This window comes from Zootoca vivipara, chromosome 10, assembly GCF_963506605.1.
Source record: "Zootoca vivipara chromosome 10, rZooViv1.1, whole genome shotgun sequence".
NCBI classification, from domain to species: Eukaryota; Metazoa; Chordata; class Lepidosauria; order Squamata; family Lacertidae; genus Zootoca; species Zootoca vivipara.
In genome coordinates, this window is record NC_083285.1 from 54435611 (window position 1) to 54496292 (window position 60682).

Consider the following 60682-nt stretch of genomic DNA (forward strand, 5'->3'; position numbering starts at 1 on the left):
ATCAATATTCAAATAATAGATCTTATTCTAATTGTACCCACTAAAAACCTTGCTGTTTTCGCTGTCACCTGATCATCTTGATCTGCTAAAAGAAAGGACACAGTCACAATGGTTGAGCAACCCGACATGGACAATAATAGAGGGGTAATAACCCCACTCATCAAATCTTTATAAAGAGTGCAAGCCAGAAGCACATGAGCCACTGACTCAATACTGCCATCTCCACGTGGACATAACCATTTTTCCAGTGGAGTTTTTTTGAAATCAACCCTCAAGTACAGCCGAAGGCAGTATATTAATATTGTGAAAGCGCGTCTGTATTTTGGAATTGTTAAATTTTGCAAACAGGGTGCCAAAGGAACATGGGGGGCCATTGCTGGCAGCTGAGAGATTGTCAGATGGGAGCACTATTTGGATTGATAATGCGAAGTCTTTTGTGGCTGTTGCGATTTGCAAAATAGTGGTAGCTTAGGATTCCGGCAAACGGCATGGACACCACCTGGCTGCAAACTTATTGCCTCCTGTGCTTCTGTGGCACTCTACCAGGAACCACTGAAGACTGGGAATTGGCCCAAAGTGATAGGAAACACTTCAGTTGCTTCATTTATACATACCAGGCTGCTAGGGAAGGCATGGGAGCAGAGTTTTTTTAAAAAAACAAACAAACACCACTTGTCAATCCTTTATGGGATGTCTTCTGTACACACAAATGCTGTAAACAAGAGTTAGATGGCTTTTTATGAACATTCAAGTTGCTGATGAACACCTTGGAATTAGGAATAACTTCTGCTGGTGGAAAAAAAAACCTGACAGATCAAAACTCTGATGAGCACATCATTTCTATGGGCTGTATTGAGTGTTTTCTTGCAAGGGTTCTTGTGCAAGTGGGTGGCTGAGTTTTAATGTTATGCAACAGAGGAATCCACTGCAACAGTTGTGCTAGCAGAAACTTGTTCCAAAAGAGACTGCACAACAAAGTTACCAACAAGCTGCTTATGCATTCACTCATGCATCAATGCTCCATTGGTGCAACACATTTTTCCAGTGGAACAAGTATACCACTAAGAGACTTCAACTTAGTGCTGCATTGGATGAAACTATTGTCTACAAACAGATCCTATGAAAATTTGAAGAGACTGTCCTAGGTAAGTGTGCATAAGTTTTGCCATAGCAGAACAAGAAACAGGCAACTGTTCTGGGTCATTGTGGGAAATGTGAATGGTGACTCACAGACCCATCTACCTGACATGGGGGCCAAAGGTAGGTTTTAGTGCTGGTGTGCCCTACCAGGCACTGGGCTCTCAACAACTGGCCAAGAAGTTCCAAGTGCTGAAATGGACCCTGGCTCCAAATCATATTCATGGTACAGTACAGTATATGATTTGACCATTTCAGAACCGGCCTTTCCATTACTGAGACAGCACACTTTGCCTAATCTAGGGGTGGAGGTGGAATTTGGCTCAACCTGCATTTTAATCCAAGTTTATGCAATTCACTCTCCTTGAAGCAATAAGCAAACTGAGATGCAGTAAACCTTTAACTCTTTTGCTCTTCTCCGAAATTCTGCAAGGAATACAAAGGAAACACAATGCAAATATGGGAGAGGAGGGTTGGAATCAATTGCTTATCATTTGAGGGCTGAAAGCAACAGCAGCAGCAATTACTGATCATACTCAATGGATTTCTGGACATGGGACAAATAAACAAACACAGGCAATTTCCACTCCTGTTTCCATTTTCGTCAGAATTCTCCAACATCCCTAGCTGCAGCCACAACATTCACAATGCAAAAAGAGTTCCCTCTTGGTGTTTAGGATATTGAATTGACCTTGGTTAGCAGTGAACATTTACACAAGAAATAAATGAGAGCAAACCAGGACTCTGTGCACAGAAATTGATTTTCTAGCTTGCGCCTTCCATTTCCCTCCCACCCCCACTACCTCTTATTTTGTGCCACAGACCATATGCCAACCTCTGTATCACAAATGCTAAGCTAGCATCATGCGGTCAGAGACTTCAGCTTTGTTATCTCCTATATGATCCAGACCGTCCTGCACTTCTAATGCAGTTTTGGCATTTACTTATATGGCAGTTGCATTCAACTTGCATTTCTCAAGTTTTTCTAGCAACTCAAGGATGTCACACAGAGCTGAATCAAACAATGGATATTCAAGCTGAAATACTGCCTGCTCCATTTCCTTTCTGCACAAGTCTCTTCTTAAAGGGGAAAAAAGAGAAAGATCTTAAGTGGCTTTGACATGCTCTTTTTCTGACAAACTCATCTTGCTTCCAATTTATCACCTTTCCCCCCTCCAGGGCCTCCTGCCGAATGGGAGAGGTTGAGCGATCAAGCTCTAGTTTCTACATCCAAATGCGGATTGTTGCCACTCTTCTTAAGATAAAAATAAAAAAGGAATCTCACCTACAGCAGAGATCTCTGTGAATTTTAAAATTAAAAACAACACAACAGTAATCCACCAAATTTGCTACAATTCCTGCAGTTAGGTCATGCAGATATGGCTAAAGATTCAGGTGTTCAAGGAACGCGAAATGTTTTTGCCAGTGAGTTAAGCCAGCAGTGGAAGAAACTTTCAGGAAGTCACCAGGAACTTGAACTGGCTAGCTTTATTCGCTGTCTTTTCTGACATCTTGCTGCTAATTTATTTCTTATAAATGGGAAGGAGTGTATAGCACAGTGGTTAAAGCACCTGTGTTGCATGCACAATATGCCAGGTTCAATCCCCTAGCACTGCCAGTAAACAGGAATTCAGGTTTCCTCTGAGCTGTGGACTCTTCACAGACAATTTTCCACCTCTACAGTGACTGTTCCATTGGCCCTATTCCAGTCTGTATGCTAAGTAAATGCAAAGGGAAGAAGGTGCTGGCATCTTAAGGGACCCTGAGCAGCAACTCATCCCAGATGTAAGCAGAAGACAAAAGAAATAATGAGAGATGTCTCCAGAAGGTAAAGAAGTTCTTCCCTGGGAGGTCTAGAAGTTGGTTTCCTTCTCTGTGGTGATGAGCACATCCTTGCCTGGATGTTGACCTTCCGGCTTGAAGCACAGTCCAATCAGGTGCTTCTTGGGCTGGGGCAAGTCCTCTGCTGCAGAAGTGAGCTGGTGTAACCGCTGTAGAAAGACAAGCAAGGAGCAGACAATGTAGCTGTCAATGAAGCTGTTAGACAGACCAGCACTCAATAGCCATCTGTATCCATTGCTCTGGGCAAAGGCATTCCACGAGCAAATCCATTGTACTTCCTAAAACATGATTATTGGAAGACACATCTAAAAGAGCAGAAGGGAAACAATGTAACATTCTGATCCATTTTGCCTTTAGGCTCACTTTTTGTCGACATATGGTAGAGCCCAATAAACATTCAGCAGTGCTTACAGATGAGTGGATAGGTAGTGCGGTTGGCACAGGTTTGGGGAGAACAGCAAAGCATCCTGGGACACCTCAAAGTGTGATCCTCCAGGTCTCTCTATCTGGTCCTTGGGACACTCCCTAGGCCACACCTCCTCAGCCACACCCCTCTCCTCCAGCCACACCCCACAGTGGAGAGTTTTTGCCTGGCTGGAATGCGCCCTCAAACTCTGATAGTGCTTCTTGCTCGTCTGGATGAACGACAGAAGAACAGTGTGAATTAGTAGGTGATTCCCCTGGAACTGCTCCACAGGAGCATGCAAGTGCAGACTAGGTCACAGGCCCTTTAAAACAATGCAAACAGCTCTGCTAAGGGGACACAGCCATTTGAAAGGCATGCCCTGCTAGCCTTTTTATAGCTTTGTTAGCTGAGACATCATGCCAGCTCAAGTAGCAGGGCCCCATGGGAGCTGGCCAGGGTCCTGACTTGCTTCGTTTCAGACATTTACTCACTGGATGAAATTCTAAAATCCATTGCCACTTCCTCCATGCGCCCCAACCCGCAGCAGAACAGGGTATTAATCTGTCTTATTTCAGCATTTTAGTAGGCCAGAGCAGTATCTCTGCTTGTGATAATGGACAGCTTCAACTACCCTTAAGTTAACCAAGTAAATATATTCGAAACAAAATAAAAAATTCCTTCCAGTAGCACATTAGAGACCAACTAAGTTGCTACTGGAATGAATTTTTTTATTTTGTTTCGACTACGTCAGATCAACATGGCTACCTACCTGCAAGTAAATATATGTTTGGCTTGAAATACAGGTTGGTGTGTTTCAGTTGCTTTTGATTTCAGACAGAGCATAGTGATAGATGGACTTTAAATGCAACCTGAATCAAATTCCTCCCCTATGCTACTTGCAGCTGATGGTGGTAATGGTGACCTCTTGGTGGGTGTGCTGGGACAAGGTTGGGAGAGGTGTGGAGGTGAATGGCAGCAGCCCCACAGATACATTCACAGTTGGAGGTTACCACCACCCTGGAGTTCCCCTGATCTCACTCTCTTGCCTTGCCCCATCTCGACAAGTGCAAAGCTGCCAATGGAAGGATGCTGCTGCCTCCACCCACCAGCCTCACAAGCCACAGCTGGCTGTGCTGAACCTTCTTAAGCTTCACGTTTTTCAGGCTGCTGCACTGCCGGCTCTTCATCCAGAGCAAGCCCTCAAACGGCTTATTTGTAACCATCATTTCAAGCAGTAGCAGTTAGTTCCAGTGCAAATTTTTTTCAGTACCATGGAGTTGCTTTCTCCTTTTGATAAAATGCTCAAGATCTGGCCCAATCTGGTGCCATGGCAAGAGCACCCACTTTTTATTAATACTAGTAATATTAATATCCCGCCTTTTGCTCAGACCGAGACTCAAGGCGGCACACAGGCATATAGGAAGTAACTGTCTAAAACAATAGAGGAAATTAACAGCACCCTTCACACCCTTAAACTAAAAGCATGCACTAGCATAGGTTAGTTAAATGTCAGGATTTGCATCTGGGAGTTTTGCAAAGTTAATTAACCTTGGCACTTCACAATATCAGGACTGGGTACATTGCTCTGCTTCATGAAGCACTGCTTAACCCAGCTGCTGCGTGCAACATGAGGCCTGGAAGCTTGTGATGAAGCCTTAAGAATCTCAGTTCTCATTTTGTTTGTTTGTTTAATGAAGTCTCTAGCCCTCAGGATTGCTGAGAGGAGTTTGAAAAATACGATGGCAGGAAAGTACATATGCCTGCCTGTTCCTATCATTACTGGAATCCCAGAAGCAAGAAGAAATGCTTTCATTTTTGAAAGTGTTTCCTGGAGTTAATTAGTTACTCTGATGTTTCTACAAAAGCCTTCTAAACATAATAAATCTAGAATTCTTCGTGTGAGCAGAAGGCACCAAATCAGAATGATATGTCAGCAAGGGAGTGGGCTGTTAACTCAAAGTTTTTTTTTTATCATTTAATTTTCCAAAACTTTTCAAGGACGAGAATAAATTCACAGAAATGCAGTTTGCTGCAAAGTGTGTAGGTTGTTGTTGTTGTTGTTGTTGTTGTTGTTGTTTAATCACTTCTGGGATTGATTCAAAGTATGAGACCCCTTCCTCCTACCAAGCCCATGTCAAATAGAAGTGACTTTCAGTAACGCCAATGTGGTGCACACTTTATAGCATAAAGTAGAAGGAAAGTAGCGGAAGGGATGTCGCTCAACTGTAGGGCAACTGCTTGGCATGCAGAAGGTCCCAAGTCCAATCACTGGTGCTTCCAGGTATGGATGGGAAAGATTCCTGCCTGAAACCCTGGAGAGCCATTGCCAGTCAGTATAGGTAAGATTAAATTAGATCAGGCACATCCAACAGGTAGATTGCGATCTATTGGTAGATCACTGGATGGCTGTGGTAGATCTCAACAACAACTTTGGCTCCCCTAAAAAAAGCTCAACATTTTTGCCCAGCACCCCCAAAAACTGGGCTTTCCACCTTCTTAAAAAAAAACTCATCAACTTTGACCTGAACCCCAAAAAGGGGGTAGATCACTGCCAGTTTATAACTCTGGGAGTAGATCGCAGTCTCTTGGAAGTTGGCCACCCCTGAATTAGATTGAGCAATGGTTCAATTCAGTAAAAGGCAGTGCCCAGCAACCTGTTCTCACAATGTCCAGCCAGACGCTTATGGGAAACCTGCAGGCAGGACCTCAGCACAACAGCCGTGGCTTCCAGAAACTGGTATTCAGAAGCATGTGATTGGCATGTTACTGGACCTGCCCACCTATCAAAATTGAGCCCCGACCCCCCACATCAGCTCACAGATTTTGCAACACAGCTCCAGTGTGCAAGACACATGTGGGAAAAATATGCATTTCACATAAAGATGCATATTTTGTGACAGAATGCATTGAAAAACCTTGCAAGTGTGTGTTTTATGTACAAAGCACATAGAAAATGTGCGCAATTTCAATGTGGACTTTTCATGTGCTCTTTTTTTAAAAAAAATACTCCACACAAAGAGGAACGGAACATTAAATGCTAACAAAACTGCATCCAGATGGAATTAGCCTATTTAGTCCACTCCTAGCTGTAAACCCTCTGGAGAAAGTGTTGGGTTGAAAATGCTGTAAATAAATTAATAAAGCAATAGCAGGAGCTGCTCCAAGAAGGCTCCACTCGGTCAAATCCAGCTCTCCAGGCCTCTTTTCCTGGTCCTGAGGATTCCCCCTAAGCCACAGCCACTTCCCTGGCCATGACCCTCATGGCCCCCTGCTCTGCACTCTCTCAAGTGCTTTTGCCTGGTTGGAATATGTCCTTGTACCATTATAATGCCATTTGCTTGGGTGGAGAGTAATATGTGTGTATATAGGAAGGTAGAAACATCCGACTTATCTGCATGGGTGGAATGTAGCCTCCTGTAAGAATCGCATCCATTGCACCGTCCACTTTTGCCTCTAGCCCCGCCCACAACTGGAATGAGGCCTGCGGTGGGGGATCTCCCCCCCCCTGCTAAATATAAATCGCACTTGGGTTTCTCACTAGTTCTTCACTGCCTGTATTTTCACGGCAGGTCCATCCAAATATTTCCCTAGGAGATTTTCTTCAAATCTGAATCTATTATTGACAAAGCACAAAAAGAGGTGACCAGGTGAATAGTGCTATAAACACTGGGTGTGTGTTTCTATTTGAATTGATGGTTGTTCTTCACAATGACCTTCTCAATGTCATTTATTGTTAAAATGATTGTTATGACAGTTCTGTTCTCATCTGGTTGTACTTTAAGAATTGTATTTTTTGTTTTTGTTTCGTTTTTAATATTTTTCTAAGCTACTTGAATGATAGAAGAAAATAAAAAAAATTCCTTCAGTAGCACCTTAAAGACCAACTAAGTTTTTATTTTATTTTATTTTATTTTGTATGAGCTTCCGTGTGCATGCACACTTCTTCAGATACACTGAAGAAAATGTTAGCTTTCCTGTTATGAGGAAATATCAGAAATTAAGCAAAACTGGTGCTGTTCTTGCTTTTCTGGGTTTCCTAAAGGCCTAGATTTCATTTCTGGTGGAATTAAGTAACTTGGCAAACCAGATCATCTGGCTGCTAGGATGTTTTGCACTGGGGTTTCTTAATAATAATAATAATAATAATAATAATAATAATAATAATTGTTTTGTTTTCACCTAATTAAATGTTGTGCAAGAATTGCTCTGAACCAAATGGTTTTTTTTAAAAAAATAAAATAAATCTTCATTATTTTAATTTTGTTAAAACATAAAATGGGGGAGAGTTGATATTTGTTCCATTTGTATATATTTAATTGTTCTATTTTATATTGTTTTCCCCATCTGTGCATGCTAACTACGGTATATTCAGTGGTATTTGTTATGGCCTTTGGCTAAGACAATAAACTGAAATCAACAAGGCAATCCAGTACTAATGGTTTAATGCTGTCTATTTCTTGGTTATTGGTGCTGTAGTTTCTTTTTATTGTCTCAAGCCGATTCCACACCAGGGCCCTTTAATCCTGCTCAGGCATTGCTGTTCCCCAGCCAGCTGGAACAGAGGCTGATTCAAAGAGGCCACAGCATCGTAGGGCAAAATGCATATGCCAGAGACATGGAGACACATCCTGTGCAGGTGTTTATGTACTAATGCTTGAAGACTCCAAGCCGAGAAGGGTGAGCTAAAGTGCTTGATTTTAAAGAAAAGGATAGATGATATAGTGAGCAGAGCAGAAACCCGGTGGAATAGCGACAGAAACAGTGGGGGGGGCACTTATCTTGAGATAAAGATCTATAGGAAGAACAGGGGAGGGCATAATGGAGGAGACACCAATATGGATGTCAAAGACATACAAGCTAGAAAACCCCAAAAAGGGCAGACTCATCCACATACTCACTGTGGATGGTAATACCTGGAGCAAAGAGTAAGTTAGTACTGGGAAGATACAGTTGTACCTTAGAAGTCAACTGGAATCTGTTCTGGAAGTCCATTCGGCATCCAAAACGTTCAGTGCGGCTTCTGATTGGCTGCAGGAAGCTCCTGCAGCCAATCGGAAGCCACCGAAGCCCCATCGGATGTTTGGCTTCCAAAAATAGTTCGCAAACCCGGAACAGTCACTTCCGGGTTTGGGGCGTTCAGGAGCCAAAAAGTTTGGGAACTAAGGTGTTCAACTTCCAAGGTACAACTGTACTAAATGTCCAGAGTTATCCTGAGATGCTGAATGAAACTAAGGAACCATCCAGAAGACGAAATGCAATAATGGACCAATAACTTCACATAGACTGGTAAATGTATGTTCACATAAACAAAGAGGTAACATTGCTAGATACCCTAAATGACTGTGCCCTAGAACAGTTGGTCATGGAACTAACCTGAGGAAAAACAACCCTAGACTTAAAGTTATGTGGTGCCTCTGGTTGCTCTTTGATAGTAAAAGGCAGCAGCAGAGAGCTATTTCTTCTTATCTTAGTGGTGTGGTCTCACAGCACTTAGATTGCAGGTGCTGCCTGAACTTTGACAATTTATTGTCAAAAAGAAGTCAGAAGCTTATCTCTGATCTTAGAGCTATGGTGCACAGTGCTAAGAGCGTAGATAATACATGTCTTATCTCCATCCCTGATGTCAAGTGAATGACAGGTAGGGGTGGTGTTATGTACTGAGCTGAATCCTAGAACAATAGGATTCAGAATCAGCAGGAGCTATCCAATCCAACTCCAGGTGGAAGTGAATCTGCAACCTGATTGGCCTGCAGGAGCAGCCAATCAGGCGGCTGGCAGAAGTGAATCTGCAACCTGATTGGCCTGCAGGAGCAGCCAATCAGGCGGCTGGCAGAAGTGAATCTGCAACCTGATTGGCCTGTAGGAGCAGCCAATCAGGCTGCAGGCAGAAGTCAATCCACAACCTGATTGGCCCACAGGTGTAGCCCTGAAGTAGCCAATCACGCAAGGCCCATTGTGTAAATAATGTATATAAGCAGATGGTTTTGGGGAAAGAGCCGTTCTTCTCTTCTTCTCCTTGATGACTATGAGCTGAATAAAGAGCATGAAATTCACTCTCGACTCCGAGTATATTTCAGGTGGTTTGCCCAAAATGGCCTGGCAGGCCAATTCAGAGGCCTGGTGGCCCTAGTAAGACCCATGGCCCAGAGGTCTCCTATGCCTGGATTAGTAAAACAAGCCTTAGCCTTACAGAAGACTTGCTGGTTTTGCTTCAGCAAGACTCATTTTTCTATATGCTTGGTAACTTCCCAAATTCCACTCTGGATCCTTCCCCCACTTTTAAATGGTGTTATACTGGCCACTTTCTAATCCTTGTCGTGTAGAAGAGGGAATTTCAGCAGCTGTAACTTGCCACTTGCACTCCCTCATCCAATGGTGGGGGCTCCTGGTCCCCTTTTGCAGCTGGCCAGTAAATCAATGTCTCCATAATAAGTGTGTAAATTAAGAATTGTCAATATCACATGGTTTTTACTTTCTGTAAATCACTAAGGCTACAGCCCTAACCCCATTTGCCAAGGAGTAGTCCCCATTGAATTCAAAAGGACTTACTTCTGTGCTGTTAGAGTGTTGCAAGGAGAAAAGAGGCTCAGAAACCTATTTAATTATGGCAATTATTATTATTCCTTTCCAGTGCAATCCTCAACCATGGAGATGTTCAGATTCCTAAGCTCATCATTTTATGACTTGAAGACAGGAAAGTACTGCATATTGAAGACAACACATTTAAAGATCCTACAGTTAATATCTCAGCAGTGGTGAATTAAAACCTCCAGAGCAGTGGTTCCCAACAGGTGGTCCGGGGACCCCCAGGGGTCCGCGAGCTATGCCAGAGGGGTCCACAAGATGCTATTAGAATAAAAATATATTAAATATATTTCGTATGATAACAGATTTTTTGTTTTGGCCGCTTCCTGCATGAGCAGCGTCTAGTGCAAAACTAGAATTAGATGAGGCAGTAGTTCTGCTGTATGCCGTTAGGTGGCGCTTTACAAACACTCTACTAACGCTCACCTCCCCAAGATGCTTTGCATGCGTCAGCTTCATTTGTGCGCTACTGCGCAGGTACCCTGTCTTCTCCATTCCCCTCCCTCCTCCCTGGACTCTTATAAAAAGACTCTTAATTTGGCTCTGACTTTTTAATTTTAGGATTAGGAATTAATGGGGGTCCTTGTCACAATAGCGGCATGATGAGGGGTCCTCGAGAAAATTTTGTTGGGAACCCCTGCTCCAGAGAACAAAGGATATCCCTTTTCATTCCACTCTGACCATATGAGGCATGCTGCGTCAACACAGTTGACTGGAAATGGTGCAGCTGTCTTCAAAGGTGTTAAAGGCAACATCAAGGTAGAACCAAATTGTCTCCTGAAAACACAACCTTTGCTCTCCCTCCCCAAACAAAAAAGTTGTCTACCTGTCAACAACTCCACTAGCAATTCACTCCCTGTCAACAAGTGAACCACATCCCTCGTTCCCCTTCAGGTAGGTGCCCACCTTATCACACACAAGAAAAAAAGTGCCATTGTATTACATGTAGCTGTGGGTACACCCAACTGGAAACAGCGAAGTCTTCTTATAATGCAATATTTCTGATCTTTCCTTCCCACTGCATATTTTTCATTTGTTTGTGCCCTTTGCCTCATCTGTGTGTTTTCCTCAAGGCTCCCCTTCCTTTTCTTCCCTGTCCGGGGCTTTGCCTCACAACTTGTCCACCTGAGGTGGACATTAAATCAGCGCCGGCATAAAGCCTGTCATTCCTCATTATGTTAGAATCCCTAGTCAGTAAACAAGGGCCTGCGGGCACAACATCACCTTCCCGGAGGTCAGAGCACTAGGAAGGGCACCCTCTGCAAAGTTCATTCTCTTCAGTGCAAGTGTGTGAGATTTCCCAGCCACTTGTCACTGCAACTTAAATTGCTTCACCAGGAAAAATGCAGACACACCACCCAACGAGGTGTGCACCTAGAAGATTGAATTTCATCCTTTTCAAATTATCTGTCATTCCAAAAGCTGCAGTTTTCAGCAAGCCAACAGCAATGATTTTGCACCAAAGATGCACAAGATTAAAAGTCAACGGCTCGATTTAGACATCACAATCAAACTGTGGTTTGTATGAAGCATTGTTTTAGAACCCCAGAACAAGCTGCATGCGTCCAAATCAGGGTGGGGGAACTTTCTTCCATTGAGGGCCTCATTCCCTCTGCAGTGGGGATTTCATGCCAGGGATTTCATGCCAGTGGTGGGAGGAGATAATACCAGAGGCAGGCAGGGCTGCCCCTTCTCACTCTATCTTTCTGCCACCTCTCCCCCACCCCATTCAACAACTCCACTCGCAATTCACTCCCTGTCAACAAGTGAACCACATCCCTCGTTCCCCTTCAGGTAGGTGCCCACCTTATCACACACAAGAAAAAGTGTCATTGTATTACATGTAGCCCATTTGAAAAGGAAGGGGAGCCTTGAGGAAAACACACAGATGAGGCAAAGGGCACAAACAAGTGAAAAATATGCAGTGGGAAGGGAAGATCAGGTAGCTGGGGAGAAGACAGATCATTCTTGCCAGAGTTATGAACTGATCACTTGCAGAGAGCTTTCCCCTCTCATCTTTCCATCACTCCACTAATTTTGACTCCCTTCTCCATTTTTCCTCTCCCAAAGGCTCAGGGCTGCATAAAATTAGGTAAAGGTCTGCCCACCCCCATTCCAAATTTGCAAGCAAATCATAGTTTAAAACTTCTTGGTTGCTCTCATCTGCTCAGCACTCCAACCTTTGGAGCTGTAATTTGTCAGTTCAGACACCGCATCAAACCATAGCTGCGACAAACCCTGGTTTCCCAACTTACTTCAAACCACGGTCTCTGATTTTAGTTTGCCAATCAGATTTTAGTAACTTGACTTTTAGCATGCTCTTGTTATATTGATTGGGTTTTTAACAACTTGGGGTGTTGAAGGTGGGCTAAACATTTATTAAATAAATAAATAACATCAACATCACAATCACAAACAATGATCTGTCCATTCACACATTACCCAAAAACAGTAAACTTTCCTAAACCATAGTTTGGCGTGGTTTCTGCTGTTGTATAGGGGTCTTCCTTTCCCCAAACAGATTGGCCATTTCCTTGATGTAACAGTCCAACAAGGGCCTTGCATATGGCTCTTGGTCTGCCATACTCAATCCAATGTATGGTGGCAATCTGTTGTTCAATGGGAACTGCACGCATATCAAGCCAGGTATGCTTTTAAATATGCTAATAAAAAAAGGAATGCCTTCAATTAAGCAGAATTCATGGTTAGGTTCTCTGTAATAACCAGAGCATTACTTCATTACTTAGGATGTCACTAATGCACAATTATTCTGGGACACAGCAAACCAAGGCCATTCTGACTTTCTGTGCTACAACAAAAACCACCGAAGCTGCCAATTTCACATCTTGTGAGCCAGTGAACAGCCCTACCCAATAGCAAACCAAGGTTCTGTGACCTTAGAGATGCCTCACTTTCTTTTACCTCTTTTAATGATCCTTTGGTTTTCAGAAGGATGAACACAGCATACAACGGGATGCAGATAATAGAGGACAGTGCCATCAACCAGCCCACAGCAATACCCCATGGTGGATATTCGTATACTTTGTTATACGTGAGCGGTGTGTACCTAATGAGTGAAAACAGGAAGGTGGCCTGAAGAAGACAAAAGCAGAAAGCATGACTGCTATGCTAAGTGCAATGAGAAGATAACTCTGGAAAAGGGCTGTATACTGATATTTATAATTTGATACTTCGTAGCAGAATGATTTAAGCTGTGAAGGGAAAGACAACCCACACTGAACTTGAGTCATGGTGGCCCATGGAGAGGTGGTTGTGAAGATCCTCTTGGGCTTCCCTTCCTGACCTGGCGCCCTCCAGATGGTGTGGACTACAACTCCCAGCTAGTATGGCCAATAAGCAGGGGGAATGGGGGCCTTCTGGCGGTTCCCTCACTGCGAGAAGTGAGGTTACAGGGAACCAGGCAGAGGGGCTTCTCGGTAGTGGCGCCCGCCCTGTGGAACGCCCTCCCATCAGATGTCAAGGAAATAAACAACTATCTGACTTTTAGAAGGCATCTGAAGGCAGCCCTGTTTAGGGTAGTTTTTAAATGTTTGAAATTTTATTCTGTTTTTAGTATTCTGAACTACATTGTTACTTGAGCAACACTGCATCAGAAGAACAATAAGTTCTTTACTGCAATCCTCATGGAAAGTTCAATGTTTCATCCTCATTCAGAGATGCATTAATGACCTAAAACATGGCACAAAAGATACAATCTACCTACCAGACAAACTCCAGGTGTGAGAAAGAGCCAGCACACTTTAACCAAGGGCCATGGCCTGTAGCCAATCATATCCTCAATGTTGTCATAGAAACGGCCTGCTCCTTGATGCCCACAAAGAAAGAGAAGGGTGGTTTTTTAAAAATAAACATAAATCCATAATATTATAAATCAGATGACACAGATTAACTTGATATATATCACACAGACAGACAGACAGACAGACAGACAGACAGACAGACAGACAATCAGCTCTATAGTTTGTTTGTATGTTTCCATTCCCTCTTTTCTCCAAATAGATCTGGGCAACCGAACAGCAACCATATCAAGATACCATTTTGTCAACTTCATGGCTGACCGGGGTTTTGAAGCTGGGTTTCCTATATCCATCACTAGCCCAGCGATGGGGAACACTTACATGGATCTTGCTTACTGGGGGAAGCTGGGAGTCCCCACCATGTTCAGAGGGCCACAAACTCCTCATCCCTGTTCTAGCAACTTCACTTCGTTACCAGTGATGAAGTAAACTGGGGAGATCTTGCTGTTATGAATAAGATTAAATGCTGTATTCATATTATTATGTTTTTATATGTGTTGGAAGCCTCCCAGAGTGGCCAGGACAACCCAGCCAGATGAGTGGGTTATAAATAATAAAATTATTGTTATTGTTGTTAGGCCATTTTTTAATAAATTGGAGGGAAACCTGAAAACTTCTATAGTGCTTTGGAATGCAAACAAGGTTCTGTTAGAAGTAACCATTTTCGGTGATTTACAAGGCATTTTATTTATTGTCTTTTCGTATCTTATCTTCAGAGTTAAAATGTTTTATTGTTCTTTTTCATCTTTAGGCATAATGCTGTTTTATGTTCCATAAAAATAGCAGTTGTTGTTCTTATACGGTTGGTCGGTTTTAGTGGTGTCTTATGTGTTTAGTCGTAAGGAGTGCTGGGTCTGGTGATTTTTATAAGCTTGGCTGGGGGCGGGGACACCCTCTGAAGATTGGATTAATCTTTAGGGGTAGGGTGAAATTCTAAGAACTGTCAAGGTGGGGTGTTATGAGATGGCCAAGGATTCCCCTCATCCTTTTTAAACCAAAAGAAACCCTTCAAACCAGAGTTTGGCCACTCTCAGCAAGAGGGCCATATTTCTTGGACAAGGTTCTTGCAGGGTATGACAAACTGCTTCCTTCGTGGATGTGGGGAAGATCTGCCAGTATCTTGTTCAGGACACTCCCAACCAGAAGCCACAGCCCTGCCACCATTCACTGACTCAGGGGATGAGTCCTTTGCAGTACCTCTGTCTCTGCTGCCTTGAGGACTACAGAATGAGGTGATTGCCCTTTAACAACTCCTGCAAGGCAAGGCCTACCACACTCCAGGTTTTGTCTGCTTGCATAAGGCTTCGTGTGGCACCAACTCCCCGCAAAGGCAACATCTACTATACAGTTGCTACTGGCTTTCAGAGCTGTCCAAGGTCCTGTTCTTACCTGCCCACATTTCACTAGCATGAGTCACTGCCTGCTTCCACTGTGAGTCTCCACCTCCCATGACTCTGGACATTAGGCATCCCTGCATTGCCTAAAAAACTGTGCAATGGTCCTTCTTGCCAGAAGAGAGTGAGCATTGCACAGTTGCCTAGGCAACCCAGGGATGCTTGCCTAGCTTCTGGGGCAGTGACATGAGGAGACAAAATGGACCTCTGTTGCCTAGGTGATTGTACAATGCTCACTCTCTACCAGTGACAGCAAGCATTTCCCAACCATGTGGGCAATGCATGGATACTTGCCTAAATTTCTGGTGCTAGGCTAGAGCATAGCACTAGAAGTCTTCCTGTGCTGCAGGCATCATCATCATCATCATCACCATCACCATCACCATCACCATCACCATTATTCATTTATAGGGCACCTAATGTTTTCTAAGGATACGGGTGGCACTGTGGGTTAAACCTTGGAGCCTAGGACTTGCTGATCAGAAGGTCGGCGGTTCAAATCCCCGCGACGGGGTGAGCTCCTGTTGCTCGGTCCCAGTTCCTGCCAACCTAGCAGTTCGAAAGCACGTCAAAGTGCAAGCAGATAAATAGGTACCGCTCCGGCGGGAAGGTAAACGGCGTTTCCGTGTGCTGCTCTGGTTCTCCAGAAGCGGCTTTTTCATGCTGGCCACATGACCTGGAAGCTGTACACCAGCTCCCTCAGCCAATAATGTGAGATGAGTGCCGCAACCCCAGAGTCGGTCATGACTGGACCTAATGGTCAGGGGTCCCTTTACAGTGGTGCCTCGCTTAACGAATGCCCTGCTTAACGAAATTTCCGCTTAACGAAAGGATTTTTCGAGCGGAGGTTGCCTCGCTAGATGAATGCGTTTTATGAAAAATTCTAGCGAATCGCAGTTTCCCATAAGAATGCATTGAAATTCAATTAATGCATTCCTATGGGCAAAAAAAAAATCAAAAAAATTTCAATGCATTCCTATGGGATTCGCTAGACGAATTTTTCGCTATAAGAAAAGACTCATGGAACGAATTAATTTCGTCTAGCGAGGCACCACTGTACCTTTTTAATGTTTTCTAAGTACATGTATGAAAAGATGTGTACAGCCACAATCCAACCCTGCCCATGGTACACTGTTGCATTTCACTCCCAACAAAAACCCAATCCTCCACATTTTACACCAAATTTGTGGATGATACGTCGACCCAGCGGTACTTTATTCAGATCTATGGATGAATGTGTGGAGGTCAGGAACTGGAACTATAGACTCAGTCCTGCTCCCTGCTCTGTGAACATTTGATATGGAGTATCACAAAACATTAGCCATAACTTGTCCTGCTTGTAGCACCATTGAAGTTAATGCTAGTTTTAAAATTTCAGAGTCAAACAAGCAGCAAGTGCCATCTCTCTGTTTTCATCTTCAGGCTCTGAAGCCACTCCATAACTGAGCAAACAAGGAATCATATTCCAAAGCCCGTAGCATTTAGACAGAAATGAAAGAGTTACATTTAATTTAAAAAGTTACTTCTGGAGCTGGGATTCAGAGTCAAAGGTCCAAGTGCCTGATCCCAGGTGGCTCAGTCTCTCTGTGAATCACAGCAAGTAAACCACTGGCAAGTCACTAGGAAACCTTCCCCACACCCCAATGAGCATATGCCTGCTGTGACATCAGGGAAGATTAGCGAATTGGGATGCAAGCAACATCAGAAGTCAAGAATGACTTATTATGAGATACTGAGATACAACTTTTTATAAAAAGCAGCCATTTTGCTAGTTCAGGGGAATGGTAATCTAGTGGGTGGGGAGAGAAAAGGAAATATTTTAGATAAGCAAAAAGTGAATAACAGCAGCAATTTGGGACATATGCACCAACACTGCTCAGCTCTTAATTTCAGGATCGTGGTTTCGAGTCCCGTGTTAAGCAAAAGGTTCCTGCATTGCAGGGGGTTGGACTAGATGACCCACATGGTCCCTTCCAACTCTGCAATTCTATGATTCTATGACTATGGTAGCATTGTTAAAGCTTTCTTTACTCGTCTGTTTCCTGCAGAAATGCTGCACTGCAAAGGTTTCAGCCAACCCATCAAAGACAAGGGGTGATGTAGTAGAAAGCAATGGAACCTGACATGAATGGATTTACCGAGTCCTTGAACGGGGAGGTTGGCATGCTCTAAATTTCAAAATGATGATGGAAAAAAATTAATCAGGCTTAAGGAGTCATCAGTTCAGTCAGCCAGTGCTGCTCTCCGGCAAAAGTGGAAGCTGGAAGAAGGATGTGGCACAGCCTCCCCACCCCCGGTCATCTATTCGAAAGGATTATGTACACTGCCGTAGAGAAGGGCCTTGAATAACTCCTTAGGGAGAGCTTTGTTTAAGTAAATGGAGGTGTTCGCTGTTATCCTGGACAACCTAAAGCACACAAGCTGAAATACTGTCACAAAGCAGCAATCCATGGAAGCAGTATGCACCCTGCCTCAAAGAGCTTATCGGTCCCCAGTCATCCCAGCAACTACCACACAACAAGGTGCTCCCCATGCCCCAAGAAGTGGTCAGTGCTCCACCACTGTACCATAGTATATCTTCAGCCTGCTCCTGGTTGCTCACCTGGCATAGGTGTCCAACTTGCAACGCCTGTGCCCAAATACGAGCATAACCATACTCAGCATTTTAATAGCACGTTTCAAGCATTCTGAACACACACCCTCCCCACCTGTTATTGCAGAATCCTTTATAACAGTTCCTGAATCAAAGGCCAGCAATATTATTACCCACTGACTCTGAATATTGCAGAGAAAAGCTGAGGGAACTGCATATTACCCTAATCCTAGTGCGATCTTGCAAGTTTGCAACTGGGTAAGATCTGAAGGGGGTGGGAATATCCCATTGCACAGCTTGCGCTCTTTGCCACACCAACTCTGTCTATCCAAATTTGTCTGTGTGCTTGTGCAAGAAAGATACACTTATTGGAAATTATTAGAGACAAGCCATGGATTCATTTCAAGGCCACTCAGAACATTGCCCTGAGCATTCTTTCACCCAGTGCCAAACCCGGTTATCTAGGATTCCAACAGCTTTAACCCGATTTCTTCTGCAACAGGAGAAGATCTCTTTCAGAACAAGAAATCTTGGGGTCATATACACTGGTGCTGTTCAGAAAATGCTCCCTGGGCTGTGTTATTATTCCAATATTTTCAAAAACATGCATGTCTGTGTGTGTGAAAGAGAGAGGGGGAGAGGGGGAGGGAGGGGGAGAGAGAAGACTCCCATCTAGACTCTTACTTTTGGCAACTGCAACAGCAACCAAAATTTGACTGGAAATGGCATGCTCCTTTCACAGAAATAAAGCCATATGCAGGAAATCCTCAAATCTTTGTCACGACGTCTGCTTGACAGGCAGGGGGAAAGCTGCCAGGCTGTGTGGGTGGCAGCAGCATGGCTGCCAACAGGCAAGTCTGAAACATGTGTCTTTATTTACGATGTTTGCTGTAATCCTTTGCAGCATAAGCAAAGCAGATCTGGGCTGCCAAACTAAATATCCTGAGGTGGAGAGAGGGCAAGAGGAGGAACAATCTCTGGGCACAAGTTGCCCGTTTACCTACATGGTACGGTATTTCATGCCAACATGGAGTGAGGTTTTGGGGTGGGGGAGGAAAGAGATTTAGAATGGAGCGCATATAATTAGGCATGTCAGCTTGCACACAGGAAATCAGGGGATCCTCCCTAAGCCTTTCCAGCAATAGCGTTCTGTCACCAAAATAACTATGAGTGCGTTATTTGTCTTCCAACAAGTCCCTCGCTTGCATAAGGAGTTGCTGGGATGTTAACACTGGGGTAGTTCAAGAATCTACCTGAATCTGGGCAACAGGCATAACAAGAGAGCACACCGGTCAAATATTGAAATTAACTAGCAGGAAAAGCAAATAAACCTATTTTGGATGTACACCTAAATATGTCACATGAATGAGATAAGCATGTGTTGAGTAATACAGTTGTCATGCAGGTCAAGAATGTGGAAAAGCCCTGCCCAGAGGGGCACACCTTGGGACTGGGGTGTGGAAGCAACAACCGAGGAAAAGAAAGACATAACATCTTACAAGGACTGAAAGAAACACCATGGTCAGAAAAACTTCCAAACACACTGGAAGAACAAGGACATAGTTTGAGTTCCTCACTTGTAGATTTATAAATCATTTAATGTGTCAACACGAATAGAAGTTATTAATATTGCAGTTGTTGTATAAAGGATTATTATTATTACCAGAATGTTATGGAAATTAATAAGATTTTGGAATGCAGAAATAAAGCAAATAATCAAGCCAGCCAGCAGTGAGAGATTTTACTTTCTTGGGCTCCTTGATCACTGCAGATGGTGACAGCAGTCACGAAATTAAAAGACGCCTGCTTCTTGGGAGAAAAGCAATGACAAACCTAGACAGCATCTTAAAAAGCAGAGACATCACCTTGCCGACAAAGGTCCGTATAGTTAAAGCTATGGTTTTCCCAGCAGTGATGTATGGAAGTGAGAGCTGGACCATAAAGAAGGCTGATCGCCGAAGAATTGATGCTTTTGAATTATGGTGCTGGAGGAGACTCTTGAGAGTCCCATGGACTGCTAGAAGATCAAACCTATCCATTCTTAAGGAAATCACCCTGGGTGCTCACTGGAAGGACAGATCGTGAAGCTGAGGCTCCAATACTTTGGCCACCTCATGAGAAGAGAAGAATCCTTGGAAAAGACCTTGATGTTGGGAAAGATTGAGGGCACTAGGAGAAGGGGACGACAGAGGACGAGATGGTTGGACAGTGTTCTCGAAGCTACGAACATGAGTTTGACCAAACTGCGGGAGGCAGTGGAAGACAGGAGTGCCTGGCGTGCTCTGGTCCATGGGGTCACGAAGAGTCGGACACGACTAAACGACTAAACAACAAATCAAGCCATCAATTCTAGCATGTGGGGGGGCCACTTTATCTAATTTATATAATTCGGTACTTGAACAATTGCTTTTAATAATTGCGTTATAAATTGGTATTGTTATAATGAGGCTATTATTGGATTGTAATTGAAAACTAATAAAAAAATATTATTATTTTTAAAAAGAAATGCAGGTTTGCTCCCTTCCTGCACGGACAGCTCAGGAGACAGACTCAGCCTTGCACTCTGTTCTCTGCTGCTGAGCTGTTTCCTGCTAATTGGCAGAGGAGAGATCAGGAGAAGAGAAAGTTTAAATTTACCATTCCCCTCTCCCTGCTGATTGGAGGGGGAAATCCTTGTAGTAGAGAAGGAGGGCCCTTTTCAGATGCTGTTTTCACTAAGACATGCATTTTTGTGTACATTTCTGGATTGGAAAAGTGCATTGCAAAATGCATCTCAATTCACACATCATTTCAGGAAGTGCAAATTGTGGATATATGCCTTAAAATGTGAACCTGAACCAAATTTCTCCCCAGTCCCAGAACTTCTACATACCATAAACCCATCCAATGCAGACAACTTCAAAGATAGCGAGGAAAAGCAGGCATGTCCCACTGGCTGCGTAATAATCAAACAGCTGAAAGATGTACATTCCACCCTGCGAGAGGCACAAAGGGGAAAAGAAAGACCATTTGCAAACAACCAGAGCAAAATGTCTCAAGAAGCCAACAAACCGGTGAGCTATATTAGTACAGTATGGTGTCCATAAGCACAGAAGAACTCACTTTGCTATTAAAAAAAATATGCCAAGCAAACCCAGCTAAATGCCTCCTCACTGTGTCAACATGCCTTGCAGCAGGGATCTGTAGCCCTTCAGATGTTGGTGGACTCCAGCTCCCATCAGCCCCAGTTCACATGGCCAGTGCTTAAGGATGCTGGGAGTTGTAGTCCAGCAACAATTGGAAAGCACCAGGTTCCCCCTTCCTGGATTACAGGTCTTAGTGAAAGAGGATCACAGCCCTTCTCATTCCCTACATTTCACAGCATGCCTACACACTTTTGCAATTCCACAAGGCGGAGGGACTTGATGCTGTGCACATCCACCTGGAAAATGCAATGATCCAAGTGCCTCTGGGGCAAGTTCCCAATACTCCATGGAACAGGAGCCTGAAAGAGGAATGGAACGGGACTCCTACACTCTTCTGCTGCTGAGAACAGGGAGTCTTCCTGTTGTGCAATGGGGAAATCGGCCCAGCAGCTTCTGCCAGCACTGGGCCCTCTGCCAGACTCTGCCCCTCAGCAACTGCTGACTTTGGTGCCAGCTCTGGCTCCCTTGCACAGATGGTGTGTTCTCTAAGTTGGGCCATTTGGGGGCTTGGTGCACAGACTTTGAATCCTCACATAGTACAGATGTGCCTCACATTCTCCATCATTTCACAGATGGAAATGGGGACACTTACCTCTGGGGTCCCTAGTGTGACACCCATTGGCAACAAAGCACTCTCAGACCTTCACCAAGGCCCCCCAGCCTCCCCTCTCACAGTGAATGGAGCCTTTGGGGGCTTTTTTTATTGCTTGCCTGGGTGGAGGATGGGTTTGCGTGTAGAAACCTATAACTTCCGTGTGGCTGGATATGTAGCCTAATGGACAAAGATAATAATGATGATGATCATAATAATATAATAATAATTTATCATTTATCATTTATACCCCGCCCATCTGGCCGGGTTCCCCCAGCCATTCTGGGCGGCTTCCAACAAAATATTAAAATACAGAAATCCATCAAACATTAAAAGCTTCCCTAAACAGGACTGCCTTGAGATGCTTTCTAAAGGTCTGGTAATTGTTGTTCTCTTTGACCTCTGGTGGGAGGGCATTCCACAGGGTGGGTGCCACTACCGAGAAGGCCCTCTGCCTGGTTCCCTGTAACTTGGCTCCTCGTAGCGAGGGAACCGCCAGAAGGCCCTCGGCGCTGGACCTCAGTGTCCGGGCAGAATGATGGGGGTGGAGACGCTCCCTCAGGTATACTGGACCGAGGCCATTTAGGGCTTTAAAGGTCAGCACCAACACTTTGAATTGTGCTCGGAAACGTACTGGGAGCCAATAGAGGTCTTTCAAGGCCGGTGTTATGTGGTCTCGGTGGCCGCTCCGAGTCACCAGTCTAGCTGCCACATTCTGGGTTAGTTGTAGTTTCCGGGTCACCTTCAAAGGTAGCCCCACATAGAGCGCATTGCAGTAGTCCAAGTGAGAGATAACTAGAGCATGCACCACTCTGGCGAGACAGTCCGCGGGCAGGTAGGGTCTCAGCCTGCATACCAGATGGAGCTGATAAACAGCTGCCCTGGACACAGAATTGACCTGTGCCTCCATGGACAGCTGTGAGTCCAAAATGACTCCCAGGCTGTGCACCTGGTCCTTCAGGGGCACAGTTACCCCATTCAGGACCAGGGAGTCCTCCACATCTGCCCACCTCCTGTCCCCGACAAACAGATAAAAATGTATTTGTTGTTCCACCCACTTTTTGTTGTTCCACCCACTTTTGCCTATGGCCACGGACCCCTTGGTACATGGCCTCCAGAAGATGGCCTATGAAGGAACACAGCTCTCAGGCTGAAAATAGTTCTCCACCCCTGGTTCAAAAGGCACCCTAAAGACAAGGAAGAAAAGAGGGGTAGTGATTTATTTGGGTCAGGCACCAAAAGACAGGGACTGTTCCTGAGGGAAAGGACATATACAGTCGGACCTTGGATCTCAAGTGCCTTGGTTCCCCAACAAATCAGCTCCTAAATGATCAAAACTGTGAGTGTTCCAGTTTTTGAATGATTTTTGGAAGCTGAACGTCCAGTGCGGCTTCTGCGGCTTCCAATTGGCTGCAGGAGCTTCCTGCGGCCAATCAGAAACTGCTCTTTGGTTTCTGAACGTTTTGCAAGTCGAACGGACTCCAGGGAACGGATTCCGTTCGACTTCCAAGGTACAATGTGGAAATGCAAATAGTGTTGCAGCTTCTTCTAACCATTTATGTGAGCTTAGTGTGCTGGGTAATAATGATTGTACGCCATTGTGTGGTTGATGGGGCAGGTGTTATTTCCAAATGGCTCTTCTGCCCTCCCACTGAGCTCTGCTTCTCACCTCAGTGACCAGTAGCAAGCCAACTAAGTAGCAGATCACTGCAATGCCCAGGATCAGCATCTCCCGACGTCCTTTCTTACGGAAGATGTCCGGGAACAAGTCAACAATGGCTGTCACCAAGCTCTCAACACAGACAAACTATGGAAGAAATAGTCCTATCAGGAAATACAGTACCACGTTCCAGAGCTCCCCTTCTTTGGTCCTCCCTCTCCTCCAATTTCCTTGTCTGTGAGCACTCTTAGGCATAACTTCTTGTAGCCATAACCCAGTCACGCACATCTCCCAACACATGCAGGACTGGACTTGAGATACACTGCTGGAAACCAATCCCACCTGCCACACACAGTGTTTGCAATGGCATGCCCCAAGGGGCCTGAATCCTTCCACATGGGTGTGTGCATGACTGCCTTGGCACAAATCAAAGTGGCTGGAAGCCAAAACTTCCCCTTGCCGTTGGGGAGGGTTTGTAACTCAGCGATGAAAGAACATTTTTTCCTGCATACAGAAGACCCGCGGTTAATTCTTGGCAGCTCCAGTTTAAAGGCTCAGAAGATACCTCCATGCAAGACCCTAGAAAGACTGTGCCAGTCACAATAGACAGTACTGCATTAGATGGGCAGTCATCTCTCTCTCTCTCTCTCTCTCTCTCTCTCTCTCTCTCTCTCTCTCTCTCTCTGTGTGTGTGTGTGTGTGTGTGTGTGTAGATCTTTAATAGTGGATAATTGTAATTAAAATAATTGTAATGGATGCGTGTTAGTATATCCTTAGTCCGCCAATTCAGCTGCTTTTTCTTCTCTCTCCCCATCTTGTAATATTTAACCATGTAAGCAGCTTGGGAAATGACATGTTTCATTTGGAAAACCAAAAAGGTGGTGGTGGTGGTGGGGAAATAGATGCAACAAGAAGGAAGTTTGCATTTGTGTTAGCAAAACCTGTGGATCGTGACAGCTCACCTGGCACCTTCATTACCTGTCTTTAGGCTCCAGGCAAAAGCATTTCTCTATAACCTGGCCTTTGGCTGATTAACATTCTATAGCCTTTTAAATGTGTTTGTGAGAGGGGGTTATTAGTGGTGGTGGTGGTTTGTTTTGTTTTCTTATGTATTATGTATTTTTAATATGTGAACTTCCCTGTGATCTTTGGATAAAGGGAAGTATAAAAAATTAATTAATTAATCGGTTAGTTAATTAATAATGCACATCTGATGCAGGTCGAAGTGACAGCTTCCCACATCTTTTCACCAATCTATACAACAAATTAATGCTTATCATTTATTCGTGTCACTCCTTTTTTCCAGATACCATTTAGCAGGTTTTGCCCCTGCAAGATACTATTACAGACATACCACCCCCAAACTCAGGAAAAAGATAAATATTTTTCCATACTTGACTGTCCAGTCCCAAGAAGATCAGCATAAGGAAGAACAAGCAGGACCACAACTGAGACACAGGCATCATGGTGACAGCTTTTGGGTAGGCAATAAATGCTAGGCCAGGACCTACCAATCGAGCAGAAACAGGTGAAGTGATGTTTCACTAAGCCAATAGATAAACTGGGTTGATATAGACACATCTATGGCTATCATGAGGTGCCTTTCCATGTACAACAAGGTGGAGTGAAAGGGCCAGATTCAACTACCCCATTCAGCTGTCAGACGTTGGTGCAAGGACTTCCACTAGCAGAACAGGACTTTCGACCCCCTCCCCTCATTCACCCTGTGCACCCCCCAAATCTGCTTTGGGGGATTTGGCAAACTCCCAGAACAGTGAACAGGTGGGAGGAAAAGAGAGATTCTTCCATCAGACAAGCATATAATGGTTGTGCTGATAGAACAATCTCCTTAGCGCTATACATTCATACTCATAGTAGACCTATTCACACCAATGGACTCAAGTTAGTCAAGTGCATTGAACTCAATGGGTCCACTCAGAATATAATTTATTGGATACAACCCAGTGCCCTTTATCTTTCTAACCAGGTGCTCAATATTTCATGCTGGCCTTTCGAGCAATTTTTTAAACCTCCTTTAGTGTTGTAGTGGGACCTACAACAAAAGCTTCCAGGTTCTGGGATCTCATCCACTCAATTCCGTCCCTCCCATTCCCAACAGTCAGTCCAGATTCCACACCCTCTAAACATGCTCAGTCCATCCCATCGGAGCAGGGTCAATTATTCCTCCCCACATCTATTTTACCTTTATAACAACCCCACGGAGTAGGTTATGTTTAGAGCTTTCTGGTTGAATGGGGTCTTCCCATTGTCTCAATGGTCTCAGTCAATGGATTTAACTAGCTCTCATAATGATCCATAACTGAGCCACTATATGAAAAGCCAGGTATTGCCCAATAATACAGAATGGATCACATGTTCTAGGAATTTTTGCCGGGCGTGAATGCAGTCTTGGCTCTGACTCTGTTTATGTCCTGATATGTAATGTCAGCTGGTTCTGGCCAAAGAACAAACTCAGAACATCAACAGTTTTAGAGGTAATAACAAAATGTTTTCCACTCGTAGTCCTGATAACTTTTATGTGTCTCTTCAGGCTTGGGAACGGCCATAGCTCAGTGGGAGAACACCTGCTTTGCATGCAAAAGGTCCCAGGTTCAATCCCCAGCATTTCAGGGTAGGGTTGGGAATGCCCCCTGCCTGAAGTCCTGGAGAGCCACTGCCAGTCATTGTGGACAATACTGAGCTAGATGGACCAATGGGCTCAGTTTATGGCAGCTTCCTGTTCATAGTTCCATTCTTAAGACCCCAACCCATGCTTTATATTTCACCAGTCTCTTTGTTGCAGTCCCTGCATGCTCACCTGATTCAGCCACATATGAGACAGGCACACCCTGTTCGTGCGCCATGAAGCCCAACACAGAGAAGATGGCAAAGCCAGCCACAAAACTAGTGGCACTATTCAGGAAGCAGAGCATAAAGCAATCCCTGCCAGGGGAAAACGAAGGTGAGTGGGTTACAACTGGAGGACGCTCCTGTCCTTTGCACCACCAGGCTGGGGGTGGGGCTTGTGCATTAAATTAAATTAAATTAAATTAAAGCCCCCCTCCACCTTATATCCCAGAATTTGAGCGCTGGACCCACCAGTACTCACTAGCAGAGCAAACAGTTTGCAAGGCAGGAGATCTTACATTCAAGCCCTCACATCTCCTGATAGGTCTCCAAGAGACCTTTGCTGAGGAGCGTGGAGTATGGTTCCTAGTCTCATCATAGTCAACATTGTTATGACTTAATATATGGCGAGTGTGTGTGTGTGTGTGTGTATGTGAACACACACACACACACAGGCCATCAGTCCAAAAAAACCCCACAAAAGCAACCACTAAATCATAGTTAGCTGAATGTCCTCACAAAATTAATCCAGGTCATTACTTTATTTACATTACTTATGAGGAGCCTTTGCAGTCTGCCCTTCACCTCAGTGGATCCCAGAGCTTAGTACAAAATGGAGAACGTATAGAATCATATAAGGCATAATAGTAAGTCATCAATAAACAATAAGAGCAGCTAAAATAGTAGGCTAACCTACTATCAACTAAATGATAACCACTGCAAATGCAGAGGCAAAGAGACAAGCCTTTAATTGGCACCAAAATTATACCTGTTTTGGCACCAAGTGGACTTTTATGGGGAGGGTATTCTCCAAGTGGTACACAAGTCTCACTGCGAATGAGGTTGGTTGAATCATGATGAGCATATTGGGGGTGGGTGTGATGAAATAATTTGGACAACTCAAAAGGAAGCATCATGAGTAGAGGAAAACCCATGTCCGAAACCTTGGTGGGGCGGAAAATTCTACTCCAGTCCTAGAATTTGGAACTGCTTGCTGCAGAATCCCAAGGGAGTCTGATCACAGTGAAGCACAGCTGAGTAGGCTTGCAATATTCCCCAAAGTGAAAATCTGGACAAAGTTTTTGAGTTTTTTGTTTGTTTACTTTTTGTCAAAGTAGTTGAGATTTTGGGAGGAACATCTCCTTTACCTGTAGCAATTGTTGTTGTACTTGTTGTAGCTGCCCAAAGCTATGAGGCACCCCTGGCAGATGGCATAAGAGAAGAAGACCTGAGTGCCTGCGTCCATCCATACCTAGAGCAAAGCAAAGGGGAATCATTTCTAGATTCAGAAAGCAAACCATCACAGTCTGGCAGACAGGGCATCGTTTGAGATGCCAGGCACAAATCCTGCATCTGTGTCAACTACCGTGCTTACGGTAGGTGACGTCTTTTATGCCCATGTGACAGTTGCTGCTTTGGCAACTGTAGAAGAAGCCCCATTAACATTAATGTACTTAATAAATGTACTTAATGTACTTTCTTTGGTGATGTTTTATTCCGGGTTGTTTTATATGATGGTTTTAATGTGTGTGTGTTTTTTTAAAAAAAAAACATATAAAGTGGTCTATACTGTAAATGAGATGACTAAAGATGAAGATGCAGCCCCTGCCATTTCCATCATGCTATACATTTAGCTGAGCATAGGGACAGAGGAATCTCTCAACTTCAGTTTCTCTCAGTTTGTTCTCTTCCCTACATTATGCTTGGTTTACTCCATTTCTGCATTTCATTTCCCTATGAAACATTCGCAAGAAAGTTCACGCACATTTGTGTGCAGAATTCTCCTCCTAATATGTGGTTTTATTTTATTTTTGTATACAATTTTGCACAATATTTGCATTTCTGGAAACTTCCTCCTCTAATGCAATGTAGTGTCTATGTGTACTTTATTTTCATTAATATATGTACTTTAGGGCACACTTTGGGGTTGAGAACAGTACTGCAAACTTCAGGAAAGTGAAAAATTCAGAGGATAATTGTTTTTCATATACAGTGGTATCTTGGTTCTTGAACTCAATCCATTCCGGGAGTCCGTTCAACTCCCGAAACCGTTTGAAAACCAGGATACAGCTTCCAATTGGCTGCAGAAGATTCCTGCACTCAAGCAGAAGCTGCGTTGGACGTTCAGCTTCCAAAAAATGTTCGCAAACCAGAACACTTACTTCTAGGTTTGCGGCATTTGGAAGCCGATTTTTCAACAACTAAGCCGTTCGAGAAATGTGAGTTATATAGGTTGGTACTAAAATGTGAACCCTTGAGTCTTGAAAGAGTTGGTCCCCCATTTTCTGTCTCATTCATTTCCACTTGGCCTAGGAAGGCAGGGCCCTAAATGATGCCAGCTGCAGAGTCTGTTTCTACAAAATGTTTTGTGTAGCTGGCTAATAATTGCTACAATTGCTAATACTACCATATTTATGAAGCATGTCTGATATATTTATGTTTTAGGTAAAGGTAAAGGGAGCCTTGACCATTAGGTCCAGTTGTGACCGACTCTGGGGTTGCGCGCTCATCTCGCATTATTGGCCGAGGGAGCCGGTGTATAGCTTCCAGGTCATGTGGCCAGCATGACAAAGCCGCTTCTAGCAAACCAGAGCAGCACATGGAAACACCGTTTACCTTCCCGCTGTAGCGGTTCCTATTTATCTACTTGCATTTTGATGTGCTTTTGAACTGCTAGGTTGGCAGGAGCTGGGACCAAGCAACGGGAGCTCACCCCATCACAGGGATTCGAACCGCCGACCTTCTGATCAGCAAGCCCTAGGCTCAGTGGTTTAACCACAGCGCCACCTGGGTCCCGATTTATGTTTTAGTTGTGCCCATTTACTGATTTGTTGACTGCTTGGCTTCAAGTATTATTCAAGCTTGTGCTCTCTGTTCATTTCTTGGCTGCTGAAACTATTTGTTTAATCTGCTTTCTGGGTTGTATTTTCAGCTTGCCTTGGTTTTTATTATTGTTTATTTTCTATTGCTAAAGATATAAGTTATCAGCAGTGGCATGTGAAGCTACCTGCCCAACGTTGGCAATGCGGCTGATCAAGCAGTGATGTGATCACGGCGCCAACAGGAGAGCTATATACAATTCTCCCACCACCACCACCCAACATGGAAGCAATGTATGGGTAGCCCATGTGACCAAAAAACATGATAGAAATCCTCTTTTTTAAAAAATGGCAATGGGGCATAACCCTGTAGCAGGAATGGATAGCCCATTACTTGTTTCATATTTAGAGTAGCCACTTGTACTGTACAGTGATGGTTTTTGGTAAAAAAAATAATGAGATGCCAGTGCTCATATCTTGATCAAGATGAATCATTGAAATCAATTACCCTGACTCACTTAGGGTCTACTCTGAGTAGGACTTAGTTGATCACAACCCAATAACTATAATTTCAATAGCAATGCAACACATCTCACTACAGCGAGAAGATGGCGGCCTCTATGCCTGCTCAGTCTGAATGTTAACTGTTGATGGGCAACTTCAAGGCCCCTGCCTCCTCCTTCTTATTTTTTATCCTTAAACCAATCTTGGACCTAACAGCCTTTCAAATAGAGGACTGTCCTGTGTAAAAAGAAAAAAGAAAAGAAAAAGCACCCAGCTACCCTGTTCATAATTGTTGAACCACAAACTACGCAGAAATAGTTCCCATGTTTCCCATATTCCTGACTGCTCACAGTTGAGATGATAACTATGTAATTTTTCAGGGGTTTTTCCTTGGCTAGAAACTCTGGCCTCTCTGGGGAAATTCTGACGTTATCCATGAGAAATTCAAGCCAGATCCCAGTAAATTAGAAGAGACATCATCTTTCTCTTTCTTAATCATTTTCACTTAGGGCTCGGTGAAGCCATCTGTCAGGTATTGAATATTTAATAGAAGCGGCCGCATTTGCTGTGCCTTAAGTGCCAATGGCCTAACATATCCATATTTTAAAATATTCTGGCAAACAGCAGTCCTCGTGCTAGAGTAAACTTCTGCTGCCCTTTAGAAAGGGCTGTTGCCTTTAAGGTGGAATGTTAAAAACTGCTTTAGAGGGAGCAAGGTTGCCCTATGTGACCTAGATATTTTTGTCCAGGAGGATTCTTTCTTAAAAATAAAAATAAATCCAAACTGATGCAGAAATATGAATTTAAGATTGGAGAAACGGAGAGAAACTGACAGATTTCCCCATCCTCTTTAATGTGTAATATTTTATGTTTGCGTGGACATTTTATTCTACTGGTTTAATCTGGTCATGTTCTTAGATCTTTGGTTCTTCAGGTAGGTATGGAGGAGAAAAATCAGATCTTGTGAGATCTAGCCACCAAAGTCAAGCCCATCAGATCAGAATCATCCATAAACTCACCTGGGGATCTGCTAGTCTTGAAATGTCTGGCTTCAAATAGAACAGAATCCCTTCGGTTGCACCAGGAAGAGTGACTCCTCGAACCAGCAGAACAATCAACATCAGGTAAGGAAATGTGGCAGTGAAGTAGACCACCTGCAGGCAAGCAGAACGAAGATGTAGAGACAAAGTCCTCCAGAACTTAGGACTGTGATCAGGGTTAGAGAAGGAAGGTAATCTGAGAAAAACATTGTAGAAAAGTGGAGCTTATTTACAACATAAGGTAAAGGTAAAGGGACCCCTGACCATTAGGTCCAGTCGTGACCGACTCTGGGGTTGCGGCGCTCATCTCGCATTATTGGCTGAGGGAGCCGGCGTATTGCTTCCAGGTCATGTGGCCAGCATGACAAAGCCACTTCTGGCAAACCAGAGCAGCACATGGAAATGCCGTTTACCTTCCCGCTGTAGCGGTTCCTATTTATCTACTTGCATTTTGACATGCTTTCGAACTGCTAGATTGGCAGGAGCTGGGACCGAGGAACGGGAGCTCACCCCGTCGCAGGGATTCGAACCGCCGACCTTCTGATCAGCAAGCCCTAGGCTCAGTGGTTTAACCACAGCGCCACCTGGGTCCTATTTACAACATACTGGAATACTAAGATCCAAGACACAATCAACCCATGCAGGGGGAATATAGAAATAATAAGGTTAGTACTAGGTACTAGGTTAAACCACAGAGCCTAGGGCTTGCCGATCAGAAGGTTGGCGGTTCGAATCCCCGCGACGGGGTGAGCTCCCGTTGCTCGGTCCCAGCTCCTGCCAACCAAGCAGTTCGAAAGCACATCAGAGTGCAAGTAGATAAATAGGTACCGCTACAGCGGGAAGGTAAACGGCGTTTCCATGTGCTGCTCTGGTTCGCCAGAAGCGGCTTTGTCATGCTGGCCACATGACCTGGAAGCTGTACGGCGGCTCCCTCGGCCAATAATGCGAGGTGACCGCCGCAACCCCAGAGTCGGTCACGACTGGACCTAATGGTCAGGGGTCCCTTTACCTTTACTAGGTACTTAAACATACATAACCGTGAAGGAAGGTATGACGGTTACAGCAATATTATGGGAATATTAAAACAATGAAACAATTAAATTCATTGGGCGTTTTAAAGGTGCTAAAAAAGATTATCCTGGGATGAGCAAAACCTTTTTTAAAAAAAAGAACTATTGCTCCTGCTGTTAAAAGCAGGTGACATTTAGGGATGTCTCATTGGCAGTCAGAACTGCCAATCAACTCAAGCAAAGTAACTGTGTTCACATATCACGCTATGCTATGCCAAGCCAAGCCATGGTTTGGTGTGAATGTGCATAGGCTTCTGGATCAGGAGAAGGTGTCTGGTTTGCTTTTCCTCAGTCATTCAGGTGCTTCACTGCACTAAAACTCAGCTCATGGTTTCAGATTACAAGACATAATCCATCAGACAAACCTTGATCACAGCTCATGGTTAGTCTAGAGCAGGCATCCCCAAACTGCGGCCCTCCAGATGTTTTGGCCTACAACTCCCATGATCCCTAGTGGTTGGGGAAGATGGGAACTGTAGTCCAAAACATCTGGAGGGCCAAAGTTTGGGGATGCCTGGTCTAGAGAGAGCTAAATCACAAGCCTGGGTTCAGATAACACTCTAAACCAACCCCTGGCTTAGCTCAGCTCTGTAGTAGAACCACCAGGCAGGAGCAAAGCATCTGCCATCTCCTCTTCCAGAGTCCACACATTTACACTAAACCATGGCTTAGCATAACATGTGAACTAATATTATGTGTGAAATTACCCAGCATCCTTAGGTGACAGAGCACTGCACATTTCCCTGCCTCCAACATAAGCATGCTATGAGCCAAGGATGGTGGAATGCACCTTGCCATAACATCACCACACACGGTAGGTGATGCTACCTGAAATTGACCCTCAGGTTTATCTTCGGCTGAACGGAGGGATGGAAGGAATCTGCGAGCTTGCCAAGGAGTTGATCAGGTCATTACAGAGTTATTTGCAGATCACTCTCCTTCCCAGGCTGAGAGGGGGGAAATGGTGAAACCAGGTTATTTATTGGGACAGTGTGATATTTGCAGCTGCTCTTGAAATTGCAGAACAATGAAGCATGAGACAGAGCAATGGAGAACTTCTGAAACAACAATGGGATATTAGCTCCACTCAAGGCATGAAGGAGAACAACAACAACTGGGAAAAGATAGACATAATATTTTACAAGGACAGAAAGAAACATCATTGACAGAATAATGGCAAGACACAGGAAGAACAAGGATATAGTTTGAATGCTTCACCAGTTGATTTATAAATCATTTAATGTGTCTATACGAATAAAAGTTGTTAATATTGCAGTTGTTATATAAGGGATTAAGGACGTGGGTGGCGTTGTGGGTTAAACCACTGTGCCGCTTGGGCTTGCTGATCGGAAGGTCGGCGGTTTGAATCCCCGCAACGGGGTAAGCTCCTGTTGCTCGGTCCCAGCTCCTGCCAACCTAGCAGTTTGAAAGCACACAGTGCAAGTGTAGATAAATAGGTACCGCTCCAGCAAGAAGGTAAACTGTGTTTCCATGCGCTGCTCTGGTTTCGCCAGAAGTGGCTTAGTCATGCTGGCCACATGACCCGGAAAAAACTGTCTACGGAAGCAGACAAATGGCGGCTCCCTCGGCCTTTAAAGCAAGATGAGCGCCACAACCCCAGAGTTGCTCGTGACTGGACTTAATTGTCAGGGGTCCCTTTACCTTTTTATATAAGGGATTGATATTTTGACTGGAGTGTAATTGAAATTAATAAGATTTTGGAACGCTGAAATAAAGTACAGTGGTAACTTTGGTTAAAAACTTAATTCATTCCGAAGGTCCAATCTTAACCTGAAACTGTTCTTAACCTGAGGTACCACTTTAGCCAATGGGGCCTCCTGCTGCTGCCGTGCCGCCGCCGCACGATTTCTGTTCTCATCCTGAAGCAAAGTTCTTAACCCAAGGTACTATTTCTGGGTTAGTGGAGTCTGTAACCTGAAGCATCTGTAACCAGAAGTGTCTGTAACCTGAGGTACCACTGTAAATCTTCAAACCATCAATTCTAGCATTGGGGGGGGGCACCGAAATTACATAATTTGGTATCTGAATCTTTGGTATTAGTAACTGTATTATAATTTGGCATTGTTATAATGAGGCTATTATTGGATTATGGAAGGAAGGAAGGAAGGAAGGAAGGAAGGAAGGAAGGAAGGAAGGAAGGAAGGAAGGAAGGAAGGAAGGAAGGAAGGAAGTGACCCTGGGGAAGGAAGTGACAAGCACACTGTTGCTCCTACTTTGCCAGTGGACTTGACGCCTTTCCAGATGCAGAAGTAGCAGATGATCCAGGCAAGCAAGAGGCAGAGAGCCAGTTCCCACCTCACGGTGCCCAGATTATGTATCCCATCTGTTATTCCCAAGACTCTCCTCCTGCCAAAGCGGATTAAAAGACGAGATACAGGGTGATGTCCCAAGTCTGACATTTCACTATTAGCCTATTCCAGCCCCTTCCTGATTATTTTCACTTAGACCCCCATATACCGGTAGTCTGTTTCCTTTAGAACCCATCACTTACAGTGCCAGTGCTAAATTACTTTCCTTCATCTTCCTCCATTTGATCTTTGCACTTGGTTTCAATTCATTTTATTATCTTGAGCAATGGCCATCGCTCTCTTTCCACAGACTTACCCTCCCCGCTCATCACATTGCATGGTTTCCCCTCCTTTGGACAGTGGACATTTAGCCTTTTTATCTTGCACAGAACTTGAGGCGTAAAATGTTCACATCCTTGTCCAAATCCCTGACTTTTTTTTCAGTGCCCCTGTCAATAAACTCATGAGGTTCCCCTATGCCTGGGTCTTCTGTGCATGCTTCTTGTAATTTCCTTTTGCTGGAACATTACAGAGGCCACATTCAAAAGTCTCCTGCCTGTGATTTATAGGGGGGGGGGAGGAATCAGAAAAATCTAAATACATACTCCCAGAACTCAATGGCTGGAGAGGTGGCGTTAGCTGGCATGATCTTGTCTTCCAAACTCGAGCTGTTCAGAAAGTCCACACAAAGAGCTGTGGGAAAGGGGAAAGCGATTGGGTGAGAGCCTGCAGCGCTCCAACAACATTCTGGCCTGACTTTGACCGGAACCCTCCCCTGCTCAGAGTTTCAGAAGGAAGTGGCAGCGCCTTATTTATATAGAATCCAGATGTTTGCAGTATGCAGGCTATTACTGAGCAACACAGATACAAATTCCCATTTCCCCTCCACCTCCCCCCCCCACACTTGCCTTCTGTCATCGCTTTGCATTCATCCAAGCCCACCCTCACTTACACAAAGTGGGGAGGGGCGGCGAGAGAGAGCAGTTTATTGGTGAAATTCCTAGAGAGGGAAGTAAGTCGCAGAGCATCTAGCAATGGTGGCGATAGAAGCTAACAACATATTTTAAATGAGTAATGAAAGCCCCAAGAGGAAATGCAAGAGAAGGAGCAGGAATTGCAAATGTTAAACATAAATCTAATAATAATAATAATAATAATAATAATAATAATAATAATAATAATAGAAGGAAAGACATTCACAATAAAACATCCTCACTTCTGGATCATTTGGCGATGCAGTGGTGCCATCAAGGCAAGACTGTGGGACAGGTGTCAATAGCCCCCTACTCTCTCTCTCTCTCTCTCTCTCTCTCTCTCTCTCTCTCTCTCACATAGGGTGGCTCTGTGTCTTACTTCTTACTTTAGAAAGGGCAGATCTCTGTTTGAAGGACCCCTCTCTCTATCTGAAGAGTTGTCCATGCTAAAGATACAGAAGAACCACAAGAAGAGAGAGCAGTCAGGACTTTGACATTGCCCATCAAGACTTTGTGCCTGGACAGCAGACTTAGCAGCCGCCCAAGACACTTGGTCACTTTCTTTCCCAATATTGTGGGGAATTTGTGGTGGTACAAATCAGCACAGAGGACCCTCACATCTTTCTTTGTTGCCCTTGGCAGCCATTGTGTGCTGGCACACACATCAAGATAGGAATACCAGCACCTCTCTTTAAAAAAAAAATACCCCAAAAAACATTGGGTGTGTTGTATTCCTATTTAAGTGATAGCGATAATGTTAAAATTGCCTCTATGTATATAAATCTTCTATGTATATAAATCTAAAAATCAAATATGGGTCCTCTTATTTGGTGATGCCTCCAGGGTGAGATAAGAACTTCAGTGTACAGGAAAGTTTTTAATGTTTGATGTTTTATCGTGTTTTTAATATTTTATTGGGAGCTGCCCAGAGTGGCTGGGGCAATCCAGTCAAATGGGTGGCATAATAATAATAATAATAATAATAATAATAATAATAATAATAATAATAATAGCCCTGCTGAGCCAAGCCAAAGTCCAGCCTAGTCCATCACCCTCTTCTCTCAGTGGCAAACCAGAAGCCCACAAAAAGTCTGCAAAGTACATCCTGAGTTTCACATCACACTCTCCCACCCCTCCAATCCCAGCAACCATTCAGATATTCAGAGTCATACTGCCTCCAACAGTAAAAGGTAAAGGACCCCTGGACAGTTAAAGCCGGCTATGGGGTTACAGCGCTCATCTCGCTTTCAGGCCAAGGTAGCCAGTGTTTGTCCACAGACAGCTTTCCGGGTCATATAACCAGCTTGACTAAAACGCTTCTGGTGCAACGGAACACCGTGACGGAAAACAGAGCACACGGAAACACTGTTTACCTTCCCACCAGAGTGGTACCTATTAATCTACTTGCACTTTTTGGCGTGCTTTCGAACTGCTAGGTTGGCAGGAGCTGGGACAGAGCAACGGGAGCTTATCCCATCACGGGGATTCGAACTGCCAACCTTCTAATCAGCAAGCCCAAGAGGCTCAGTGGTTTAGACCACAGCGCCATGAGCATGAAGGACCCCAAATGCAGCAGGGTTGGCTTACTCCATTTTAAAGTAAGTGATGTTTTACCCATGGCCATTTATAAAGAGATGACCCTCACCTGCCCCACCGCCAGGAGGACCATAAAGACTCTAAAATTAGCAAACTATGGGCAAACCCACACCACACATTTAAAGCAAGTTTAAAGCACATGACTACCCTCCCTCAAAGAATTCTGAGAACTGTAGTTTCCCCTTCACAGAGATGCCATTCCCCAGCACCGTTAACAGTTCCCGTTATTATTTTGGGGCTGTCATGCTATTCAGACGTGCGCTGGATATTCTGTTAACTTGTGGGGTAGATGCCCTACTTGGAAACTGTGAAGGGAAGGCCACCTACAGACTGGGAACAGGGATCAGGCCTTAAGATGTCATTAAAAATCAAATGCCTGGTATGAGTAAAAGGAAAATGGTGATTTGTAACGTGGATACAGTACACTTGTTCCAGCCTGCAGAGAAAGAGGCAAAATACTGTAAGAGAAGGCAAGAGGCATTCAGAGGTCAGGCGGAAGGAACTTCTGGCCTTGCTTCTCCAGGGCCCTGGAAATTAAGCAAAGGCTGACTGTACAAAGGTGCAGTTCACAGCCCCACTGCATGAGACTCTGGTCTCTTCAGAGACTTGAAAGAGAGAGTCGGGGGGGGGGGGGGGTTGCAGTGTTTATTGCCATGTGAGGAGGTCAGTGGTACAACATTCTTATCCTTTCAGTCATGAGTTCAGAAGGTCATGATTGGCTCACAGAAAGGCTGTCCGCAAAGCCAGGAACCAGCCAGGCACACAAAGGCTTTAAGGGAAAAGAACTAGACTTTTTTAAAAACTCAGAACAGAATTGACTACAACATATCTAAGGAGGAAAGCAAAGAGAAGAATATGCGGTGGGTATTTCCTGTCCCCCCCTCCAAAAAAAAAAGCAAAACAAAACCCACTCTCTGGGAGTTGCACTCATGAGATTAAAACAGCCACAACCTTGTAAGGAACCTCTTCGCACAAGGGTTTTTCTTTCCAAGACATCATGTCTTTAAAAAAATAAAATAAGGGTAAACCCCACATCTCTATCATCTTGACTGGGCTCAGAGAGAAAATAGGCGGTATCAAATCTTCTCAAAGACAAGACAAAGATGTATCACAAGCGCTAGGTTGCCTATGGTCCAGAGCCATCCCTAACCTTAGGCAGAGAATGATTTGGGATAGCCTTTGAATTATTCCAATAGTACCAACATCACAACATCTGGGGTTCATTCACCTGCCCATCTAAGTCCTAACTCAGAACAGACCCATTGGAATTGATGGGCCTAAGTTAGCCATGTACAGTGGTACCTCTACTTACGAATGTTTCTACCTACGAATGGAGCTCCGTCCGCCATCTTGGATGCAGTACGGATTTTTAGATAGGGTTGCTTCTACTTACGAATTTTTTCTCCCAATGCATTCCTATGGGATTCGACTTACAAATTTTTTTGACTTACAAATGTGCGTTCGGAACACATTAAATTCGTAAGTAGAGGTACCACTGTACATTAATTTCCATAAGTCTATTCGGAGTAGCATTGGATACAACCCAGTATATGTTATCATCTGCCAATAATGTCCTACATAGGACTAACCATCCAGTCTATGCAAAAGAATAAATGGGCACAAATGTCACATCAGAAGTGACAATATTCAAATGCCAATATTTTTGCTACTTTAAATTGTTAATTGCTTATTATATTTTCAACAGCAAGGGGGTGAGAAAAAGGATTTGCATTTTTAATTTCGTGTGCCAACGTATCTTGCGCTCGAACCTTTATAGCAAAGTAAGAAGAACTACAGTTCCATTGCTTCAGAAAGCCATGCAGGAGGTGGCATCTTGCCAGAGTCATACCTGTATTCCAGGTATTACTGCAGCTGGCCCAGGGTAGAACAGCAGCAAAGGAGTTAAATAGGTAGAACAGGGCCCAAGCCAATATGATGATGTAGTAGACATTCAGGAACGATTCAATGACTTGGGAAGCATAGCCAATTCCTGAGTGGGGGGGAGAGAGAGAGATAAAGGTGGTGGTTAAAAACAGACAAAAAAGGGCCAAAATTTCCTGTCAAGCTGTGATTGAAAAAGAACTGGGTTTTCAGTTACTGATAGGACCAAACATAGTTCAGAGACTGGCCAGAAGCAGAGGTGGGGAAGCTGTGGATCTCCAGATGTCACTGTCATCATCCCAGGCTGTGCTCACAGGGGCTGATGGGAGCTGGAGTCCAGCACTGTCCAGAAGGTCACTACCATGTTTTTCACATTTTAAGACACCGTCTTATATTTATTTTACTGTGGTGTCTTATTTTTTAAAAAAATTACCTCCTCTTCCTGCTGCGGCTTGGCCCCCAGAACTGGCTGCTGCTGCTGTGCTGCTGGGCGCTTTGTTGGCGCTTCAGCAGGGCACGCTGCTGGGTCCTGCCGGGTTGGGGCTCCAAGTGGTGCACGCTGTGGCTCTTGCCAGTTTCTGCCGCTGGGTCGGGGCGCGGCGCGTGCTGCCGCTCTTGCCGCGTCCCGCCGCCGGGTTGGAGCTCGGCAAAGCGTGCGCTGCTGCCCTTGCCGGGTCCCACTGGGTCGGGACTTGGAGCGGCGTGCGCTGTGGGTTGCGCAGGGTCCTGCTGGGTTGGGGCTCGGCGCGGGGCGTGCTGCAGCTTCTGCCGGCTCCTGCTCCATCTGAGCTCCACACGGTGCACGTTGCGCATCCGCTTCCGGCAAGGACAGGCATCTTCCGGCAAGTACAGGAACACCTTTTCCTGTTCCTTACGGAAGCGCCATCCGGACCTGCTCCCAGCACGGTATAGTACCGGTACCCCAGCATGTCTTATTTTGGGGGGATGCCTTATATTTTATTGCCTTGAGAAAATCGTGCCATGGCTTATTTTATAGGCACGTCTTAAAATGTGAGAAACACGGTAGTTCCCCAACTCTGGTCTGAAGGCAGGTGAGATCAACATGCCTGTGGAGGGCAGGACCATCGCTCCATAGTGGGCAGGGCAATGGATGCAAATTTCATATTTGTACAGTAAGCTAGTACACACACACACACACACACACACACACACACACACACACACCTCTATCCTCCATCCAGGCAAGCAAGAAACATTACTAGAATTCAGGGACACATTCCAGGCACGCAAAACCACTTGGGGGTGAAGCAATGGCCATGAGGGTGTGGCCTGTGGACAGTTCCTAGGGCCGGGCAGAGAGACTTGGAGGGCCACATTCGGCCCTTTTGTATGAGGTTCCCCATCCCTGTTGTACAGGATCAGTTTGTATCTCTGCAGTGTAACCTGCCACTCCTAGCATAAACAACACCTTGCAGGAAATCACCTTGTCCTTCAATTCCTCACTGCTGCTGCAAACAGGGAGCTCACATTTTTATCTTAAACGCAGAAAGACTTGCACACTTGCGGTTCCTTGTTGCCGCCACCGCTTCCTCCTCCTCTGAATATCTGCCCTTTCACCTCTGCTTCACACCTGCCTTGGCAGGGGCTCCACAGTTTTAAGCTTGTTCTGCTTCTGGCTGCTACTTTGCCACCACCTTTTGACTCTGTTTTGAGTACCAGCTCTGCCTCCAATATCTACACTTCAGAATGACTCGCCCTTGTGATTTAAACTGCAGTTCTGAACAGGTACAACAGCAGCTGGCTCTGAGCCATGCCCTGTAGCAGGGGAGCTCAGAGGGAATTAGATCAAAAAGTACAGTGCGTGTTTGATGGAAAGCTACCAGGACTTCCCGTGTACTACCAACTTGCCTTCAAAGATAGGGCAGATCCGTCTCCAGGCAGTGATCCCACCCTGGCCAGTATACTGCCCAAGGGCTGTCTCCAGCAAGAATACTGGGATCCCACAAGTAAAGAGGAATATGAGGTATGGGATGAAGAAGGCACCTGTGGAGAAAGAAAGCAGGGAGAGAAGCTGAAGCAAATTCATTGTTAACACCTTTGTTAAAAAGAGGAAAAGTGATATTTTCACAGGGCAGGATTAATGATAATGCAAAATAGTTGCCTCCACAAATGCACATACAGTCTTACCTTGGTTTTCGAACAGCTTAGTTCTCAAACGTTTTGGCTCCCGAATGCTGCAAACCCCGAAGTGAGTGTTCTGGTTTGCGAACATCTTTTGGAACCCGAATGTCCGACGGGGCTTCCTGCAGCCAATCAGAAGCCGCGCTTTGGTTTCCAAACATTTTGGAAGCCAAACGGACTTCAGAAATGGATTCTGTTCAACTTCCAAGCTACAACTGTATAAGAGTTCCATCACCATTTTTTGTTTTTACAAAATGGAGGGCAGTGAAAAATGAGAGCAGAGAAGCAGTGAGGAAGTGGAATCCTTATGCTGACTACCTCTTCTCTGTTCTAAAACACCCTCAACTACTTCCCCCCTCTCTCAACAGGAGGGGCCAGTGTGGTGTAGTGGTTAAGAACAGTGGACTAATAATCTGGTGAACCAGGTTCGCTTCCCCGCTCCTTCACATGCAGCTGCTGGGTGACCTTGGGCTAGTCACACTTCTCTGAAGTCTCTCAGCCTCACTCACCTCCAGGGCCGTCTCAAGCATGTTGGGTGCCCTGGCGCCATGGTGCGGAGATTGCTCTGGCGCTCCCCACCCCACCCTGTTTCTTGCCGTGGCTGGTGGGCTTCCGCGCGGCTCCGTCGCGTGGCGCCCCCCTGCCAGCCCCGCACCACCCAGCCTACCCCTAGAGCCTGCCCTGCTCACCTCACAGAGTGTTCGTTGTTGGGGAGGAAGGGAAAGGAGATTGTTAGCCACTTTGAGACTCCTAAGGGTAGTGATAAAGCATAAAGTGGGATATCAAATCCAAACTCCTCCTCCTCCTCCTCCTCTTCAACAACAACAGGGGGCAAGGGAGTCAAGCACCCACCCAAGCAAGGTACTTACCTCTCCCACTGGCCCCTTCCCTTTGCTGGACTCCTGTCAATAACATATGCCACTATTTTTTCCAGTGATCATGTGGGACACAACTTATCCACCTAGAGATATGCTATGCCCCTTATGCCCCCCCCCAAAAAATCTGGTGCCACCACTGGGGAGGGGGTGAATTGAGCTCACAGCTCTTTGACACACAAAAAATGATTGCACAGTTTTGCAACAGAACACCTAACTTGTGCAAGGCTGAGGAAATCTGTTATCTACTTTGTGACAAATATCTAGCTCATAAAATAGTCCTCTTTGCAATAAATCTGCTGCACAAAATATGATTAGCAGGTGCTAATGGCACCATCTTACCTAATGATATTTTTTTAATCTGATATATTTTTAATTAGTTTCTTCATTGCATGTCGTAAATTTTATAGTGAGTTTTATGTTTAGTCTGCATATTGCATATGGCTTGCTGTATTGCAAGCTTAAAATGCACTGCTACGATTATTTTTTTATTGTTTCCTGATGACCAATGGGTACAATGAAATAAAGGGAACTAGAAAAATTATGGATGCTGTGCACTTACCACCTCCGTTCTTGTAGCAGAGATAAGGGAATCTCCATACATTGCCCAGACCAATGATCTCTCCAGCCACAGACAATAGAAACTCCACTTTGTTGGTCCACTGTCCTCTGTCCTCGAGCTCATCCTTCCTCTCTCCTGGCTTTTCTTCTACCTCTGGAATAACCATGCTCCCACTGGATTCTGCATCCCATGGTCCTTTGCTTTCCATGGCTCTGGAGGGAAGGGATGTCAGAGGGGAAGGCAGATCACATGACGTGGGGAATTGTCATAGGATTCCTATCAAGTTGTTTTGCTTTGCTTTGCTTTGCTTTGCTTTGCTTTGCTTTGCTTTGCTTTGCTTTGCTTTGCTTTGCTTTGCTTTGCTTTGCTTTGTCCAAGCAGTTTCTTATGTTCAAAGTGAGCATGAACCAAGGAGTGAGCCAGTGAAAATAAGGGGGGCTAGGGAGGGGGGTGAAATTGGATCCAGTTTGCAGCTAAGGGTGAATCTATTGAATCTGCACTTTCCAAAATAACATGAGAACTAAAACACAGCCATCCTTCAAAATTCACACTTCTCCAAACAATGGGTGGTGTTTTTTTTTTAAAAAAAGCATATATATATATTATGTGTGCATAAAAATAAATATATTCATGAAAATAACATCCAAAAGTGCATTATTTTAGGGGAAATTATCAGCAAAGAATGTGTACATTAGTCAAAACCACATGCAAAAATGTATTTATTCAGTGAAATTTGCACTAAAATGCTGGTGAATTTTCATGAGGATCTTTAAAAAAAAAAACAACCTGAGGCCTGCAGGTATAGGGCAGTACACACATTTTATTTTATTTTATTTTATTGTTGTTGTTGTTGCTGTTGTTGTTTTATGCAGCAATGTAGAGAAGTGAATTTAAGGTTGGAAAAATGAGAAATATAGACTACTGAAATTGCTACTTGAGGTAGACCTTCGTGGGGAAAATGATACAGGGTTGTATCTACTCTGATCATAGTACACCCATTGAAATGAATAAACCTAAGTCATGTCCGTTATTCCAATGGGTCTACTCCAATTATGGCTTACATTGGATTCAATCCACAGCCCTCACTGGTCTAAAACCACTTCTTCACATCTGTGTGAATCAGCAATAGCCAAAGTATGAGAAAGAAAGAAAGAAAGAAAGAAAGAAAGAAAGAAAGAAAGAAAGAAAGAAAGAAAGAAAGAAAGAAAGGAAAATGTAACTAAAATTTAAAACTTTGAATGTAACTGTTTAACCAGAAGTAACGGGATTCTATAATCCTTATCTAGCTGAACCATTCCTCAGAAGCTTTGCATCACTTCAATCTAATTCGCAACAGCTTAGACAAATATAGGCATGCCCCGGTAGTAATCTTGAGAACTTTCATCTATCAGTAAAAGCAATAATAGTGAAAAGTTAATTTATATCTGTGAAGCCATTTTTGTATATGATTAAAAACCTGAAGAAAATTCATCATTGCAAATAATAATAATTAAAAACAGTGTACATCCTACTGCCTGCACAATTACAACACACCGATATTTAATTCAATCCAAAGACTAAACTCAAATAGTGTGGTTTGTATGTGCAATTTGAACTCTGATTATTTGAATTTCAGTGATTAAAATTCTGAACTAACATTTTTTTAAGAATCCCAAATACCTAACCATAAGATAAATTGCAGTTTGACAAGATTTAAAAACTTCCCTTTCTCTTGACCACCCCCACAAGGCACACCATATTCCTTCCTACCAAGGCTCCATTTTTCATTCATTCGTGATATTTATGTACCACTTTTCAGGCAGAACTCACAAGGCACTTTATGTAAGTTCCTTACAATGAGCATCTTTTCTTTTTAAACCCTATTAGAATATTATACAAGGCAGCAGGGAGCCTGACTCCTGGAGTTGTTTCTGCTTCTCTCCTCAGGGCATGATGCTCCCTCAGAAATCCCTGCGGCAGCAGTTGGAGGGAGGGGCCACCACAGGAAGCTGGGTGGCGGCAGCACACAAAGCTATTTGCATTTCTCCCCTTTTCCCCTCACTCCTGTTTCCTCTCCTCTATCCCAGGCCCTGCAACCTCCTCTCCTCCTTGTCCTATCCCATATTGCCTTCCCATGTCCGTGCCTCACATGTGTCAGCAAACCTGATAGCTGAGATACTTGCAGTGTAATGACCCTGACCCAATGAACCCTATTTTCACCTTGTACTTTTTCATTGATGGCCTTCCACCTGCTGCACTGAGGATCAGCTTCGCTGTTTGTGTGTGTGTGTGTGTGTGTGTGTGTGTGTGTGTGTGTGTGTACGCACACGCACACACCATCCTGCTTCTCCAAGATCCTCAAATTGCTAAGAGAGTCATCTGCTGTATCCAGATCTGTTGCGAACATGCCATCTGGCTGATCAGCTAAGGAAAATGCCTGATCAGCGCAGATGCCTCCTCCATCTCATCAGAGCTCCATGGCTTGTCAAGTGAATGAAAGCCAATGCTGTGTAATGGAACCTGTTCTGAACTGTCACAGTCCTCACCACATTCCAATTTGCGTCTGCCAAATGCAAATCATCAAGCACAGCAGTGCTTCGGACAACGCTTATTAGCAATGTCATTATGGGCAGACAGCAGAAGATCTAACTTCAATTTATTTGCTTATTAGGGATGAAAACAAAGCGTATCTCCATAGCCAGCCTGTTTTTATTACTATTTACTTGCATTTTGAGAACACTTGATCAGACACTTGTTCTGGTGAAGCACAAACCTTGACGGGCTTACAGTGATGTGGAGCAGAATCTTTTCTGCAGAATTCTTTTTTGTCCATTTCATAAGTTGGTTAGTAGAAATGAATGGATGCCAAGTACAAATATATTAAGCCAACTTGGCAGTTTCAAAAAAAAATTTTGACTTTGTTTACTGCATATAAATGCAAGTAAAGTAAACGTCCTAAATTGGATCCCTCTCTAGGACATCAGGAACATTTTTGGTGCAAACTACCGTACCGTACCGTTATGGGACACAGGTGGCACTGTGGGTTAAACCACAGAACCTAGGGCTTGCTGATCAGAAGGACAGCGGTTCGAATCCCTGTGACGGGGTGAGCTCCCGTTGCTCGGTCCAGCTCCTGCCAACCTAGCAGTTCGAAAGCACGTCAAAGTGCAAGTAGATAAATAGGTACCACTACAGCGGGAAGGTAAACGGCATTTCCATGTGCTGCTCTGGTTCGCCAGAAGTGGCTTTCTCATACTGGCCACATGACCTGGAAGCTGTATGCCGGCTCCCTCAGCCAATAACGTGAGATGAGCGCCGCAACCCCAGAGTCGGTCACAACTGGACCTAATGGTCAGGGGTCCCTTTACCTTTTTACTGTACCTTATGCAGATTTGCACAGGGTAGTTTACATCAGCAAAATCTACTGGAAAATTTCCCCATTCAGAATTTTTCAGAAAATCCATACCACTGCAGAAATCAAAATTCAAAGTTCCTGCAAGTTTCCCCAAAAGTACATACTTCGTATGTACAAAATCCAAGGTTTAATTACTTCTGCCAGAGAAATCCTGGATAACAGCTACCAGCCAAGGTAAACAGCCCTGGGCTACCGGTAGATGAGCCTATTGGCCAGAATAAGTCAGCTTCCTATATGTTATTTTCTTAAAGGCAGGAGGAGAAAGGGGAGTTCTGTATATCGATTTATCCTAGTAAAATTCACAAACCACTATGAAATTGCTAAGAAGACTATTTTAAGCACATCGTATAATGTGGCATGACGCTTGCAAAGCACTCCCAAGTCATATGTCCAGTATGATTAAAGCCTGAATTGTGCCTCTCTGTCTGTAGGATTCATCAGCGTCATTCCTTACTGGCTCCTCTACAGCAGTGTTTCTCAACCAGTGTGCCTCCAGATGTTTTGGGACTACAACTCCCATCATCCCTAGCTAGCAAGACCAGTGGTCAGGAATGATGGGAGTTGTAGTCCCAAAACATCTGGAGGCACACTGGTTGAGAAGCACTGCTCTACAGGGATGGACCTGGGCTTGCTGAGCTTCGTAGACAAGAATCTGAATCGGAATGGACAAACTGATGGAAACCCCTGCACAATTTACAGCATGGGGAACCTCAAGCCAACTGGGTGTCAAATGTGGCCCTCAAGGCTTCTCTAACTGGCGCTCAGGACTCTCTCCAGCCCATACCTACTCCCCAGACTACACCTTTCCCCATCTCTGCTCTGTGCTTTTGTGCACCTTTTGCTGGTGGAGGAATAGGATCTTGTCTCTTGCATGCCTAGATGGAAAGGTAGGGATCCATCTGTGCATGTGCTGTTCCCATATAATCATTAAATTTTCTAATTTACATTTCAAAATATTAATTTAAACAACCTTAAATCAATTACTTCCCTTCTTCTCTTTCCATGGTTCATTTTGCATTATCATACATCCCTGCATATTTTGCATGAACCAAACCATTCAGTAATCTATTGTTACATCCATCAAAACTTATTTACACTGTTGAATTTCTCTCAACGCTACCAGCATTTTTAATTGAACACAATTTTCATCCACATAGTCAGTAAACATTTTCCAGACTTCTTTAAATGTACATTCTTCCTTTTCTCCTATTCTACATGTTAAATCTGCAAGCTGTGCTTATTCCATCAGTTTAAGTTACCATTCTGCTTAGGTGGGGACCTCGCTCGTTTTCCATTCCCCCTTCATTTTATTTACTGCAAAAAGTCTGCAATTTCAGGAAAGATGGCTGGTGGTGCAGGACCTCTCATTCAACTATAATTGCTCAACCTGAATTTGCTGATTTGTAAGGAAACCAGCCCTGAGTGCTCACTGGAAGGACAGATCGTGAAGCTGAGGCTCCAGTACTTTGGCCACCTCATGAGAAGAGAAGACTCCCTGGAAAAGATCCTGATGTTGGGAAAGATGGAGGGCACAAGGAGAAGGGGACAACAGAGGATGAGATGGTTGGACAGTGTCTGACCAAACTGCGGGAGGCAGTGAGTCTGACCAAACTGCAGGAGGCCGTGGAAGATAGGAGTGCCTGACGTGCTCTGGTCCATGGGGTCACGAAGAGTAGGACACATCTAAACGACTAAACAACAACAACAAAATGCATCCCACCCAAAAATTGCAAGCCTACAAATGCCTCTAGTCACAATCTTTCCCAGTATGGTGCGATGCATTTATTTCTGTTTATTTTATAATATTGTGTGCGTGTGTGTGTGTGTATTCCTAAATCCGCATTTATAGCATATGCAAAATTTATTCATATCTGCACCCTCTTTCATCCTTTTTAAAAAAATGTGTTGTGTTTCCTCACCTCCAGCAGCCATAGCACCACCATTCCAATCCAAATTGGGTCCCCCTCAGCTGTATAATTTTTTTAAAGAAAAACAGCAGTCCAATCACAAAGTTTGTCTGTATAAGACAAGGGTATCAGGTTTACATTATAAGAGTTTGTACGCAGTGTATATTGCTGCCTTTAGACTATAATCCTAAAGGGAAAATTCTGCATTCCCATTTCCAGAAATTTTGCAAAACACCTTTTCCCCCAAGGATACTATGTATGGATACTATAAGAGCTAGTCTAGAAAGAATGAGCCTTTCTGAAAGGGAAGGCAGGGGACCTTCCATTCTGAGTTTGCAGATTGCACTCTGGGATCATTAATTAAAACTTCAATTCCATGCACACTTACCTGGGAGTAAGCAAACTTGGTAGGATTTACTTCTGAGTAAATATGCGGAGGATTGCACTGTAGCACACTCATGCCTTCAATTCCTGTCCATACATGCAGCAATAAAATCAACAAAAATCCCATAAAAGATAAACCAACTCAGTGGAGATGACCACAAAGAATTCTCCTTCCTTGGAGATTTTAAAGCAGAGGTTGGATGGCCATATGTCTTTAATGCTTTATTTGAGATTCCTGCATTGTAGGGGGTTGGACTAGATCACACCTGGGGTCCCCTCCCAACTCTATGGTTCTATGATTCTATTAACAAGTTAGCAACCATTCTTATCCTAGCTCATCAAAGCTCAGAGCAAATACCTTTCACTTACATGGGAGTAGGTCCCATCTAACTCAGTGAGGATTACTTCTAAACAGAGAGATGGCTATAACACCAGGGTTCCCCACCATCAGCGCCACCATCAATTGATCCATGAAAAGGGGTGGCTGGTTGGGATTCCTGAATGTTTCGTTTGGCACAGCCCTGTCTCAGATGGTGACATTGGTTGAGATGAGGGATCATCAAGAGTGCACTCTGGACTGCCCACAATTCCCTGTGGTGGGTGGGCTCTCCTGCTGCACACCTAGGCAGGTGAGAGAGTCAATTTGCTAAGCAATCCAAACATTTGCAGTTCATCCCAAGTGACTTTTGGCCAAGTTAATCTCTGCCTACATCTCTATGGAAGCAACTCTCTTTGCCAGTCAGTGTTCAGAATAGGCCTGCCAAGCCTGGTTGAGGAATAGCCCCAGAGGTAAAGTCCAAGGTTTGACACGTTGTATCAGCAATTGCTAGTTGAAGGAGTGGCGCAACTGTGCTTACAGCAGCAATATTAAGGTCAATAGATAAGGGACTTCCTTTAGGAACTCTCTTAAATGATCTGCTGCAGGTTCACATACAGACAAATTGATATATGCAGCAATAAACCCCACATGGGATGATGCACGGCTTGCTCAAGACATTTGGGTGCCTGAGGCAAAGCACAGGATGTCATCCTCCTCTCCACCAGGGGGGAAATGGGTGCATGAAAAGCTACATCAGGAGCAGGAGGGGGTGGGAAATAAAGATCTACATCAGGATCTGCTGCCCCATGGATCCTGCTGCCCAAGGCAGTCGCCTCACCTTGCCTGATGGGCGGGCCAGCACTGGGCAAAATCATGGGCACAAACATGTATGCTGATGTCATGCTTGCACGCTGCGAGGCATGCACATACATATCACTGACGTCACACGGCCTTGGGTCCCCTCTATCATGGGGGCAAGGGGTGTGAATGGGGCAGTATCCCTGCCCCAAAACGTTGGCAAGTGCCAATGGTTTTGCATATGACCACTCCAATAACATCATGAGACCAAATCATCATGGATGCACAATAAAAAGGATTTATCAAATAGCCTAAATTTGTTTCACAGAGGTATTAGCCCGGCTCTCACACACACCAAGCACCAAACCATGTTTCCCCCAAGGTGCTTGTTTTCAGGGAAGCAATGTGATTTCTCAACCTCAGTGAAATGAAAACAAATTCTTGGAGTCTGGTCTGCTGTTTTCCACACATGTACATAAACACCACTGGGCCTTCAGTTTCCGGTGTTTCACAATTCATTTCCAGCCTGTGATTCATATTGCTTGACCCTGTCATGGCCTATCCTTCCACACCCACATACAACCTCTTCATTGCCCCATTCCTCTCCATTTCCATTAATAGGGATGGGGCAACCTGTCCATTTCAGTTTCTCTCCGCTTTTCATTTTTCCAACCTTAAATTCAGTTCTCCACATTTCCACATAAGTGTGTGATTTTTTTAATGGTCCTTGTGAATATTCACCAGCATTTTAAAGGAGAATTTCTCCCAATATACACAATTTCCCCTAATATAACACATTTTTGCAGGCAATTTCCACTGACACATGCATTTTTACCCTAGTATATGCATTTTTGGTACGCATTACTTGGGGGCAGAACTGCACTGAAAATTCAGAGAAGTGTGAATTTCAAAAGATTGCTGGGTCTCAGTTTGCATATTGTTTCAGAAAGTGAAATTTTGGTGGGTTCATCTTCAAATGGGAACTGAATCGGATTTCTCATCCATCCCTACTCCCAACACCATTTTCCTTAGGGCTTTCCAGGGGAAAGGAGTGTTTAAAAAAAGAAAATAAATCCTGCTAAGAGTTCCCTGAAAGCCAATTCATTTTATCAGCTTGCAATCCATGGGCGTACCCACCACGGGGCAAGGGGGCAGCTGCCCCTCCCTAGAAGCAGGGCGGTGGGTACGCCCATGCTTCTCCCCCCCCCCCCGCCGCCGCCTTCTTCTCGGTGGAGCTGCCGTGGGCCTAACCGCAGAAGCGCAGTGGCACTTCAAAAGACCGGCGGTGGTGGAAACAGGCGTCCCCCGCGCTAGGTGCTGCGGGGCGGGCTCGAAAAAGGCTGCACGCACCCGCTCACAGCTAATCGGCGGGAAGCACCTGCCCACGCGCACACCGGAGGGAGCACAGCAGCACGACGGCAAGCCCAGCGGCCACGGGGGCGGCTGCCGAAGACGATGGGAGTGGAGCGAAGTGGAGTGGAGCCTGGTAGCTCGCGGAGCGCATGAACGGTGCATGCCCCTTGGCCAGAAAAGCGCTGCCACCGCCGCTCCCTTCCCGTCGAGTCGTTTCCTGGGCGCACTCCTTTGCTTTGCTTTTCAGTTTCTGTCGGCGCTGCTGCTGCTGCTGTTTTCCTCGCTGTCCAGAGTTCAAGGTGTGGGGGTTCTGTAGCCCCGCCCATGTTTCCACTTCATGGCCCCTCCCCTCCCGTGCCTTAGCCCCACCCCTGAACAGCTATGGCTTCCCCCCCACTAGATTTGATCCTGGGTACGCCCCTGTTGCAATCCTAGGCACACATGCAGCTGCACTTCCCAGAATTCCCTGGGAACAGGAAGTGGCTGTTAAATCACTCTGCAAATTGTAACTATGCATGTTGGGGAATAGGGGTCTCCTAACAACTCTCACCACCCTTTACAAACTAGACCTCCCAGGATTCTTTGCAGGGGAGTCATGACTGTTTAAAGTGGCATGGTGCTGTTTTGAATGTATATTGCAGATGGGGCCACTGAACACAGAGGGTCTTAGGAATGCGCTGTTAGTCTACTCTCCCTGGGCCAAAGCATTGCTGCCTCCAGTACAACTTCCCATGTTGCATTGCGCTGCCTCTCAAGGCTTCTCCGACTGAAGCAGGGCACCAAAATCAGTGACAGGCAAAAGGAAGAGCCACTCACCCGAGGTCCCACAAACGCCTCCGTCTTGTTCCAGTTAGGTCACTGCAAACCAGCTGGGGAATGCCACAACCTCAACAAAATATTAAGGAAAAAGCAAATCCGGAGCCACTAAAGAGAGAGGGAGGGAGAGTTGGTTGAGCAAACAAACCCTTCTCTCTCCTCTTTCTCTCCTCCTCCTTTCCCTCCCCTTACATGAGATATTCCAAGCGAATTATCACCAGAGTTCTCTTGTGGGTGGAGGGTTAGGGTGTGTATATGCATTTCTGAAGGGGGGGGAAGGGCCTTCTCTCTCTCTCTCTCTCTCTGATTGCCTTATAATACTTCTCTTTATGAAACAGTGAGAGTAGAGGGTGGGTGGGAGGGAGGGAGGCCAGCAGGCAGGCCAAAAATGTGGAGACTGTGATCATTTCACAACACTGAGGGGGCGTTTTTCACACATGCGGCCCGTGCCGTCATAAATGGGCATGCTAGGAAGTTAACTCTGTGGGACTTGTGCCCAAGTAAAAAGGCATCGCAATTGGTTGTTAAAGAGGGAGGGAAGGAGGGAGGTAACAACTGGAACCATACATTTCTAGCATCTGTAAAGCACATAGCTCTTCCCCCCACCCACCCACACACACACACACACAAAAGAATCCTGGGGACCATAGGTGTTTTTTTAAGGGTGCTGGAAATTGTAGCTCTGTGAGGTGTAATCCACAGTCCCTGGGATTATGTGGGGGAAGCCAAGTGCTGTGGATGTATTTCTTTAAGCAAGATTTCTGTACGACTTGATTGTAGAACACACACACACACACACACACCTCTAAGTGTTTTGCAAAAATAAATGTATGGTGTGGGCATGACCTTTGGGGGGGGGGGGTGTTCTTGTCACCATAATAGTGCATTGGCAATGAGTTCATGCTGCTTTAATTTGCTGTGCAATTCTTCCTGACTGCTACCACATTATTGCTGTCTGAACGGACAATGAAGGTGGGCCGAAAAGTGGGCCCGTGTTCTGCAACTGTAGCATTGGATTTATCCATTTCATTTCTATTCTTCACCCTCCTTCCTCAAAAATGCTCAGGATGGCAATGTTTTACTCACAGCAACCCTGCAAGGCAGCTAAAACTGAGAGGCAGAGGCTGACAAGCGAATCATGCCTTGAACTAAGTTGAGTTGGAAAATAAATAAAATAAATGTTTGTTTGTTTGTTGAATAAACAGGATTTAAAAGTTATTAGCTTTGGTTAGATTGCGGAAGAAACAGCCCATCAAGTCCATCCTGGCAACAATTTGGGAAACTTCATACAGGATACTTATTTATGAAAATTCGTAAATGGATACAGCGATAGGAAATGCAATCAAAGAGGCTTGTATCTTCACATGTGCTGGCATTGCAAGGAGGTATATAAGCACTGGGAGTTAATTTTCAAGGAATGAAATTTACAAAGCAAGAGCTTGCTAAATGTATGGGAAGGGGGAGAATGAAGGAATGTCACATAAACACCTACTTGGCTTTATGCAGCCAGAATGGAGATTGCTAAAAGCTGGGAAACTAATGTTGGACAACTAGGGTATGCAAGCCAGGGCTGTAAAACTAGCATTTAATGTAAGGGTTGGCAAGGGGACAGACAACTGTAGTGGACCTCTGTGCTGAAAGTTTCTTAATGGTATGCCTTGCTTCCTCCAAGGAAATTCATGGGTTCATCCTCCAAAACAATCCTGTTATAGTATCTTGGACAAGAGTCATGGGTTGCCTAGGGTAACCCAGAGAATTGATGGCTGATCAGAGAGTTGAACCCAGATTTTCCCTGCTCCAAATCCCACAGCCTAGCCACTATACCACATCCAAATCAGGGCCAGGTTCTCTAAAAAGCGCAATACTCTCTAGTTCCCAGTGCCTATTGCTAATCAGCAACATTCCAGAATGGTACAATTAAGTTAAGCAAACAGAAGCTATGCTCTTTTTAAAACATCTGGCAGCAAGGGCACTCCCACGCCTTTCCGAATTGATAAACCCTTCATACAATATTCACATTATTTGCTTTTCTACGTTTTGCACCACGCCCAGTTGCACCCACTTGGCCCTTCTAACATTAGAGCACCTTCCCTGAACCACTGCCTTGAAATGCCCATAGATGTTATTAAAAGACGTAAATAAGGAAGAGACTGGGTCAGTTTGCATGACCAGGAAAGTGGGGTGAGGGAATACAGCATCTGAATGATGAATGCCACAGCCTTTATTCCCAGTGGCCAGGATGCTGAGAACTACATGGCAAACAGGCTCTGGGCTTGAGGTTCTAAGGCAGCAGACCTTGAATACCACATGGCAAACCACTTTTGAAACTAGGGGTACTTTCTCAATGAACAGTAGACCCATGTGCCATATCCTAAACCCTTTTAAAACCACACTAGGTACCTGATACTCTTTTTATATCTATATAAAAATTCCACCAAACCATAATACCCCATGCGATAACATTTTCATTGAAATATGATTAGGCAGCCAGATGGTTTGCTTTATTTAAAAAAAAGCAATGTTGAATAGGTATCATTGCTTATGGCAGGGGTCTAGAGTAAAATGGCAACGTTTTAAAGAAGCTAATTGTTTAAACAAGACTCTTTAAAGAGGCGATCTTCTGCTGAAGGATTAGCAGCAGTGAGTCAAAAACTGAAGATTTGCATGAATGAGGGGATCCTATGACAAGGATTAGAAAACCTTTGTATTTGTAGGGAATACTATACGAAGTCCATTTGGGAATTTGCTATCCCTGCCACATCGCTACACAATCTATTTAAAAACTTTGTTGACAAAAAAAGGTTCCAAAGTGCAATAATAGGGTTCAACGGACAGAGGTTTGTTGATCTGTATTCGAAAAGTTTAAAAGTCAGTTAGTGCTGCCACCTCTATTGTTCTAGCCAAATTAGGAAGCTTATAAAGTATCCTCTGAAGGGAGAGGCCCCAGTCACCTTTAGCTACCGAAGACAAAGCCCCACCCCTGACCCTTGGTTAAAACAATTTCACTAACTACTAATTTCTGGGCACAATTCAAAGTGCTGGTCATGACTTATAATGCCCTATATGGTTGTATGAACCTGACGAGGCGGTAAGATCTTTGAGTGAGCACCTTCCCTCTGCTCCATCATCATCAGAAGAGAGAACCTTTTCCATGGTTGCTCCCATATTATGGAATTCTCTCCCAATAATGGCTCGCTTGGCTCCCTCTTTGTTATCCTTCCACCAACAGGCTGAGACCTTCTTATTCCAAAAATTAAGGTATATACAATGCTGATCACTGGACCGCTGTCAGGGCAGGCTGTTTTTAACTGCAGGTTTTAAATGTGTTTGGATGTGTTTTAATTATTGTTTTAAACTAATTTGCTTTTGTTACATTGGATTTTGTAATGTTGCTTTTAAATGCATGCCGCCATATTGAAGGATCAGAGTTTTCCTTCTCCTAGGTGGGCTACCTTCCCAAGTTGATGGGCCCCATCTGCCCCTCACTTTCCTCTACAGCATGTGCAGAAACTGCTTTCTTGACTGTGGGACCCACTATTGATCTCATCCACTCAATCTCTCAGAGCCTGTCTTCAAATGCAAGGGAAGTTCCTAACTCACCAAGGGTTTGAGACCCATTGGCTGTGCCCTCACCTGGTTTAGCCAGCCAGTTGAAGCCATTCCCAGGATGTGACTGCTGTTGCGTGGTGGCAGCTTCTAGGAGCCACAGATGAGAGCTGAGTACAGGGTGGAGCACTCTGTGTCCCCCACCAAAAGTATTGCCCCTCCCCCAACACCCCATATACCCCAATTTATGCTTTATTTTAAAACCACTATAGTATCAAAAACTACATGCATTTCTAACTGCACCACAGACATAGCAGAAGACTAATCTGCTGGGGGCTGGTCCATGAGGGCGAATGGACCACTGCCCCATCAGCCTCAAGTCTGACCTCAGCCAGCTCCCACCTGCCTGATTTTTTTCTCTCCACCTACCAGTAGACCAGCTGTCCTCCTCCCTACCATCACTGACAGACACCACCCCCCACCGCTGGACTAATCCCAATGTTTGAGTCAGGATTCAGTATTCTTCCATAACCTGTGTTGTGCTGCAGTCTCCTTCCTGCCTTACCAAATGCTAAACCTAACAATGGGAACAAGCTACATCTCAGCAGTTTTCTTCTTCCGACAAGCCCTCTTCTTCCTCTATTCATCTCTTGCCAGCTGGCAGAGCCTCCTCTGTCTCCTATTCTGCTTGGCCCTTTTCTTCCTGAAACAGGTGCAGAGATTTTAATAGAACTGCTTGGGCTGACTCACGGCCCTCCCACCTGGTCTGTTAACACTGCGGATGTCTTTCTGAAAGATCCATTGGGAGATGTTCCAGGGAACTCCCTTTCTGTCACAGAAGCCTTGTGCTGGAGTCAGAGAAAACATAGAAGTCCACACAGAGGTCAGCTCCAGGCCACCTGTTAATTGAGAATTAATCCTGATTTGTTTGCAAAAAGCTTATGGGGACATTATATAATGCTGGCTATTCAGTGACCATTCATTCTGATTTGTTTCTGGGGAAGTTATGTGACCATACACCAAGCAATTGTTATCCCACACAAGAGCTGTTCGATGGTGGAACAGTCTCCCTCGAGAGGTTGTGGACTTTCCTTCCTTGGAGCTTTTTAAGCAGAGGTTCGATGGCCATCTGTCATGGATGCTATAGCTGAGATTCTTGCGTTGCCCATGGTTGGACTTCCACCTGTGGTACTTCTGTGCTTGATATACCCTTTTCCACTTCCTTGCTTCTTTGGCTTAGGTTTGCTCTTGTCAATCATCATGATCCTGGCTGGCAAGTTGTGGGTTTTGGAAAGATGCCGGACAAAAAACCCAACCTCAATCTAGATGCAGTGTTTGAGTTCTCAATTGTTCTCTGTGTGCTTGACTGCATTCTGTCCCAATGTCCTCCAGATAATATACACATGGTTTGAATTTGATGTGCTGCCTCAGTTGCTAAGCACTTGGAATCCAGGTCTCTACCTCAGCACTTCCCAATCTGTGGCTAACCTGTGCAAGTGGGTTGCAGGCTCCATAAGTAAACCCAAAATAATTATTGGTTACAATCCTTAATTGGTATGATGAATATCACTTACAACTTTTGTTTCCTTGGCATATTATAATGCTGTGTTGACATCTGCAACTCAACTTTGGAAAGGCTCAAGTCTTACATTTTAACACTTGGGAATCGCTCTCTGGCAGCTGGCAGAAGATCCAGTGACCATTTGCCATAAGGTGTAGGAGTTAAGTAATTTTTTGCTTGGATGCCTCAAGTCATGGTTATAAAATTGGCAAACTTGAAGTTAAAATGCATGAAGCAGGCAGCTGCTGAAGACCTAAGGTCCAAAATTCATGTGATAATAAATCAATGAGTCACCATGCCAAGTCAATGTGGGCTTGTGGGTCTTTAGCCAATCATAGTCCCCTGATGTCCCTACCTGCATGATATGTGCATTTGTAAAGCGCTTTTGTTGCTTTTTAGACATTTCAGACATTACTCTTTCAGTAAGAAATCTGTAAACAGCTAAAAATGTATTGTGTGGAGGCATCTGGATACATGTCCTGTTATAGAGATTCTAGGTGTTCATCTGTGACACAGCCAATGCCTGCTTGGGGAAGGTTGAATGAACAAGAGCTGCAGCCCATTATATTTAAGGATCAGCAAGGCCAGATATATTTCTGTGGCCTGACTCTAGACCGAGGTCACACACACCCCACACATTTAAAACACTGTCATGACACTTCAAACAGTCATGACCTTCCCCCAACGGATTCTGGGAACTGTAGCTAAGGGTGTTAACAATTGTTAGCAGATCTCTATTCCCCTCCCAGAGCTACAATTCTCAGAGTCATTTAACAGTCAATCCCTCTTCACAGAAAACTCTCAGCACCCTTAACAGCTCCCAGAATTCCATGGGGTAAGCCACGACTGTTTAAAGTCATATCATAGCACGTTAAACGTGAATGGCACCTTAAGCCTAGGCTTTCGTGGAGCTCTTTTTCCAATTTATTTTAGTTTATATTTTAGTTTTTTTCTCAAGAGTGGAGAAGAAATATAGGTGGGGAAAGCTGTGTCTCCATGCAGAGGAGACTGCCAAAGGATCCACTTGTCAAGATTATGCTATGTAAGCTGAAAGTCAGAGAAGGGATTTGTTACTCAAAGGCTGGGGAAACAAGCAAGCAGATGCTGGCTGCTTTAAGCTTTCCATGTTGTTGCCTGAAATCTGGGGAAGAGATACGACTAGTGATTTTAGGGCTCAGCTGCTCCAAGATTTTCCGAAGGCACAGCAGTGCACTTGATGCCTTTGAAAGCCCCTGCAGTACAACATGTGCACAGAGATGGCAACCCCAATGGTGCTGTTGGTTGCCTCTCTATGCCTTGCACAGCTTACACCACAGAAAGGACCAGGCAGATGGCTGGCATCAGCTCTGAGAGCCAGTGTGGTGTAGTGGTTAAGAGCGGTAGACTCGTAATCTTGGGAACCGGGTTCGTGTCTCCGCTCCTCCACATGCAGCTGCTGGGTGACCTTGGGCTAGTCACATTTCTTGAAGTCTCTCAGCCCCACCCACCTCACAGAGTGTTTGTTGTGGGGGAGGAAGGGAAAGGAGAATGTTAGCCGCTTTGAGACTCCTTTGGGTAGTGATAAAGCGGGATATCAAATCCAAACTCCTCCTCCTCCTCCTCCTCCTCCTCTTCTTCTTCTTCTTCTTCTTCTTCTTCTTCTTCTTCTTCTTCTTCTTCTTCTTCTTCTTCTTCTTCTTCTTCTTCTTCTTCTTCTTCTCTGCAATGTCCACAACCAGTTTCCAAAATGTGCACAGAGGCTTCTTAAATGAGGGACTTTTCATCTGCAGCTTCTGTAGAGCTCTGGTTTCACCAAGCCAGTTCTTTAACATGGAGCAGCCCATCCTTTTCTAAACTTTGAGGCAGTTGTAACATAACACTCCTATGTCCAAGTCATGAATCAGGCCAGCAGATATTCCATTTGGACACCTAAAATCACCCTCCACATCCAACTGCAAAATGAAAATATTTCTTCTCTCTTTTTTTGGAGGTTTAGCATTCTGCCTGGCAATCGAACATTTAGAGTAAAGCCCTCTGAACAGCAGGAAGTGTGCAGTCCTTATAGATAATGCAGAAGGCTCCATCGTTTATTTACTTGGCGTATTTCTGAATTGTCTTCCTGCCAATGAACCCCTTGTGTGCTGCGGTGTGTATCTCAGGAGGCATGGGAGAAGCCTCCCCAAAATACAGGGAAGATGCAGCGTTGAAAACCCTTGTGCTGAGGCAGCTCCTCCTGGCATCATGCAGACTGTGGCATCTCTTCTGTGTCATCAAGATTGTCTTAGGCAGGGAACCAAAACAGCAGCACCATCTGACAGATGAGAAGATTCCTGCTAGATCATTAATCACTCCCTCTAATAGCAAACTCGGGTGATGAGTGCTGACAAAAAATAGAGCTAGAATGAGGCCTCGGAGGAAGAGGGATGCATTCACTTACACAGGGGAGCAGATGTAGAAAGAAAACTTAAAAAAACAAAACCCGCTATTGGGGCCAAACACCAAAGGAACCTCAACACACACAGGGAGAACTGGGTGTTTGTTGGAGAAGTAAAATAGAAAATGGGAGGGAGCAGGGAATGTTCTGCTTGAGCTCCTTACACTTTTTGCAAGTTGGCAGGAAGCCTGAACAGGATTACATCCTGACATTGAGGTGCACGGCCACATTTTGGTGCAGGCCCTACATGTGAAAACACACAATTCCTTGAAGAGAAGGTGAGTGTTGCACCTTACCTTGGACAAAACCATACTCAAAAACACATTACAGAGCAGCTAAAAAAGCACCAAATGTTGCTAAACTACAATTCCCATCACCCTTGGCGATTGGCCATGCTTCCTAGGGCTGATGGAAGCTGTAATTTAGCAATACCTGGGGTGAGCAAAGGCTCCCCACTCCTATAATAAAGTATTAAACACCACATGCCAGTTTTAAGTTATATTTCTATATGTACCATCCATTCATTGACTGGATTCATCCCATCTGATTAATCCTACCCAATCAGACGCCATGGGAGTTATTGTGACCCAGGAAAGCTGGGTTCCCCAAGGATTGTTGTTGTTGGCACCCATCTGTCTCGAGAGACAATGGAGTGCAACTCCAGGGATTAAGTCAAACTGCTGGAGAATCACAGCGCTGATTCTCTGTGGCTGCAGAGGCTAGTAGCTTGTAAATCGGGTCCTCCCTAAACAGAGGGCACGTGTTGCGGTGGTGTTGGGGCGGAACCATTGGAGCAGGCCACAACACCCTATTGGTGGTCCCTCTAACAAGGGAACAATTGGGCTATCGGGATGCCAATCAAAGCAGTTAGAGGGACCACTACTTAACCGCTGCACGTGGCCCTGAGCTTCTCTTTCGGGTCTCAGTGCACCGGAACACCCGCCCACCTCTCCCTATATTTGGGGCTTGCACTTTACCTTGCTATGCCGTTGTGTGTCACCTGCCGTTGGGACAGGGGCACGGCAGGAATTTTCCCCACTTGGCTGATTGGCTGGTGCCATTTGGGTTTCGCCTGCAGCGTTACAAATCGTCACAATTTGTAAGTTTGTGGATAGGCTCTGGTTCGTGTTGAAAGGGGTGGCAGGATGCCTAGCCATCCCTATGCATTGGGTATTCCTTTAAAAGGAATCCAAGGACTCATGGTTGGTCTTCCCCTAGAGGGGTTGTGCCCTGAGCCTGAGTTCAGGGCTCATCTGGGGGAGGTGTGGCAGGCACCCCTGTCTGCTTCTGTCCCAGGTATTCACCCAAGGCTGACTTATGGTTGCTGCCCAGAGTCAGCACTGCCTGCAATGCTGCACGAAGCTAGCTGAACCAGAGCCTATGCAACAACTCACTTGATTTGTAATCAATAAAGTTGTGGCCTAAATTCTGCCAAAAACCCAACCAAAATTTGAGTCCAGCGTGAATTTATTTCTAGGCCAGGATAAAGGGTCTCCACACGCAACTGCTACCTCCGCCGTTGATTTTGCTGCATTAGCAGCAGTGAAGTCACCTTTCTGGGGCACAAGTGTGGGCAGTATGTAGGGAGGTCCTGGGCTACCCAGACAAGAAGACTGATGGTGAAAAGGAAAGCAGAGCAATATGCTTGGCACCAACTTGGCTGCAGGAGTTGCTGGAAGGAGGCGTACAAGGCACCATTCAACCGTATTAGAGACTCCACTCCAGATTTGGGTAGGATTTACTCCTTAGCCTTTTCTTCTCCTGAATATGTCCTGCAAGGCGGTGGGTATAGAAAGAAAGAAAGAGAAAGAGTTTGGATTTGATATCCCGCTTTATCACCACCCGAAGGAGTCTCAAAGCGGCTCACAATCTCCTTTCCCTTCCTCCCCCACAACAAACACTCTGTGAGGTGAGTGGGGCTGAGAGACTTCAGAGAAGTGTGACTAGCCCAAGGTCACCCAGCAGCTGCAGGTGGAGGAGCGGAGACGCGAACCCGGTTCCCTAGATTACGAGTCTACCGCTCTTAACCACTACACCACACTGGCTATAGATTTTCCCTCAGGGTTTATTCCCGAAGTCTTTCTCGTGAATGAGTTCCCCAAGGGTACTCAGCAATCATAGAGTCATTATTATTATTTTTAGAGATCCCTTAGGATGATGCTTTGGGATGAGGAAATACCGTACATGCCATGGGGATATTTTGGACTCTCTGCAGTGTACAGGAATCTTGTTGCTGCAGAAAACTCAGCATCACCCCTGAATTCAACTGTTTAAATTGCTTTTCCCAAATTCCAATCTGATTGCTGTGTAGGGTACCTAGATCACCAAAAGGAGCTAAAGTACTGGGGACACCTTGTGGC

General features: G+C 44.8%; 1 protein-coding gene across 2 annotated transcripts; it reads right to left on the bottom strand.

Annotated features, from left to right (window-relative positions):
* Positions 1-659: 659 nt before the first annotated feature.
* Positions 660-51012, bottom strand: SLC6A12 (solute carrier family 6 member 12). 2 transcript variants are annotated; one of them, XM_035126911.2, is made up of 15 exons: positions 50803-51012; positions 41832-42043; positions 40122-40256; positions 38221-38361; positions 34407-34494; positions 33727-33859; positions 30402-30536; positions 27208-27311; positions 26031-26155; positions 24607-24719; positions 23222-23359; positions 20648-20750; positions 13695-13795; positions 12893-13063; positions 660-3128 (listed from the first exon to the last, which is right to left on the bottom strand). In XM_035126911.2, exons 2-15 carry the CDS (start codon positions 42037-42039, stop codon positions 2991-2993), a joined length of 1833 nt encoding a protein of 610 aa, XP_034982802.1. In that variant the 5' UTR covers positions 42040-42043; positions 50803-51012; the 3' UTR covers positions 660-2990. The 2 variants fall into 2 exon arrangements, with proteins under 2 accessions (XP_034982802.1, XP_060135953.1); XM_060279970.1 differs by lacking the exon at positions 50803-51012 and adding an exon at positions 47521-49821.
* Between the last annotated feature and the right edge of the window lie 9670 nt (positions 51013-60682).

Bases quoted from the DNA above. Each gene is read 5' to 3' on its own strand.
- SLC6A12 (XM_035126911.2), bottom strand. From the start codon at position 42,039: ATGGAAAGCAAAGGACCATGGGATGCAGAATCCAGTGGGAGCATGGTT. The intron at 38,362-40,121 runs GCAAGTTGGTAG...CCCCCCACTCAG, and splicing joins GATCTGCCCTATCTTTGAAG to GAATTGGCTATGCTTCCCAA. The intron at 30,537-33,726 runs GTAGGAGCAACA...GCTTGCCTGCAG, and splicing joins GCGTCAAGTCCACTGGCAAA to GTGGTCTACTTCACTGCCAC.